Source organism: Nelumbo nucifera, chromosome 7 (genome assembly GCF_055504915.1).
Source record: "Nelumbo nucifera cultivar China Antique chromosome 7, China Antique-T2T, whole genome shotgun sequence".
Classification (NCBI taxonomy): domain Eukaryota; kingdom Viridiplantae; phylum Streptophyta; class Magnoliopsida; order Proteales; family Nelumbonaceae; genus Nelumbo; species Nelumbo nucifera.
This window is the reverse complement of record NC_142655.1, coordinates 12408355-12480443: the sequence shown is the minus strand read 5'-3', so window position 1 is coordinate 12480443 and position 72089 is coordinate 12408355. Positions and strand designations below refer to the sequence as shown.

At 38.0% G+C, this 72089-nt stretch overlaps 3 protein-coding genes and 2 long non-coding RNA genes across 7 annotated transcripts; 2 read left to right on the top strand and 3 right to left on the bottom strand.

Moving 5' to 3' along the window:
- Positions 1-17123: 17123 nt before the first annotated feature.
- LOC104608809 (putative ADP-ribosylation factor GTPase-activating protein AGD11) lies at positions 17124-34173 on the top strand. 2 transcript variants are annotated; one of them, XM_088891322.1, is made up of 10 exons: positions 17124-17414; positions 17669-17789; positions 19741-19827; positions 20381-20465; positions 29099-29174; positions 31269-31429; positions 31515-31746; positions 31890-32006; positions 32124-32219; positions 33624-34173. In XM_088891322.1, exons 2-10 carry the CDS (start codon positions 17747-17749, stop codon positions 33903-33905), a joined length of 1179 nt encoding a protein of 392 aa, XP_088747448.1. In that variant the 5' UTR covers positions 17124-17414; positions 17669-17746; the 3' UTR covers positions 33906-34173. The 2 variants fall into 2 exon arrangements, with proteins under 2 accessions (XP_088747448.1, XP_010273190.1); XM_010274888.3 differs by having other exon boundaries at positions 17130-17414; positions 19771-19827.
- Positions 34174-34465: 292 nt separating this feature from the next.
- LOC104608810 (uncharacterized protein At5g39865-like) lies at positions 34466-36349 on the bottom strand. Its single transcript, XM_010274890.3, has one exon. It carries the CDS (start codon positions 36015-36017, stop codon positions 34761-34763), a length of 1257 nt encoding a protein of 418 aa, XP_010273192.1. The 5' UTR covers positions 36018-36349; the 3' UTR covers positions 34466-34760.
- An 11271-nt stretch (positions 36350-47620) lies between these two features.
- LOC104608811 (E3 ubiquitin-protein ligase DIS1-like) lies at positions 47621-53647 on the bottom strand. 2 transcript variants are annotated; one of them, XM_010274891.3, is made up of 4 exons: positions 52758-53647; positions 50549-50787; positions 48485-48871; positions 47621-48179 (listed from the first exon to the last, which is right to left on the bottom strand). In XM_010274891.3, the coding sequence occupies exons 2-4, from the start codon at positions 50756-50758 to the stop codon at positions 47859-47861; spliced, it is 918 nt and encodes a 305-aa protein (XP_010273193.1). In that variant the 5' UTR covers positions 50759-50787; positions 52758-53647; the 3' UTR covers positions 47621-47858. The 2 variants fall into 2 exon arrangements, with proteins under 2 accessions (XP_010273193.1, XP_010273194.1); XM_010274892.3 differs by having other exon boundaries at positions 50549-50781; positions 52758-53025.
- Positions 53648-60502: 6855 nt separating this feature from the next.
- LOC148790177 (uncharacterized) lies at positions 60503-62877 on the top strand. Its single transcript, XR_016078799.1, has 2 exons — positions 60503-60747; positions 60962-62877. It is a non-coding gene; the product is annotated as an uncharacterized LOC148790177 (long non-coding RNA).
- Positions 61465-62914, bottom strand: LOC148790176 (uncharacterized). Its single transcript, XR_016078798.1, has 2 exons — positions 62719-62914; positions 61465-62512 (listed from the first exon to the last, which is right to left on the bottom strand). It is a non-coding gene; the product is annotated as an uncharacterized LOC148790176 (long non-coding RNA).
- Between the last annotated feature and the right edge of the window lie 9175 nt (positions 62915-72089).

Here is a 72089-nt window from a genome sequence, read left to right as displayed (position 1 = left end):
ATAAAACTTAAGCATGAGAAAGTATGGCACTCTCTAATTTAATGTATAGAAAGCTTTTGTAAGAAAGGATTATGTAAGAGATACGGACTTTTATAAGAGAGACTTGCAATCGAATTCCGCCTGTACGAAAGTTTCGGGGTTATGGTTAAAGAATTTTATTTGCTCGTCACATAATGTTCCTCACATCACATCCCAGTTGCATAAGGAATATCTGAAGATATTTCATATTTGAGTTTGAGATGTGCTATGCGGCGTGAGTGGAAAATCTCGATTCGAATCCAAGGATTTCAACTTGCTTCTCAGGTCTTCACACCCAACTGCCTTCACTCCTCTTCTCCATCTTTCCTTTCAAAAGCCTGTTTATGACCTTGGCGGAAGGATTGATTGAGTTTGGAATATTGAAACATTTTACACCACTTCGATTCTTGTGCTAAGGATATGATAAGTGGAAGCCATGCAGCGGTGGACAAGGAATAATCTGAGCTAAGACACCAATTTCGATGTGTTCAAATACCCTACCCACAAAATATTGCAGCCGCTTATACATCGAGAACATTGATTAAGGAATGTTTTCACTTTTCAGTTCATAATTGTAGTGTTTTGTGGGTAGGTGTGGATTGGATTATCATTTGAAAGCTACATAACTTAGAATAAAGTCAAGTCACTCAAAACATCATCATCATATCATATAGGTGGAGTCAAATTTGATTTGTTTATAATTGAATTTGAATCGAATTGTATCCATTAATGTTTAGCGGATTTTAATTGAATTTGGGATTATAGTTAGATATTAAATACTATAAATAAATTATGCTAAAACTTATCAAAATGGTATACATTGTTAATATAATGAAATAAAATGACTTTAGTTAATATTATATCTTGTGGACATAATGAATTAATAATTATTTATGTGAAATTTGAACTTATGACAATTTAGTGAAAATGCAATATTTTTAATCAAATTGAATCAGATTATATCATATTGGATAGAACTAGAGGTGTAAATCGGATTATGCTGCTTACTGCCTGGCACGACTTTAGACCGGTCCAACACAAAATGGCACGAAAGCCCACGGGCCTTGCCAGGCCCGATACGATGGTTTGTGCCGTACTGGGCCTGGGGTTCAAAGTCCACGGGCCGGCATGACACAATACGACGAAGCAGGCTGTATCGCCCACGACCCGGCCCAGCACGACCCATATATACTATTTATATATTATATAAATTATAATTATATAATAATATATAGTATATAATATATTAATAAAATAAATAATTGTTTTCAATTTTATTATACTAATTTATTTAATTAATGTATATATAAACAATTGTATACATCAAAATTCATATAAAATTAAAATTTTAATTTTTTTTCAATTTTATTAAATAAATAGGCAAAAATAACTTTGGCCTGATTCATACCTCGACTTGGGCCAAGGCTTGGCCCACGGGCCAGCTCAACCCGCAACACAGCCCAACATGGCACGGTCCCGCACATGCCTGAGCTGTGGGCCGTACCAGATCAACTTCTAAAATTTTCACTAGGGAGGGCGGCACGACCCATAACGGCCTGCAAACCAACACTACACGGCTCACTTTACACCTCTAAATAGAAGGATACATATTCGATGGATCACCCTTTATAGGATTGATCTCAATTTCAAAGTTGGATAATTAGATACCGTTTGCAACCCCTACATATGGAGGATAAAGGGGGAAAGCAACACGCTGTCTTTCTGTGTACAAAAAAAATGGGGGTTAGATTAATTGCAACATTAACGGTGAAAAACCTGCCCTTACGAAGAGAGGTGCAACTTGGATACTGAGCTGAACGTTTTTCTAATTGCATCCAATATTGTAAGAGTCGAACCGGATTAAAAACCCGAATACTCTATGGGTTACGGTTTTTTCAGTTAACTTGGTGATTGATTTGTTCAATTGGTAAGAAAAGAACCGTCATTTAACCGATATCCATAATGGAAACCAGTTCCTGGTTTTCACGGTCTGACAGTCTGGTCCAACCAAAATCTTACAACACTGATTGCATCGGGTTGGATTCCAGGGTTAAGCTCTTTCAAAGTTTGACAAATGCTCATTTGAATCCTATGGATAGAATTCTCGTAGCAGGAAATCCCAACCCCCTTGGACCTAGAAAATCCTTGTCTTATGTGACCATCAAATTCCGTTAACCTTTTAGATTTTTATGTGAAGTCTGGAGAGATGATAGCCACCACTCCCAAAAGAAAAAGCCACCACCGACCACCCCCGGGTCCCACCAAATATCATTAATAGATAGTACAAGGAAATGCTTATCGTAATCAACAGCTTTTTTTTGCGAAGGGAGAATAACGGTTTTGCCCAATGTTAGAATTTTTAGTCTCAAAATACAGTTGGGGTGGGTGTCAATTCACGGGCGGCCATCGGTGAATGTTTATACTTTTACATTTTGCAAAAGCTTTTGTAATCAGTACTGATTGATGGTGCGTAATTTGGCCGGTCCTAGCTGTCAACGATCTTGCCTTTGAATAGAGCTACAGGGAACCTGAAATAGAGAAGAGGAGGAAACTCCGGGGGGAACCCAATGAGATTGCTCTGAAGTTCAAGTTAGAATTCTCTCAAAAGCAAGATAAAACCAGATGGCGCAAAGTTCACATACATTGTTCTTGGGAGATAGGGAGCATTTTATTCCACCTTGTGCACTCACTTCTAAGCTTCTGTCAGGTCGGGTATGATTATCTCTGAGCTCCTACCAGTTCAGGTGTCATCCCCTTTGCTGGACAGAACTGCCACTGCTCTCTTTGTCGGAGCCGTCTCTACGACTGACGATGACGGTGGCAGGTGGCCGTTGAAGTGCGGCTGTCAAGCGTCAGACCCCAAGTTAGTCAGGTGCGTCGCCCTTGGATACGGACCTCCTCGGTGTCAGGTATGGTACGTTTGTTCAGTTCGGTGTCTTTGAGGCGAAGTGCTGGAGTGGTGAGCGAGGTGAAGTCTTGAGTTCGGATAGGGGGGTGTCCTGAACTGCCATGGGGCAGGCCAGTTGGGGTCATTGCCCTGTGTGAGGCTCAAGGCCTAAGGGAGAGTTCGGGTTCCTAGTAGGGAGTTCGGACTGCTGGTTCCTCCTTTCGGTGCTCGCGCCTTGGGCGCGTTGGTGTGCCGAGCTGTTGCCTTTGCCACATGGAGTGATTACGAGGTCGGGTCAAATCTTCCTTCATCAATTGCCCCCCACTCCTCGTGCTAAGGGTCTTGCCCTGGCGCGGGGAGTTCGCGAGGTGGCGGGTGGATTTGTCCCGTACTTCGAATTTTGGTTGACTGATAGCGCGAGGTGCGTTGTTCGGGTTCTTTGGGTTCCTCAAGCGCCCAAAAGACAGGAAACGCGCCGATCTGCCTACAAATGCTGACAGACGTGACAGTGCGCGCCTTATTTCAAAAATTCAAAAAGCGCGCCGCTGGGAGATGTGACAGTAGGCATCTTTTCAAATTTGAAAACGTGCCGCTACCACCTTTAATGTGAAGAGACGTGCGCTTTCAGTTTCGAGAGACGTGTGGCTAGTCACGTCTCGGTCTCAGGAGACGTGCGGTCAGCGTGACTACGGGCCATCGGATTGGCTTTGATCTGAGCCATTGATTCTCAGTTACTGTGGGTATAAATAGTGGGGGACCCCAGTCGCTTTGTCACTTCTGCGCTTTGCTTCTTGAGCTCGTGTCCAAGTTTCAACTCGCGTCCAAGCTTTTAGTTCGTACTCAAGATTTTTAGCTCGTGTTCAAGTTTCCGTAGTCCGTTCAAGCCTTTTTCCGGGTGAGTACTTTCCTGGAATCCATCTTCTCCTCCCGATTTCTAGCTCGGATAGCTCAGACAGTTCTTCAAGGGGTCCGATGCAGGTTCTACGAACCGAGTTGCATCCCCCGACGGTCCTAGCGAATCTGAGGTAGAACTTGGGGAAGAGTTCGAGCCCGTAGGCCGAGTCGCCTCGGGCAGTTTGGCGTCCTCCTCTCGTCGAGGTCAGACGTTAGACAAGTTTGGGCCCTCGACCATGACGCCCGAGGGGCTTCAATCCCTTATTACCCAGTTTAACCTGCTTGGAGAGTACGCCTACTTCATACCTTCAGGCAGTTTCCCTTGGGAGCACGGTCCTAATGAGATCGTGATATTCCGGGAGCAGCTCGCTGCGGGGTTGTGCCTGCCTTTCCACCCTCTCCTTGTCGAGGTCATGAACCACTTTGGCGTTATTGTCGGCCAGCTTCACCCAAACTCCATTTGTAACTTGGTGGGGACAATCTCCCTATTTTGCGAACAGGGCTTTCCTTTAGACTTGGAGATCTTCTCTTCCATCTTAATGCTTAAGAAGCAAGCAGGTCCCCTTCCTGGGCGTAGGCGGGCGTATTACATGTCTCCTCGCCTGGTTTTAAGCTTTTACATGAACTTCCCAACAAAGTCCCAGCGTGGAAGCGGGACTACTTCGGGGTGCGAAGTGTATTGGGGTGGCCGTTTCAGATCGGGTGGGGAATGGCCGCCCCTGACTCTGGTGTTACGCTTGATAAAGAGACGGTGAAGGGCCTCCGGCAATGGGCGCGGCTTGGGCTAAAATGCCATCAGTATCTGATGGAGGCCAAGCTCATTGCGACCGGCCTGAGTTCGGGTAGGTTCCTTACTCAGAGGTTTTTTGTTTTTGCTATTCTTTTGTTTTTTCTGATGCCGAACTCTTTTTGCAGGTGTGATGGACTCAGAAGGGACTCGTGGTGGGCACTTGTTTCAAGGCATGAAGAGGAGGAAGCGAGTCACCAAACGAACTCGTGCCAAGCTGCCCCGAGACACGGAGCCCGAGGTACCAGACTACCCGTCAGAGGATCCGCCCAGGGAGCCCGAGATGGTTCCTCCAATGCAAGAAGCGGCAGAGGCCCCTTATGCCGAGACTACTTACACGGGGCTCCTGATTACTCTGGGTCTGCTTATATGTGAATTGGGCCCTCAGGCTCGGGAGCCCAAGGGGAATTCAGAAGCGTGTTGTCGCCGAACCACGCTCTTCAGAAGTGTAGGGAGGCCATTTTCCCTGAGGAGGTTGCGGCGTGGACCGATCTTCCTTTGAACCAGGTGGCTTGTCGCGCTGTCACTCATGCCATGGTGGTAAGTCAGATTTCTTGTCGGGCTCTTTGCTTTCATTCCTCTTGCTATCGTTCTTTTCATCACTTGTTCTTCCCTTTTGGTAAGTGAATTCTTCTATCCATGCCTTGGCGGCCTAGGTGGAAAGGAGCTCAAGGCAGGCGTGAGCTGCCGAAGAGGCTCTCCGTGCTGCCGAGACGACATCCCGAGCTACTGAGGCGGCTGCTTGCGCTGCTGAGGTGGGTTCTGTTTAAGGTCCGCCCACCCCTGAACCGATACGATACGTATCGATCAATATGAGCTTGATTTGGGGCAGCAGTTACAATATTAAATTGCTCATGCTGCAATAAATTCAAAGGTGCATTTGCATGATGTTCAACATTTACAATATTAAATTCCTTTATTGGGGTTCCAAGTCATTTTGCGTCGTTTGCAGAGGTTTCACTTGTTTGTTCTTTCCTAATGGTTATATTTTACTTGTTTTACTTATGCAACAATACGGCTTGTGTTTTGTTTATGTTCACATTCAGTGTTTTTGAATCGTTGTTGACTCCGATGGTCTGACTGTTCATTCCAGAAACTGCACAGACAATTGGTTCTATTTCACCCTTAACCTGTTCCTGGGCCAAAACCTATTGACTTGGTCAAAGAACTGCTGACCCGGGCGGTTGAACAATCAACCTGCTCGACCCAAACAGTATTTTGCGGGTACAGAAGAAAAAGAGAAGAATATCTCAGATCTAAGACAAGAACGATATCAAATCTGAGGTCCAGGTACAGTAAAGAAAAGAAGAAGATCGTAGAGGTTGGAGACTGGAGAGAAATCAGATTTCAGATCTCATATTTGCGTTTCTATTGTCATCGCAGTTGTAGTTGTTATTGCCATCATCATCATCATTGCCGATGAAAGTCAAACCCTCCTCCTCGTCCTCCTCTTCCTTCCTCTTCCCTCCTTTTCCCCTCATTTAGTCATTCCTTCATTCCTTAATTTCTCTCATTCCTTTCTTTCTTTCTTTTTTTCTTTTCTGTTCTTTCCTTCTTTTGTTTTTTTCTTCTTCTTTCTTTCTCAGCTGACAATCACAACCTCTTTCTTATAAAAACTAAAAGTCTAAAAAACTAATACCAACATTTGCCCTAATAATATAAACCGTCTGGACCGTTCTACCGAACCACTGACCCAAAAACCAGTGATGACAGCGATTCCATTTCCCGATCAGATTTTAAAACCTTATTCACATTTGGACTTTTGTTTGACTGTTTTTGCTGTTGGTTACTTGGTTCCATTATTTGTATATTATGAGCTTTATTTCAGTGAAGTAATTTCGCTCATTAGGTTATACATTTTATACATAGTACAACGATGATAAAATTTTCAACCCGCATAGAATAACTTAATTTTTAAGTAAAAAAGCAAATACACAACAACACTAAATAATTGACAGCCTTAACGATTACTAGCCAAAAAGAAAAAGAAAATTAATTTGATAAATTCCTCCACATGGTTACTTTACTGACCCCAACAAATTCTTTTACTCATATAAAAGGCCTTTTCCCATGTTTTTGTTTCCCTTTAACTCCAGTTCATTTTGTCAATCTTTTCCTCTTCTTTTCTCTTGATGGCTGATAGCTTAAGTCCCACTAACCAGACATGTTCACAGTCTAAACTAAAGCTAAAGATGTCTTCGCCAATGTTTTTTGAACCACCGTTGAACTGGACAATCAGACTGTTTGGCCTTCAGGTAATTGGTTTCGTTTCACTCTTAACCTAATCTTTGGTCAAAAATCATTAATTTGATCAATAATTCATTGATTTGGATAATTGAATCGTCAATCCATTCAATGGTTTTTATTATTTATTATTTTAATTATTTATTTTTATTTTCTATTTTTTAAATTAAAATGAATCATCCATTTAAACCGAATGTTGAATAATCAACCCAGAAACCAATCATCAGAACAGTTTCAATTTCAAATCGATTTTTAAAACCTTGATGTTCATACCTACATTTCTATTCTAATCTATAGCTAATAAAGTGATATTTGGAATCAACCTTTTTTTTCATAAGTAATCAAGTATGATTCTTTTTTGAAGTCTTTTCTATACTCACGTCTAGGGTTTGACTCAGGTTTTGGGACCGACAATGATAAACAAATAGTTTCATCCATAACCAAATTATCTTCAAAAGCATACAAAGCTTGTCAATCAATAGCAATTTGGCTAAATTACAAACTACCACTCTATAATTTCACAATAGTCATGACACTTAGCATATATCTCTCCAAAAATATTTTTGTGACAAAGACGCACCCTGAATTTTTAGATTTCAGCACTTTGTCCCTAAGTCCTTAAGCTTGTTAGTCGACTTATTGAAAAGGTAAAATTCCTAAAATGTCCATTCAAAGTTTGATGGACTGAGAAAAAATATGAAATAACGAAAATATGTATGTTAAAGTGCAGTCTTTTTTAGCAATTTTTAGATTGACTCTTTTTCTGCATTTCCTATTTTTGTATTTTTCTCCTTTCCTTTGATGTATTTTCTGCTTTTTGTATTTTATGTATTTTCCAATTTTTATTCATTTTTGTTGTATTTCTTGTTTTTTCTATATTTTCCTATTTTTATTTTTGGTTATTTATGTTGTATTTTATCAAATTTCTATAAAGTGGTCTCATAAAATGATAAAAAGACAGTTTTAGATTTTTGAAATGTGTAAACACACACGTGGCAATAATATCAATAATATGAGAATATTTTCTTAAGTTAAATGGAATGCTAACGATGGGGGCAAAATACTGGAATTTGAAAGTTCAAAAAAGGATTAGTTGAATTCCATAGATGGTGTGGGATCAATCATTTTACTCCACACCACCAAGAAAATGCATATGATCCACAATCACGTAATCTCTCACTTGCATTTATGGCTGGTGTAGAGCAAAATATTTAATCCCACAATCGCTGAATCAATTATCGAATTCAACTAATTTGATTTTAAAAGTTCAAGATGAATTTGATGTTGTCTGATCTGAGGTATCTCGAATCAAGGTCACAGTTAAATAGTCCTGTCAATTGGTGAAGCTGAAGTAAAAGGATGAAGTTGTACATCAAGATCAAGATCTGAAACCAATAAAGAGAATCAGAGGCTCGAGGAATTATTCCCTAGATAGGCATTCCGATGCTCAAGTCAGTAATGGAAGAGATGAGTGGTTGGGCCGAGCAACTAAGAACAATGCCGGTCCGAGCAGAAGTAGAGTAATAGTATGAAGTTTGAAGAGTCAAAAGTCTCTTACCTTGAGCGATGGTTACTTATTTATAGCTGAAGATCCATGTCTTATTCGGATAAGGCTTCTAGGGTTGTCAGGATGAGGTTATCCGTCGATGTCTTCAGGATAAGTCCTCTTCCTCGACAGAGTTGTCCTCCTTACCCGTACGGGGCTCATTCTTGATTGTACTTATCCATCCTATATGGTGCCGACGTGGCCAAAAAGATAAAATGGCCATGGAGGTTGCCATGTGGCACCTGGGACCGGTTCAACCATAACTCAAACAGAATTTTTGTCACAAATAAAAATTTGGGGAACTAAGTGTCATTACACTCAAAGTAGAGGGTGGTAGAGTGTAATTGACCCTAACAATCTTGTGAGCTACTTTTGTACAAAAAGAATCTTTACATCAAGCATATGGCTATTAATAACTCCCAAACAAGCCTATAGACAAAGAATGACCTAACTCTCTGCAAAGAACCTCTATGAATGGAGAGCTAGGCCCTAAGAAATTAAAAAAAAAAAGTTCATCACAACCTCAATGGGACTTTCCTTAGAATCAAAAGACCCTTGAACTTAAGACCAAGCAGATCTGCCTTTTGTCCAAAATTACTCATGCGGTCATGCCATATGGTTAATGCCTTGAACATGCCACTCAATAGTAATGAAACCAAATTCTGCTAGAGAGTGTTGTGCCAAAACCTTGTCTAACTAGGTTTCCTCCATCAACTATATATCCAAAATTACTACCCCCAACACACAGACAAGAAAAAAAGACCTTTGTGGGTGCCATATTACACCAAATAAGCCTTATAAGGGAAAGAGCCCCTCTCATTGCCTACTAAGCTTATGTAGAAAATCTTACTAAAAAGAAATCAGAATGCTACTTGTCCTCATGCTTCATTGTTGCACCCCTGATTTTGCACCAGAAAAAACAGTAGTTCTGCATCTTGGCCCAGTTCCTAGTCATGAATCATGAAAATTTTCTACCAGGGTGTAAAATACATTAAGGCTATGTTTGGTTTGAAGGAAAAGGTAGGGAAAGGAAGGAAAACATAAGAAAACCTATACAAAATTTGTAAAGATTTTCCTATATTTTCCTTCCTTTCCCTACCTTTTCCTTCAAAACAAACACAGCCTAAGTCTCTCTAAACTAGTCTAATGTCTCTATACCAAGAAAAGGGTAAAATACAAATAACTATCTAGTTTTATTTGGGGGTAGAGTGACAATTAGGTTCCCGAATTTCAACAATTTGCTTCCGTTGTCAATTTTGAATTTTCCTGCTATCATTTCGCCCTCTCCTTTGTTGTATCTCCAAAACCCAAATTTTGAGTTTTAATGGATAATGCTCTATTTTTTTTTTTTTGACTTTTCTTTGCTAACAATGGAAGTAAAACATTGGAATCTAAAAGTACAAGATAGCTCTCTATTGCAAATGAAAGAATGCTCTTATGCTTGTTTAACAAACTCCAATGAAAATTTTGATATTTATCTAAAAGAATCCCTAAAGTTTTTTTCTTTTTTTATTGGCAAAACGACTCTTCATATCTCCCACTTAACATTCAACATTGATTTTCCATTGTGTCAGAAACTTTATTTCAGGTCTCGTCCCATTTTATATGTCTTAGTGCATCACATTAGAATGTGTTTGGTTTGACATAAATAAAATAAAAAGTTAAAAAATCTTTAAAGAATTTCAAAATATTTTAAGTACTCAACCTTTTCTCTCTTATTTTCTATTAAACCAAAATTAGCCTCAAATGAAAAAAAGAACACTTAAGAGGTAGAGTGATACATCATATTTTCTTGCTTTTGGTAAAATCTAATTTTGAAGAAAAAAGGGATCATTTGTTGATTTAACGAGATGTAGAAGATTAAAGAAAAAAACTTCTCTGCATACAGTAATTTTTGTATTTTAGTTTTGCCACGGGGGCCTCAATGCCTCATAACCACATTCCTGTTATTGTTTTAATAGCTACCACATGAGTGGTTATAACACTAATTTTAAGTGATTTATAATTTTATATTTAAGGTTTAGCTGAAAAGTAATAAACTCTTGTTTGGATGTGGGCTTTCCCCTACTAGCAAAAGCCTCATCAAGAATACCTTGAGAACCTAATTAGGACATTTTTTTAGTAATTTTACCTATGAATTTGAAACATCATATGAGCCTTTTCTAATGACACTAACCTCCCATATTGATTTATATCCTACGACAAAAACATCCTTCAGTTTTCCATTGTTGTATCAACTTGTGATCAAATGTAACATTAAGGCTATGTTTGGTTTGAAGGAAAATGCAGGGAAAGGTATGAAAACCTTTACAAACATTATATAATTTCCTGTCTTTTCCTTCCTTTCCCTACCTTTTCCTAAAAACCAAACATAGCCTAAAGTTTTATAAAAATTCTAATACTAACCCTATTCAACTTTGAATCAAATGGACCAAAATATTCACTGTTGCTTACCTTTGATGCATGTAAATGTCAAGTGAAGGGTCTGCTGCTAAATGAAAATTTAGTGTACTAAAGGTCCATCACCTATATTTGACCAATGTGGCCAACAAATTTGATCATATGACAAACTATCCCTCAAACTTAATCGATTACTTCTATATCAGATTGAAATTTTGTAAACGTCGATATCAGATTTTGATTCATTATTGGAATTGGAATTGGAATCGCCTATTCCCACTGCCTTTTGCTTCAAATGGGAATTGGAATCGGATTCCAATTGATGCTATTTGGTTCATCTAGAAGTTAAAATCGGAATTAACTAGGATTTTAATTTTGACTTTTTAGATAGTTTGGATGCATGTAAAGAGCTGCAGCATGATTTTTAAAATCAGACTGAAAATGAAACCGTTTTAGCCACCGATTCCCAGGTCAAAGAAGTAGATAAATCAATTTTCTAATTTGTTATGTATAAATTAATGTGTAATAAGGTTTCAAAATCTAATTCTTTAGCAGTGTAATTTTTTATAGAAATGAAACATTATTTTAAAAATAATTGCTTCAAATTCATTTAATTGGAATTAGATGTGGTGAGTGTTTGATGGGAAAATATAAAGGAAAAATACTTTTTAATTGAAGTTTATTTATCCCAATCAATGACTGTAGTAATAACCTTATGTCGGCGGTCATAGGTTAAATTTAGATAGCACTGTAGTTTTTTTTTTTCTTCACTTTGCTAGCATGGTAGTTTGATAGATTATGCCGCTTGTTATTGTCCATTGGCTATATAACATGTTTTTTTATAGTACTAGAATGGTAAGGTCTCCTGTTAGTCATAGTGGAAACTTGAGATTGAATCCCGCCTGTACCTGGTTGGGGAATGGACTACTCCCATTGTGTATCCCTTCAAAAGAAATAAAAAAAAAAAAATAGTGTGAGGGGAAGCCGAGAAGGAAAGGCTTTGAAGGATAGTTGTAGTTTTAAGAATGTAATTCTCATTCCTGGTGGAAGGGTAGGAACGACCATTCCCTTAAATGGGAGTGTCATTCCTCTAGGAATGAGAATCAGACTCCAATCCCATCTAACCAAACAGCTGGAATTAAAATAGGTTATTTCGATATCAAACCTCTATTCCAACAAACCAAATGGACCTTGAATGGTTAATTTGACCACATTAAAAATCATGTGATTTATTCGCAAGGACAGCATTTTGAGTTTCGGATTTAAACGTCCAAAACTCAATAAAGGCATTTTTTATATTTCTCCATTTTTTTTAAATTCATTAGTGGAATCCTTTGATAGAAGATTTTTAGGCTGTGTTTGGAAATGATGCAAATGGAGTGTAAGTCCTGGTTCAGGACAAATTTGCACTCTGGTTCACTTTTGTCTGTGTTTGGCAACATTGCATTTATGCATTGACAAATGACAGGCCAATGCATATTTACATTGATAATAAAATGTAAAAGTACATCAATAAAAAAAAAGTAAATTTGCATTCAAGTGGGTTTTTGATAAAAAAAAAAAACATATACTTTATTGGAATTCATGTTTACATCTATTGCAATTAAAAGTCTATTTGGTAAGAAGGTAAATTTATCAGTGCAAAACTAACCCACTTTTACAATTTATATGGACCGTTTTACACTCTACATATTTGTAATCACACTTATTTGCATCGTTTCCAAACACAGATTTAAGGATTAAGAGAGATTTTAGTATTTGTTAGAAACCTGAGAAAAGGTTTATGGATTTTTTCCAGAAAAAAGGAAACAAAAGAAAACCTAAACCAGTCAGAAAACCAAAATTTAGAAAGCATTCAGTTCAAAGTTCAATGGCTTCAACCATCCAAACTATTGGATACCATGTTGCATGGAAAAGTGGCTGAAGAATAAAATACATAATTCATTTACCAGATGGACTGTCAATGAACCGGATGATTTATATGAACTCTGCAGTTCATATCAGGTTCAACCATTCTGTTGGATTATGTACATTTTCCGGTTTGATAGCTGAACCAAACACTTGTAGGCTAATCTGGTCTGGTCCAATCTGCTTTCTAAAACATTTTCCGGTCGGAAGGTGTGCAATATCATTAACCTATTGCAGATTAATTGCTGGAATCAAGAGGTGCTAGATTCAATGTTTTTTGATAACACATTTTCACCTAGACAAAAAGAGTTGCACTTGATGACCCGGATGTAAGCACTTAAAACCGGGATCCAATTCCCTGAACTCCAAAGTTCAACCTGCTGGGTCCTTTATCTCCACACAAGTAGGGATGTCAAGGGATCCGGTCTATGGATGGGTTTGCCTTAAACCTAACTCGATCCTTCAATGCTTTGATTGCTTTCACCCAAACCTGGACAGACCCAATTTGATAATCTGCCTAACCCTATAAGTTTAATCCGACGCCAATCCAACCTACATGTGGTCTCTCAATTATATTTTTCATAGCACATCTAGAAAACCCAAAACTGTTACCCTAATTTAAATTGGAAATTGATTTGTGGATAGCAAGATGGAGAACATCTCATCCTCTGTCCGGATCATCTGTCCACGAGAATTCTGCTCACGCCTACCCATAATACATTATCCTCCGTAAATTAGGAACATTTCCCCTGCATAATACACACCTTCGGGGCGATACAAACCTAATTCTTCGGATTCAAGAATTAAAACTCTAACCCAATCCCAAAAGGATAGTCCATGTTCTGTGCACCGGTGGGTTCACTGGACGCATGAACCCACCAATCTTAATCGACCACGTCGTCCAGGTCCAAAACTCTTTAACGTTAATGTGCCTTTCACTGTTAGCATGCTCTAGCCGGTTGAACCAATTACAAAGGGACAAAATACAACTCAAAAACACCTAGCCCGCATTTCTACTTCATTCTCCTTCCCATTTTGTCTGGTTTTCGTTGCTTTTCCTCCACCGAACCGTATCCACACACGGCAACCATACCACAGAGGACGACCATCGGCGGCGAGGGTCTACTAATTCTGTTGTAGAAAAAAAAAATGGGAACTTCTATGGCACCAAATGTCACTTGTTTTTTATCGGTGGTAGACAAACCTACAAAAACAAAACACAACCTATCACTGGAGCAGATTATTACACCAAATAGTGGTTTTTCATTTGATAAGGGGCAGAAAGCAGATACAAGCAAGGTTCAAAATATTGATAAGCTAGTAGGGATGTATCCGTACCTTTTTTATTTTTTTAAAGCTGATACAAGAAATCAGGTATAAGGCTCCTCCACCCCTGAACCGGTCAAAACCCCGAAAGTGTATCAAAGAGCTCCTGAAACGATACATAACTTTGAACCTTGAATACAAGTATGACACTGGAGAATACTAGAAGCAAGGATGCTGGGACGATATTCTCTTGGCTTGCATTGTCACCTGTAGGTTCTTTAACTAACAATCTAGCATGATATGTCTTAGAGGCTTGGATGCAAAATGTAATGAGTCGCGTTAACTTCTAACAATAACCAAACGCTTATAAGGAAGAAGATGAGGTCTGCAATGCCACCAGGATCAGTGACTTCAATAGCTGAGATGAACCACTTATTACTCCATAGCCGTGCATCTCCTCGTTCACTGGTATGCCTTTTAGACTATGACAGTTGAGTTAGTCTGTAGATGAGTTAGTCATTGGTATGCATCTCCTCGTTCTTTGGTATGCCTTTGGCCCTCGCCGCCGATGGCCATTGGTTCGGGTCACCATCCGCTGTGGTATGGTCGCCGGTGTGCAGGTAGGGTTCGATGGAGGAAAAACAACGAAAACCAGACAAAATGGGAAGGAGAATGAAAAAGAAATGCGGGCTGGGTGTTTTTGAGTTATATTTTGTCCCTCTGTAACTGGTTCAACCGGCTAGCGCATGCTAACAGTGAAAGACGCATTAATGTTAAGAGTTTTGGGCCTGGACGATGTGGTCGATTAAGATTGGTGGGTTCACGCGCCCAGTGAACCCACCGGTGCACAGAATGCGGATTCTACAGGGTCTATACTTGGATAAACTTGGCCCTAGGGCTGTTAATGTACTCTGAAAGGCTAATACTTGATTCTAATTAATTGGATTGAATGCGGATTTATCCCAATCAGATCCAATTAAATTTCTGAGTCCAGTAAAAAAATTATTATTTTATTTATATAAATAGTATAATTATTTATATAGATATTGTATATATAATTATAAAGTTTTACTTAATAAATTTAATATTTATATTTATATATATTTATTATACATATAAATTAAAAATAATTAGATCTTTTAATTGTTTTTAATTTTTTGGTCATTTTTTATTTACATAATAGCATAATTACGGATTAAATCCGAAGACCCAAAACCTTACATGATAATCGGACCCTACTTGGCAACCTGAATCTGGGTTTTACAGTTTAACCCGACCCATTGGCATCCCTGCACACATCATAACAAGATTGTTGCAAATGCACGGAGAATGTTTGAATGTGCCTGTGGGGCACGTGTGGTGTGTGTTTGGCAAGGGATACCGGATCTGCTCCTCACACCTGGCGCCTCACACGCACATCCTACCATGCATTGGGAACATCTTCTGTACTTATTAGTTATTATTCATGGGAGATGTTCCCAATGCACGGTGGATGTGCTTGTGAGGTGCCCATTTGTGAAGAGCAGACCCCGGCTCACGGAGAGGAGCCCATTCAAATTTTGGAGGATGAGAGGGCCATCTAGGTTGCAAGCTATTGTCGGAACTTGGAAGATCCGCACCTAGCATCCGTTGTAAACGCATGGGGATGAACATGTGGCCATGTGGGTTGTGTGTGGACAATTTGGATCTCCTACTATCCTACCCACACTTACTCACGCCTCACTAGAGCGGTACATCCAAGGTTTTAAAAACCGGACCGAACACAAAACCATCATGACCACTGGTTTTCAAGTCAAATGATGAAAATGGCAAAAAATGATTGTCTGAATCGACGGTTTGATCGATTCAGACAATCATTTTTTTTTTAAATAAACCACCCAGTTCGAATGGGTGGTTCATTTTAATTTAAATATTTTTTTTAAATAAACAAAATAAAAGGTCAAAAATTATTGTTTGAATTGATAGTTCGACCACTTAGATCAGCATGTCGCTGACTAAATCACGATTTTTGGCCCAAGAACGATTTTAGGGTGAAACAAAATCAATTACCTGATCTGTTCTTGGGTCAATCGTTCAGTCCCATTTAAAGTTTTAAGGGAAATTGTCTAAAACTTACAATGAGTTTTCAACATTTCTCTTAAACTCACCACAACTTTTCAAAATGTCTAAAACTCACAATGTCAATAAGTTATTATTTTCCAAAATTCACCTTTTGTTAGTGCACTTTTAATGCTTCTTAACAAAGGTGTCCATGTTAGCATAAATAACAATTTTCATGACCAAATTACTCTTGAATGGTGAGTTAGAGGAAAAATGGTCTGTTTTAGTTTTCAATTTTATTGTTTTTTTTTGCATTTTTAGTGCTTTGTTATAATTTCCAATATTTTTTATAATTTCTGTTTTTTACATTTTTCTCTTTTCTACAATCTATAAATTTTCCTGTATTTTTGTTATTTATTTACAATTTCTGTATCTTTCTATAATCTTTGGTGTTTTTTCAACAATTTTTATTTTCTGATTTTTTTTTCAATTTCTATAGTTTCCATAATTTGAAAATAATTTTTTATTTTGTTTGCAATTTCTATTTTTTTATAATTTCTATGTTTTTATGTACTTTATATTTGAAAATATTTTTTTGAACTTTTTCTTCTTCATGTCTAAATATTAAAATGATAATATATTAACACTCTAATTTATTTTGTATATATTTTATATTTTTCTATTAAAATTAAAATGATAATATATTAACACCCGAGTCTCTTTAATGTCAACCTAGTGACACGGTGAGTTTTAGATATTTTGAAAAGTTATGGTGAATTTAAGGAGTACACATCTCCGCCCCACAACACATCACCGTGTATTGAGAACATCTTCCAATAACAGTATCAAAACCGATGATATCATCATCAGGAGATGTTCCCAATACATGGCCGGGATGTGTTGTGGGACATTGTGGGGCGGCATCTCGAATTTAATGCTGAAAACTCGTGATGAATTTTACACAATTTCTCCGGTACATTTGGGAGATGTTTCCAATGTACAGCTGTAGTGTTATGGGTAGGAAATCTGAATTGGGGTGTGTGGTGTCCAAAAGTCCCAACGAAAATGACGTGCACATGGACATGGTAAGGGGGAGAACGAAGGACGCCACCATGGCCATGGACAACAGAGCTTACGCGCGCATTCAAATTAGTTAACACCAACCGCAACCGGACTTCTAACCAAAAAAAAAAAAAAAAACCGCAACCAGACCCTCTTCATTCAATCATTCCGAATTTCCGCTTTTAATTTTCTTTGATTTGGCACACATTCAACGAATGCAAAAGTAATGAAAAATATTTTTTTTTTCATGAAAAAGCCGAATACAGATTCTTCTCATGAATCCAACCTGTTTTTTTCTCTTTTTGACTTTTGAGGCTTTTCTATAAGTTAGAATCTTCCATTAATCCAACCCCTTTCTCCAGGTACAGTTCCCATTTTCCTGCTCTGCATTATTTCTGTCTTTACCATTGCCGACAATATTTTAATTTTTCAACAACCCAGTTGGATCATTTCCACCATTTCTTTTTCTGTTTGTTTAAAACCTTTTTTGGGTTTTAATTCTGCTTGTTAAATCCGTTAACTCCCATGTTGTTTTTACGTTGGTTTTCACCTGCTTCTTGAGCTAATAAATGGGCCCGGCATTGCTTATCGAATTATCTCATGTTTGTTGATGCAGTAAGGGCGGAGGTGAGATGCTTTCTTTCAGGTTGCAGTGGTGTTTCATGATCTGGATCTGAACGTCTGGGTATTCTAAATGACTACCCCCACAGAAAAACCTGATCCCAGAAATCGTTCAAGTACAGTTTCCCCCCCTCCTGTTCATTACCTTTTGTTCCTTCATGAGTTTTAATTCTTTAAGATGGTTATGTTATTTCTCCTTCATTTAATGGTGAACCTTAAATTCTAGAAATGAAATTATGGAAAAGGATTAATAAAGTTGGGTTCAAGGGTCTGCTATTAGGAGAACAACTCTGAGAAAAAAAAAGTTTATCATGGAATTCTAGTTATCTGGTAAGTTAAGAATTCTTGAGAGGAATGTGGCATTTCCTCAGCGATAGTTTTTATTTTGTGGTTTTGTGGTTTTGTCTTTTTTTGGTGGGCGGGAGGTGTTGGGAGGAGATTGTTTTTTGCAGTTCTGATCTTGGGAGTAAAAAACATAAAATGAGACCACAAATAAGTTCCTGGCATGGCTAAGTTTTGGTCTATCGTGAGTAATATTTGTTGGACCTATTGTTTATGGTCTATATATCTTGGGGATAGGGAGCCAGTTATTCCTTGTCTATGATTAATTGGGCTTCATGTTTAATATCTGGCTGTTATTGTAATTGTTATTTGCTCTACCCAAAAAAAAAGCAATAGAGAAAATTTGGAATTTCCATCCTACAACTAAAATTAAAAGTAAATCTCAAACTTGCAAACTGTGAAAAGATGCCTGATATTGACACTCTGCTTGGTGGTACTTTAATCATTGGGATGAAGACTTGGTAAGGTCTAATGATAGCTTGAACAGATTCCTCATTCTGATGATAATAGTCTTTAGTATCAAGATAGAAGTTTGAAGTTGATATTGGTAGGGGGAAGTGATTTCTGATTGTTTTGATATTGCATGAAATGAATACAATGTTGGAGAAAATGACTGCATAGTCGATGTTAGTCTGAAAGAAAGAAAAAATTAAAAGGTTAGACGTTGAAAGGGGACGGTGTTCCACTGGGTTGTTTGCATGGTACAAGGAGGTTTACTTTGTAGGCTTCAGTAGTTTAACAAACATATAATTACATTTTCCCATACCAGTTCCGCTAATAGTTGATAAAAGGAATCCCAGGAGTTGACTTTGTCCGTTATATCTAAGAGATGTTATAACTTCATTTAGAAGGGAATATGTGACTATCAAGCTACACTATACTATTCCTTGGAGCTTTCATGAGTAATAGAGGCAAATTTGGAGCACCTTGGCAATGATTCCTATGCGGGGGCTTTCAGCACCTTGCAACTAAAATTCTAGTTTCTAGAGGCAAATTTGGAGCACCTTGATTTTCACATATTTTTTTCATTAGTTTTGTCTTTTTATATTGTATTTTGTGCTCAACATCATTTTATTGGCTAGATATTTTTCCTTAGATGACCTCTCTGTCTAGGGTTAGGTTTTCTCAGATATGGAATGAGTCTGGTTACTTGCAAATGTGGGAAGTCTGAATTTAAGTGTGTCTAATCCCACAAAAATAAACCCTAAAACCTTGCTTTAGGCCTAAGTATTTATTATAACTTTTAACAATTCTTTGATAACCAGAATGATGAAATTTCTATAGAAGACAGAACAAGCCATCATTTCCTTAAGATGAATGTTTGAATATCAATCTATGATCATTGGGAACTTTGAATTATATCCCTATAAGAAACTATGATGCTTATGATGTGTATTATTGCTTAGTAGTAAAGATTCCATTTGTCTATTGCTACTCTATCATCTTTCCTTAAGACTTTTGAACCATCTATTATAATAGTAGCTTCTTTTCTAATCATGAAAAAGGAATCTGATCCTATTTTAAATTAATTCATTTGGTCTATGAAGTTTGTCTTTTTGCATTCATGAAATCCTACTATTCAATGTTTTCCTTGTTAATGGTTCTACTAATTTGGCTCTGATGCACCTTTAAAGATTCTAATGATTCACAAAATTGTTTCAGTACCAAAACTTTAGGCCCAGAATGCAAGTAGTTCTTTTAACATTCTTTTTAGTTGTACTGTAGGATCTGAGTCTTGTTTAATTGACCTCTTAGGCTCAGACCCCTCAGAAAATTGGAGTTGCAGAGAGGATGATCAAAGATCATCTGCAGGTAACTTTAGAATAATCTTTTTATATCCCTGTTCCTCAGCCACTTGATTTGGATTTGTTCTATGCTATTCTCTCTTACAAATACTACTCTATATTTCTTGATTTTTCCAGTCAATGTGGTTGGAATTTATTAACTTGAACAATTAAGTGAGTGAAATTACAAAAGAAATTGACTACTAGAATTTCTTAGTAATAATGTAAATTAGATAACTAATGTATTAAAAAAATTCCAATTGCAATACCTATAGTAAAACCCTATGAGCAGGGAGCTGATGAGGAGCAATCAGATGGAAATACAGAAAATAATGAGAATTATACAGTTTTGTGAAATCAAAGGCATGAGGACCAAGAAAGATTGTTACCTTCTTCCATGGCTAGAAACAAAGGGAATGGAAGAAAGAAAAGCTTCCTCTTTGTATCTGTTATGAGGGGAACTTTCAGTTTTCATTCTTTTTCATCAACATAACCACCCAAGACTTGTTTTGGTGTATGTTCTTGGTGGGTCAATGTAATATTTCTTTTTTAATTGTGACTCCAATGTTTCAAAATATCAGGTCCACTAGAAAGACTGGAAGAGCTGATGAATCAACCAGGCAATAGGATATGTGCAGATTGTGGCTCTCCAGAACCTAAATGGGTGTAAGTATCTGATATGAGTATTAAGAAGGGCTAGATTTATAGCTGTCCAAATAACCTATATGAAGAAACTGAAATTATTGTAGCTGCTTATCTCATATTATGGTGCTTTTATTTTTTATTATAATAGTTCTTTTGTCCTTAGATTTATCTCATATGGTTTGATGTGAATCTCTCACTCGACCTACCTACCAATGTTTTAAAACATGGAGGTGTGATGCAAGGAATTTCACTGCTTGGAGGCATGAGGCATAGTTCAGAACGTAAGAGGAGGAAGGATGTGGAAGAAGAAGGAGGATCTTTCTTTTTTTCTTTTATGAAAGATGTCTTATATTAAAAAGAATGAAGATGCATAATACTAGCTGAATTGGAGTGGGAGAGGGGCAGAGCCCCCGACCCAAACTTTCTTTCCTTTCTCTTGTCTTCCCTTCCCTTCCCTTTCCTTTTTTTTTCCTTTCTTTCTACCTTTTTTGTATGAGGTGTGCATGAAGTGTACGCCTCTAGCATGCCTCATACAAAAGGTGTATGATGCCTCAGAGGCATCAACGCCTCTGGCATATGCCCTGGGGCATTTTGGTGTGGCTGCCACCAGGTGTATGCCTCTGGTGTCTTTTAAAACACTGCTACCTACCAACTTATTGTAGACATAGATGCCTTCTGTAAGACAAGTAATTACTAAAAGAAATACAAAGGAACAGGCCATGAAGATGATTCAGAGAGAAGAGGCTGCTGGAAGCTTGTATATCTCCAATAAACAAAAGATCTACTTCCATTTTTGCAATTACTGCTACAGTATGAGCTGGCAAATTTTGTTCCTTTCAATATAAGATATATTTATGTACAACAGCATTGCAATTACAAAAAGAATATAATAAACAAGATCTTGTGTAGATTTCATTCATGTTGCTTGGCAAAATATGTTGCAATGCCAGTTCCAGATCAGAAAATATATGAACTTTATGCATTCTATTCTTGATGGAAATTCTTGCCACTCTGATCACAACCTGGGGGTCAACATCAATCTATGAGTTGCCTGACATGTTTGTTCCATCATCTGTAATAAACAATCCTGAGTGAGAGAGGAAAATAACACCTGTGGCCCCATAAAAAAAGTTTAAATCATTAGTCATAAACTTCATAAAGATGTACAGTGATATTATGATCTGAAGATTGCATGTGATATCTGGGGATGCTTTTGTATTTTATGTGGTGTGTGTGATTTGTAGGGTACTTTATTAGATCTTGGTACATTAAAGTTTATTGATGCAGGACCAGCTAAATTCCAGTATGTTGAATGGTCTTCCTTGATCATAAGTCTATGGCTGTTGATGGCTATAATTTCTTAAAGGAATAAGAAAGAAAATAGGGAGAGAAAGAAGAGACAGAATACCTGGAATCACTCACAGGGTACCTAAAATCACTCTAGGGTATGTGAATCACTCACCATAATTAGCATAACCTCAATAAAGCTTAATAAACTTCATTGGTCTTTGACTCTTTCTGTAAAAGGCCCATACATATTTATAGACTTTAAAGTCTAGACTCATAAGAATCCTAGGAGTCAAACTATTAGACTCATAAGAAACATAGTAGGACTCAAAACTTACTGCCATTATCCTATTTCAATTCAAAGAAGACTCAATAACTCTAATCCTACTTATTTAATGACTTTGAAACTTTAAACATAAACAAACCATAATTAGAAAAATCAGACCATATCATTGGACCCCATAGAAAAATTGTAAAATGATGAAAATACTCCTACTATCCAAAAATACATAAATACATAAAATTTCAGAAAAGTCCAATTCGACTCAGCTCTTGCATCACTCTCCCCTGGTTCATAAGAACTTGTCCTCGAGTTTGAAAGAACTTGAGGAAAGGTTGATATGCCCCAATGGCAAAAGGAGTAGGTGTTCCAATGGTTACTTCAACTCACTTGGACTGTAGAGTTGATACCAAAAACATAGCTAGAAAAGGATCTTGAAAGCAATTTATATCTGAAACACTGCTTTCCATAACTGTCTTTGTTAAATCATCAGTAACATTAGATTTTTGAACACTTTATCAATCTGCCTATCTTGTGGTGAATCTTCCCCTTGCTTATCACTATGAACTTTCATGTCCAAAATCTCAAATGCAACATTTGGAACTTTTCCTTCAATTTCTAGTTTAGGAGTTACCATTTCTATGTGTTCAGCTACCCTTGGCTCTTCAACAAACTCTAAGATTTCTTCCATCATGGATGTTGGTGGACTTGTGCTGTGTCAGCTTGTAATGCTTGGATTGATTCCAAACTTCCAATTAAAATTGTAAGTTAAGGTCATGGCTTACTTCCTTAATAAGATCTATCATATTTGTATGCACTTGAATTTCTCCAACTTTGTCCACCTCTATCTCTTCGTGATCATTAACCTCAAGTTGATCATGGGTGCTGCTAACTCCTTCAACTATTTTTATCTTTTCTTGGCCCGCACTCCTCTTGATCTTCAATTCCTAGTACTTTTATAGGTTGAAGTTCTGGTTCTTTAGCTTCATTTTCAACTTTTGCTCTAGGATAGCCACTAAGATGCAATAAATCATCTACTTTATCTTTAACTTTGTACTTTTTCCATTGGTTTCAAATTTTTTGTTGTAACTTGCTGCTTCTCTTACTACCTTGAGAGCCAGTTCAAAAGCATAATCTAAGTCATAAATTTGAATTGTAGACAATTCCTTCTTGTTGTCAACTCTTAGTCCACTCTTGAAATAAGATAGAATGTACCTTTCACTTTCTATAGTATCACACTTAATAGATAATTTATCAACCTTATGCATATAATGAAATACAGATACCATACCATGCTTGAGATTAGTCAATTCCATATACAGATAATCATGGAAGTCTAGTGGAATGTACTTGTTTTCTTCCTAGAAAAGAGTGAGGAGAGAGAAGAGAGAAGAGAGAAGAGAGGAGAGAAGAGAGAAGAGAGAAGAGAAGAGAAGATGAGAGAGGGAAAACAGTTTGAGACTCAAAAAGTATTGCTGGCAGCACCCAGCTTCTCATTTATAATAACATAACATAAAATAAAGAAAGAAGATTACACTTACACCCTTGGCGTCACACCCTAATAATCTAATTAAAAGAAGAAAAGAACAAGCTGACAGCATCCTAGGCTGACAACACACTAACAACAGAGATAAAGAATAACACTAACAACACTCCCCCTCAAGTTGGGCTGAATATGTTTATCATGCCCAACTTGTCACATAACTCATTGTGCCACAAGTATGGAAGCCCTTTTGTGAGAACATCAGCTACTTGTTCCTTGGAGTTGACATAAGGAATACAAATTTCTCCTTTTTCCAATTTTTCTCTTATGAAGTGTTTGTCCACTTCAATGTGCTTGGTCTTCTCGTGTAGGACAGGATTGCTAGCAATGTTTATGGTTGCTTTATTGTCATAGTAAAGAGACATAGGATTGTGAACAGTAATTCCCAGTTCCTCTAGAAGATATTTTAGCCAAAGTACTTCAGCCACCCCATGTGCCATAGCCCTATACTCCGCTTCAACACTTGACCTTGCTACCACACTTTATTTTTTACTTCTCCATGACACTAGATTGTGGACTTTCTATCATCCACAAAACCTACCCAATCAACATCTGTATAGACTTCCACCTTCAGATGATTTTGTTTACTAAATAGCAAACCTGTTCCTGGATACTTTTTCAAATACCTAAGAATTCTCTCTGCAGCCTCCATGTGTGGTCTCTTAGGGGAATGCATGAATTGGCTCAAGACCTCAACTGAATAAGCAATGTTTGGACAGGCCATGGACAAATAAAGAAACCTTCCCACTAACATTTGAAACTGTTTCACATCTTTTAGAGGTTCACCATCATAATCACCTAGTTTATCTACTGGAGCAAACGTCTCATCATATTTAACACTATAGACTTGAGTGTACCATTTTTCTACCAACCTTGCTTTGTACCTTTCAATTGTCCCATCTGCCTTGTTTTTCACTATAAACACCCACTTACACCCCATTGGGTCTTTCCCTCTTGGAAAATCCACCAACACCCAAGCCTAATTCTTATGGAGGACATTAATCTCCTCCTTTATAACATCTATCCATTCAAGGTATTTTAAGGCCTTTTCAATACTTCTAAGTACGGGGATGCAATCAACTGTAGATAGGAAGGCCCGGTACGAGGGGAAATGTGATCATAGGAGAAATATTGGGTAATGGGGTGTTTGGTAGTGCATGACCTAACTCCCTTTCTTTGAGCAATAGGAATGTCAAGGTCATCCACAACCAAAATGGGAGTAGGGGTATCAATAAGTGCGATATGAATGCCTAGTTCATTTGGACTTACCTTCTAGGGGTCTAAAGGTGTTGGTTGCTCAATGTTTGGTGGCTCCACATCTTTGCCACATTGTTGATCTCTATGACGCTTACATTGGAAGACATGAAAGGGAGTAGGATCTAGAATAGAAAGAAGAGAGACTTGACGGACATGCTTCTCCTCTTCCACGCTACTCTCCTTCTGAGGAGAAGTAGGGAAGAATGGTTCAAACTCAAAAAAGGAAACATCCATAGAGACAAAAAGACTTATGACCAATGAGATCAAAGCACCGGTAACCCTTTTAAGAGGAGGGATAACCAAAAAGATACATGGAATAGACTGAGGGTCTAACTTACCACGAGATGGAGATAAATCATGGACAAAGGCATGACAACCAAGCACTCTCATGAGAATGGAAAATAAAGGAGATTAAGGGAACAACAACTGATGAGGGGCCATGTAGTTCAACACTCTGGAGGGCATGTGATTGATGACATAAGAAGCATCAAGTATAACATCCATCCAAAATCTTTTTGGTACATTCATGTGTAACATCATCCCTCGTGCTACCTCAAGAAGGTGCCTATTCTTTCTGCAACACCATTTCGTTGTGGTGTTCTTACACATGAGCTCCTGTGAATAGATTTATGAGAAGCAAAGAACTCATTGAGCTCACCATGGAAATATTCTTTTGCATTATCGAATTAAAAGATTTGGATTTCAACATGAAACTATGTAAACACCATCCTCTGGAAATCTTTCACAATCTTAGGAACTTCGTCTTTGCTATGCATGGGAAATACCCATGTATAATGAGAGAAATCATCAATCAATGTGATAAAGTACTTATACCTGCCCTCAGAAGTTATAGTAGTAGGCCCCCACACATCAGAATACACAATATGGAAAGGAAAACTTGATCTTTTATTACTTGAATGAAAAGTTGTTCTGCATTGCTTGGTCAACTAACATGTTTGACACGAACATGACTTAAATAAAAAAGGAAACAATGACTTCACTATTTCAAAGGAAACATGACCTAACTAACTATGCCACAAAAAAAAATTGACTCTTATTTGACTAAATATATATGACTCTGAAGATGACACCGAGAGACCAACCTTTTTGTCGAGAGTGTAGAGGCCATACACTAAGCTTCCTCTATCAATCGTCCTCCCAGAGGTTAGATCCTGAAAAACACATGAACCAATAAAAAAGGTTATGTTGTAGTTTGAAGAGATTGTGATACTACTAATGGAAAGCAAATTGATGGGAAGTAGAGGGACATGCAACACATTATTTAGGTTAAGTCCATGAGGAAGGGGTATTGATCCCGGACTGCAATGGAGAAGAATGATCCATCTGCAAGCCTCACTTTATCCCTTCCTAACAAAAGGCTAGTCTGAAAAAGATGTGGCTTACTAATCATGTGGTTAGAGGCCCTTGAGTCAATGATCCAAAGGGAATCAGTGGTAGTGGTGACATGGAAGGTAGAGGTCGCTTTACCTGATGTAGACACAAATGAAGTAGAAGGAATACCAGTAACTGAACTGTCCATCTGACGCAAGGCCCTACCATATGATTCCAAATGATTACGGAAGGAGTTCATGATATCTTCCTTGGGGTCAGAACCAGTGAAGTGGTCCCGAGTAGTACCAATAGACTGAGTACCTTGGGTTGCCACATTTTCTGCATTATGTGCTGTATTAGGCTTCTTCTGACCCTGCACTTTACCCTGTTCTTGGTTCTTTACAACCCACTTTGACCTCCCATGGATCTCCCAGCATGTGTCACATGTATGTCTTGAACGTCGGTAGTGGGTACAAAACAACTTGTCCTTATCATTAACCTTATTGGAGTCACTCTTCTTTCCCATATTGTTACTACCCATTGCAACTAATGCCACCTGTTGCTCCCCCTCAGTTGTAACCATCATACTCTACTTACTTTCCTCAGATTGAACAAGGGCATATACCTCTTGAACTAGTGATTTAAAAGGCGCGCTTGAGGCGTGCCGTGCCTAGGCACACAGGCGTCCTAGGTGCAGCCCTTTCAAAAGGCACACGCCTGGTGCGCCTAGGTGTGCGCCTGATGCGCCTTGCGCCTCAGCCCTTTCAAAAGACAAACATCATATTTTCACCTCCCATACCAGTTGAACCATGGGTTGATGTAACCTCGGATGAGGCAGAATCATCATTCGCCATTGAGAACAACACAAACTACAAAACAAAGCCCGATCTACAGATGCACACAACCAGTCCCCACTGAACTAGTATCTCTCACAGTCTCAGTCCGGGCACTAAACACCAAACCAATCACTGCTGAACTTGACAGTAGCAACTAGGCAGTCCGGGAACAATCAGACAGTCCAGAAAGAAAATAAAACACTGCTGAAATTCACTGGCAGAAATCCAACAGTCAAGGACAGTCCAGAGATTTAAATCTCAATCCCCTTTGGGCTACACGCTACACACACCAACCAATCACAGCACATACCTGTGACAAAGGGGATCACACACCCCTGTTATGTACAGCACCTGTTCGAAGGTGCAAATCCAAAAACAAGCCTTCACAGCATCGGCCAAAGAAAAAACAGGGTCTTCACAGCATCGGCCCTCTCTTACTAGGGTTACCTTGGTGCTACGGCAAGGAAGAACCCAGAAGAAACAGAAACAGGTGGTTCTATACTGTCCGATTAGAGTTTCTTGCCTTCACTTGTCGAAAAAATCAGAAAACTGGGTGGATGAGTGTGATTCAGAGGAGAAAAAGGACTCCTATCGCCCAGAGCCTTGCTCTGATACCATGTTTTCTTTCTAGAAAAGAGTGAGGAGAGAGAAGAGAAGATGAGAGAGAGAAAACAGTTTTCAGAGTCAAAATGTATTGCTAGCGGCGCCCAGCTTCTCATTTATAACAACATAACATAAAATAAAAGAAAGAAGATTACACTTATACCCCTAGCGGCAAACCCTAAAAATAATCTAATTAAAAGAAGAGTAGAACAAGCTGACAGCACACTAACAGCAGAGATAAAGAATAACACTAACAACAGTACTTTTCTTGCAAGCACCTCTTCATCTCTGCCCATTTAGCAATAGGATCATCACCTCTTCTTTTGGGCCATTGCTTAAGAGTTCTCTACCATACTTTAGCATGACCTGTGAGATTCATGCATGCAAATCTAATCCTTTGTTTGTTAGACAAATCATGCTAATGAAAATATTCTTCTAGTTCAGCAATTCAATCAAAGAATACTTGTGGGTCATCATCTCCTCTGAAATCTGGCATTTCCCTTTCTCTTATAACATTCTTGAAAACCTTACTCCTGTAGCTAACATTATTAGATCTGTTTTTTATTACCATCTTCTCAAATAAGTCAATAAGGGATCCTTCATATGGGTAATTCTCATTTTCCCATAATCCTAATGTCAAATTCCATAATATTCATCTCGAAAACATATTAAGAGATTTTTTCTGAAGAAGTGTAAAATTGGTCCATAGACAATAGTACCATAGCTGAAGCATATAAACCAAGGGATGGGGGATTTTTTGGTTTTAGGAGGACTTGGGAGAACAGTAATGCTACAATGAGAAACATATATTGGTTAATCATGCAAAAACATGACTCTCTGTGCGCACAAAGAATTACTCTCTCATCACTAAGGCACCTGAGTTCCTCCAGGCCTCTCTTTAATACCCCAGAGCTCTGAAGCAGGACACTATCTGATCAAAACAGGAAAACCAGCTGCTTTGTAGGGACAATGTGACAGATCAATCATATACCTGTGTCTATTTAGATATAAACATAAACAAACAGATCAGTCATATGCTTTGTAGGGAGAATGTGAGTATAGATTTAAACACACACACAAACACCCTATACCTGTGTGTATTAATAATTCCAATACTTGCCTTGTCTTGTCCTCACGCCAAAACTCTCTTTCTCTCTCCCCTCTCTTGCAGATACCACTCAACTAGTATATATTATATAGACACATGACATAAACACGTGCACATGTATTTATACATATATATATATATATATATATATGTTGAAAATGTTATTCTAAATGATCCTTTAGCTTGTCACTTTCCCAGTATTTCACTTTGTTATATGCTGACAGTTGATTTCCTATTTAACTGATCATTCATTCCTGTACACATCTGCACTATCTTGAGATCAGGATCATATTAGTCATGGGTCCAGTGATTATCATCTAAGTTTTATTAAATAATGAACTTCATTATTTAAACCTTGTTTCACCACCATCAGTGCATTGGCTAATGAGATCAATTGGTGGAGACCAGGTCTTTAAACCATGGAATATTTATTTGTATCAAGTGCTCTGGTGTTCATAGAAGTCTTGGAGCTCACATATCAAAGGTATTCAATTTAACATTTTCATTTTGAATCAATTTACTGAAAATATGCATATGGTGGCTATTGTTGTGATGGTACATTGTTTAGGGAAAATATGAGTAGTATACCTTATAACAACTTTAGCTATAATCTTCTGTTGTCTAGGTATGTATATATATATATATAAGTGGTTGGCAAGAATTTGTAAATGTATGATTTGATCTGATGATGCTGGAATGTGGAAGGGAAACAATTAGAAGAAAGAGTGCAAAGGACAGATGATAACAGCAAAATCTTTATAAATTACAATACAAATAACTACATGTGGAGGGGATCCGGATTACATTTTGATTGTTCTCTTATCTACAATGATGGGAATTCCATCTAGCTTACCCAAAAAAAACTCTTGTTCTTGTCCTCTCTACTCCTCATTTCAGCCTTTCCATTCTTGAGAACATAAGATTTCTCTCTAATAGATAAATTTAGAAATCGGAAAGGGAAAATCTTTTCCTCATTCCCTTTATTTCTTCAAGGTATAATTTGCTTTGAAACTCTCCAAAGTGGGAAAACATTTGGAACCACTCAGCTCAATTCAAATAAGCCTTGTTCTAACTATATGGGGTCGGCTACATGAATCCTGTTCTGCCATTTCACTCTGTTCATTGCAATATCCATTGGTTCCAATTATTTTAGTTAAGTATACAATTAGAAATCGATGTTTTTAACCATTTATTGACCTGGCCAGTTGAACTGGTGACCTGGTCACAACTCTGGTTCTGGTCAACCTCTAACCTGCCATATTTTGAAAAACTGTTGACTTGGTCGATGATCAGTTGACCTAGATGGGTGACCAGTGACCCATTCGACCTGTTGATTCGCTGAGTTACTGGATTTTTGTATTATTCTGTTTTTTTTTTTTCATTGTTATGATGACATGGACTGGTCTGTTGACTCAGATGATTGAACCAGTGACCCGTCTACCCAAAGGGAAGATTAGTTCAGCCTCCAGGCTGGGTTTCAAAACATTGTTAGAGATTTGTATATTCCAGTTGACAAAAAGGTAGATTTTCCTTAAAACAAAAAATGGTACTGTTAACTGGAATAGAAATTTCTGTGCACATTTTTTCTTTACTTGGAAAAAGATAAAAATAAGTTCTTGTAACTATAAAAAGAACCCTTAATTTGTACAATGTCACCAGACTCATCCAGATTACTTGGAGTTGGTTATGCTGAATTCTCTTCACCAGTGTTCACCATTTTTCCACGAGCAAGTACATTCACTGTTCAATGGTGAGTGTATAATTTTCCCATAAATACTGATTTATTGAGACAGAAGAGAAGGATACGAAATATGAAAGGTAGATAATCCTTGAAGAGTGAGCAAAAGACCAAAATACAGGGATGGGACAGGAAGACAACAATGAGATTTTTTCACCTTATCTCAATGGGAGAAATTTGGAGGACACTATTATTAGGGGACTATGAGCAGAGGAAAGAGAGTCTAAATAGGGGAAAGGGGGATGCCCAAGGCTTAATAATTTCCTTTGAGTGCTAGTTATCCATACTTGGGGTGGAGGTCTGTTCCATGTGTTTAGGCTGAAGGGTGGTTGGGCTGCGGGTTTTCTGTTGTTGGGCATGGCCCTTTTTTTGTTTGCTATTACAACTTAAATTTTTGAGTGCTTTTATTTATCCAGGGTGTATAAGCCTTTTCTTAGATTTTGGGTGAGAGGGTTCTTTTTTACTTTCTTCATTCCCTCTTCTCCTTTTGTATCTTATATGCCGTTCTCTCATTTAATATAGTCCTGTTACCATCAAGTAAAAAAAGTTTGACAACCTATTGTAGTTAGAATATGAGAAGGAACGAGAATGCTAAGAAAATTGAAAATTGGGTGACTTGTTTATTACTTTATGAAAAACCTAGTAATGGAGATGTAAATGTATCATGGCAAGACCAAATATGATTGAGCTAGACAATCTAATTATGCAGTTGGCACGGTGAGAACAATTAACTGGATGATGGTCACATGGCACTTTTTGTGGTCTTATATATGGCAGATGAATTTATCTATCAATTGCATATGCCTCGATTTCCTATTTATTCTTTGTTGTATGTCTCAGGTGCTATCAGTGAAGCTAGATTTATGGACAGATGATCAAGTTGATTTAATGGTTGCATTGGGCGGAAACACTACAGTAAACATGAAATATGAAGCTTTTCTTCAAGATATTAAAAAACCAAGACCAGATTCCTCCATAGAGGAGCGCTCTGATTTCATTAGGTAAAAATAAAAATTGCACTTGTTCAAACTGTTTGATAGAAACCTGTATCATTCTGAATCAGAACACAATGTCTTGAATATTTAGGAGAAAATATGAGCATATGCAATTTTTCAACCCTAATGAAAAGGTTTCTTCATCCCATCCATCAACTACTTTGAGTTCATTGTCCCGTCCTAGCACTGCTCCACCTCCAGACAAGAAAAACTGTGAGAAACAATCTACTGGCCACCGCATTCATGCATTTGGGCATGCATTTCACAGTAGCAGGAAAAAAAAAGAAACTGAGCACAAGAGCGCAAAGAATTCCAACTCAGCGGTATGACTATCAATATGATAAGGCCACTATTTGTGGAGTCTGCTATTTTGCAGCTTACATGTTTCTACTGAAATATTTTAGTATTTAGATTTTCAGTTTTCCATGGATAACAGAATCTCATACTATGCATCAACTGTTTATAGCCGGGTATGGTCGAATTTATTGGTTTGATAAAGGTCAATATTGTGAGAGGCACCAACCTAGCTGTTCGAGATATGATCACTAGTGATCCTTACGTCATCCTTTCATTGGGACAGCAAGTAACCCTTCCCCCCTGATCAACAACTCCTTGACATTATTGTTTCCAATCTAGGACTTAAACAACTGTATTAATAAATGAAAGTGTTCTATTTTTTTTTGTTTTTTGAACTACACAGTCAATGAAGACACGTGTGATAAAGAACAATCTTAACCCAGTATGGAATGAAAGGTTAATGTTATCAATTCCAGATACTGTCCCGCCTCTAAAAGTGGTAAGCTGATATATCTTTCAGTTTCATACATTTCTTTGATGGCATATTAAATATGAAGCGAACTCTTTGAAGCATCCATTCAGCCAACACCCTTTTCTTTTGATGCCTTGATGTTTGTCATATATTTTTTCGAATTAATCAGAGTTAGTTTTCCTTCTTTCAGATGAGTAATTTACTTAAGCTGCTTCTTTTTCTTTTCTAAAGTTGAGCTTATTTAAAAGAAGATATAGCTAGGGAAACATTTCTCATGCATAACAAAGATCAAATGAGCTCCATCTCAATGAAGCAAGTTGACAGGAATTCTTTGCTCCGGAATATTGCATGGCATGCCATCAATTATGTTTTATACTGTTGATCAGCTGGTGTGTTAAATTTAATGATCACCATATTAGAAATCCTGAGTAAGCCAATGTTACAAAAGTTATAGGGAAGGAAGCTTCAGTGAAAAGGTATGCCAAATTATATGGCTCTAAAAAGAGGATTAATCTTCTCTCCATCCTAACGAGGAAAGATGAAAACCAGTGTAGTTCCAGGATTTTTTTTAATTGATGATTAAGAGGATGTTGTTGTTTGGCAGGCTCTCCAACTCAGACAGAGCACTATTCAAAGAAACATTCCCCCACCCATGATGCAATCAAATTAAATCTTGATTGCTACTTTTGTGGGTACCTGAGGCCACCTGTGGTGAGAGGAGATTTCAAGAATCAGGAGAGGGAAATCGTCCCAAGTTTTTATGTCCTACTAGTGAAATTAATTCCATGTTTCCATTCATGCTGAGCCTTTAGCTCTTTTACAAAGACCTAGATTGTTCTCTTTAGGGAGGTGGACCGTCAGGTTGTTAGAGGATAGATAAGTCTTGACTTACACCTGCATGGAAGGCAGGATGGACTTCACTGATGATGAAAACAAAGTTAGTACATGATCTTGTTAATCAGATGCTCCAATGATCTGGGCAACCATTAATGCTCTTCCACAGTCCCACTTCTTTCAAAATACTTCAAGAAAAGATAAACTAAAGAAGATAGTTAGGATTCCTTCTCCAGCTTGCCAGGTATATATATATTGGAGAAGCACGCAAGAACTTAAAAAGGATTTAGGCTCCGGGACCAATATCTTGCCCCTTCATGATGTGGATTACCCACTTTATCTTGATGTTATTTTCAGTACATCTTGTTGCAGAAGGCCTTCTTCATTCTAGCTTCTTTTCACCTTTTAAGCACCCCTATTGATAGAGAGATGCTAAAGCTAGTGGTCTGTGCATATTAAGCTCAATTATTCATAATTTTGACATTGCCAATAAATATAGTGGTAGCTGTTTGGTTTCAGATTCAGGTATCTGAACATGCGCATTCAAATTTGCTTATTTAAACTGAATATATTCACAATCTGTTTCCTCTTTTGCAGCTTGTTTATGACAAGGATACATTTACACCGGATGATCACATGGGAGAAGCTGAGATTGATATCCAACCCCTGGTTTACGCTGCCCAAGCCTATGAAAACTCCAAAACCACAGAGACCATTCAGCTAGGAAAATGGCTAGCAACCAATGACAACACCTTAGTAAAAGACAGTGTTATCACCCTGACACATGGGAAGGTAAAGCAAGAAATCACACTGCGGCTGCAGAATGTTGAACGGGGAGTGTTAGAAATCGAGCTAGAATGTGTTCCTCTCAGCCAGTAACTGATGGGTGAAAAGAAATGCCTTCAGAGAAAGCAAAGGATGGGTCTAGAACTGGCTATCCTTCTCTCTCACCTTAAGCCTGTGAAGCTAAATTTCCAAGTTCATCTGAATTAATGCGTTGGGGAGGAAAATTTAGCCCTGCAACTGTGTTCTCTCAGATATTTGCCTGTATCACGCACTACCCTTTGTTTAGATTCTAACACTGGTAGAAAGAAGTCTTACACTTAGGCTGAAGAATATAAAAAGAGAACCAAAGAACATTGTCTTAGCCTATCTTGGTAGCATTTCAGTTTTAAGGAAACACTAGTATATAAGTTAAAATGCATGCAACTCTACAAGCCAAATAAGCGTTGCATGTGCCCAAATTGTATGGAAAAAATAGTTTGGCTAAGTTAACTACAAAACCAATATCTAGTTGCAGTTTGACAAGTAGAATAATCCCAATATACTAGTTGAGTTCGCTGAACAAAAAAAAAAATGCTAGTTGAGTTCAGAGTCAAGCAATTGATTGAAAAATAAATAAAAAGAAACGAAGTAAAGCTTCATACATTTCTATATAATGGTTAATAAGACAGCAACAAAAAATGTACTTTTATTATTATTTTTTTTTTGTATTGTCAAGAGAGATGATGAACAAATTCATCAAAAAAAAGAGAGATGATGAACAAGAATACCCAAGTGATGATCAATTTACATAGAGTGAAAGCAGAGTAACCCAGCAAGACTTTCAAATCAAACCCTAAATTGATAGAAATCCATAGCATTACTATGAGTTTCTTTTGTTTTTTCGTTTTTTATGCAATCCTCACCACACGTAGCGAACTATATATACTTGCAATCGATCACCCATAGCAATCAAGAACTGCAATCAGGGCACCGGATCAATCCGTTCTCATTGCACTCCGGGCAGCGCCGCAATTGCTCTTCCTCTTCGTCGAACACCTTGCGACTGCCATTGCAATTCAAGCAAGGAACAAACCTTGCATCACCACAGCTCCCACAGACAAACCCAGGTTCTCGAACAGGGAACCCTTTAAAAAGCTTTGCCAGTTCACCGACCTCATGAAGCTGCCGAATTTCATCAGCCCCTCCAATGTACTTCCCCCTGATAAAAACCTTGGGCAAGCTTACAGTCTTCTCTCCGAGCACACTCTGCAGCTCTTTCCGGTACGCCGAATCCATCGAAATGTCCCGCTCGTCGACCGGAACTCTAAACCCCTTGAAGATAGTTCGAACGGTACAACAATCCTCGTAAGTCCTCCGAATTCCCCGCAAACTGGTGAAATACAGCACGATCCTATCCTCAGTTCCTGGCAACCGAATCCGATTATCAAACAAAGGCGAAACCTTAGCTCCAGACCCAACTGGCCTCACTGCTCTCGACTGATTATACCCTAGTTGCTTAGTAGACAAAGCTCGCCTGAAACTAGAAGCGACATTCGGATCCAAATCCGCAAGCAGCGATTCCTCAGACAAGTGCTTCCAAAGCGGCTTCGACGGAGAACTTGGTATCTCCATTTCCGGAATCGCCATTGCCGAAGAATCAAAAGAATTGAATGAGTTACACTGCAATTTCTTCACCTTCGGATCGACCAACACCGAATTCTTTTTCGCTGGCGACGACCTGGCTGATTCAAATGAACTGCACATTTTCTTCACGAATCCTTCTTGAACTGGACACGGATAGGGTTTCTTGGGGGAATCACGAACGGAGGAAGCAGAAACGGATTTGGCGGAGTAATCGAAGTCATCGAGTCCAGCCATGAGTTCCCAAGCGTTGATCACAGAATCAGGCGACGGGGTCTCTTGGTCGGCTAGGGCTTTATACTGCGGAAAGGAAGCAGGGAGGCGATCTAGATCCTGATCTTGACGGTTGAATTTAGGGTTTGAGTGGTTGTGATCGGAGTCGAGGAGGAGGAGCGAACCGTAGGTGGTGGAAGTGAGGGAAACAAGGTGGTGGGTGTCGCCTTTCTTGAGGGGCGGGTGGTGGACAAGGGGAGTCGGCAGGGAGAGGGCTCGTGAGATCGGCGGAGTAGCACCGGTGGCAGAGGTCTCGACGGTGGCTGATTTGTTGAAAACGCGGCCTTCAGGTCTCGAAACAGAGCAGCCCATGAATGGATATGATGATTAGTTTTGCTTTTCTGCTTTTTCCTTGGCGTGCTTTGCTTTCAGGGTCTTTTCTTTCTTTTTCAAGTTGGTTCCCGGGTTCCTCTCTCTCTCTCTCTCTCTCTCTCTCTCCTCTTTCTCTCTCTAGGCTTGGAATTGTGTGTGCTTTGTAGTTTGGGACTGCAGCAGCCCAAGCGTGGGTTGAAAGCAAGGGAGGAGCTACACAATAAAAAAGGCTAGACCGCTGGACGGCTGGAGAGAGAAAAAACAATAAAAAAAGGGGGCCGTGTCCGAGAGGAGAGAAAAAGAGTCTAGAGAGAGAAAGAGATGCGATTGGTGGTTTGGGTTTTGATGGGATTGGGATGGCCTTCATTTATTGTGGGCAGCGACCTAATAGGGGCGACCTCATCGTACTGTGCAGTTATGTGGGCTCCATAGTGACACGTGTCGCGTGATGGATAAGTAGGGAGGTAGGGACTGTGCCTTTGATTAGCACGCTGGGGTTCCCTTGTTTTTATTGGGTTTGGGGATACGGGGGCACGTGGGTTAGTTAATTCCGTTTTCAAGTGTGTGCAGATAATCTGGGAAAAGAAGCTTTGTTTGTTTCAAGCAAAATTAAAATGGAGTCCAGCTCCAGTCTGAAGTCTGAAGTCTGATCTGATGAACTGTCTCTTGCTCGGACTGTTCGGACGGTTGGCAACACGAGAACAAGTGGGTCCGCTTTTGTTTGTTGGGATCTCTGAACTGCTCTCCTTCGTTGGATTGGAATCCATGATGGTGATGAACAGGATTGCCGGGTTTGTATATTGTAATATGGACGAGTCGAGACTCGGATGGACCAGCTACGGCCTACGGAGTCATGGACTCATGGTGGGTGAAGAGTCGCATCGATTTTACACCTTTTTGCAAACAAAGCGAAATGGACAATTTGATAACCCGAGGGACCACCGAGAGAAATTCAGCCTCGGGCCTACTACGGTACTACCCCAGTGGAGGACAAAGTTGATTACTGGCAAAAGGTGGGGTTGTGTCGGGTCGGGTCAGTGGGTCACTGTCTCCTTTTTAAATGTTTCGACAAGGGAACCATCCAATACGGTTAAAGGTTTAAAATTTTGCCGTCGGATTGGAATCCATTTGAGACTCGTCATGCAGCCATCGTTTGTTGGAAGCAAGGATCATGCACCGTATCACAACCCTTTGGTGGGTAATCAAGGTCGGGTCGTTGTCTCTGGCAACATTATTGATCCGATCCTTCTTCCCCTTTTCTGAAGAAGAGTCCATCTGAATGGGCCCACCACTGGATGGACATTAACCATTCGATCCATAGATTATCTATTTTGGCCCATTTATTGCACTTTCAGTGAGCCAACGAGACAATACCGAACATGATTCAATGAAACTGGGATCTCATGTGACATGGACCCTGACGGCCACTGGATTGGAATAACTTAGTAAGTTTAGTGGGTCCCAGCCACCACTCACGTTTTTTATTTATTTATTTTTTCTTTTGAATATTGTATCTAAACTATTTAAAATCAGTCTGGTGGGGAATCTCAATTAAGGCAGATGGAAGGGAAGGTGGTGTAGAATTAGGTCGTGTGATGCAGCTTCTACAATCTACAGCAGAGCAAACTTGATTGAGATTGATTTATTATTCTTATAGAGAATGCTTAGCGGAGAAGTGAGTAGCATATTATGAGTTTATGATTATTATCAAACTACCTAAGACATTAAACATCTCATTTCGGTTTTTTATTTGGAAAACATGTCTCTATTCTATGTTAAAAGTTACCAAATCTCTCTCTCTTGATGAATCCGGATTTTTTCCTCTCCTCTTCACAGCATCGGTCTGTAAGGAGTCTGGATCTCCTGCCCGCAGCTTTCTACCCATGTCTCTGCCCATGTCATAAATTTTAGACATCATATGTGCGGAATTGCATGTAAAGTCAAAAGGATGCAATGGCCGTCAGAACTCAGAATTCACCCATTACCTCAATTAATTTTTAACCTAAAAATAATTACTTTTTCCTTCCCAAGAACCCTAATAGTGTTTCGTTCTCTCCATTCATTCTCTACTACGTACTGTTCCAAGAAATTTCACAAGCAACCGGCAACCAGCAACTGGCGACGTGTTCACCGGCAACTTATTCTCTCCGTACTTCATCAGTTAACCTTCTTCTTCTACTCTCCACAATGTCCTGTTCCAAGAGGTTCTACTGACATCCGGCAACCAACAATCGAGGATGTACTCATCGATACAGTGGTGGTTAAGTAACCTCAACCAAGGGAAGAGAGGATTTAATTAATTAGTTAATTAATACAATTGATGAGATAGAGAAGTCAATTTAACTGCAAGGAGCTGGCATCTAGGTTCCCCCAAAGTTTGGTTGAGGATTAGAACACAAGGCCAAGGGAGCCAAATCAATCGGGTTTGGTGCTATTGTATTTCAAATTGATGTCGAACAGTTGAACGTCCTCACAGGGCACCTGTTTGTTGCACGCGATATTGACTGCAACCTTTGATGCCGAGGTGCTTCTGATATTCTTGAAATGAACATCGTTGATCTTTACACGAGATGGCTGCCGGCCGGAAAATAAAATAGAATCAATTAGTGGTTCTGACTTTTGAGTGATGAGTATATATAAATATTTTCTGTATTGGTTGAGGTTACTTAACCACCGGTGTATCAGTGAGCATGTCCTCGATTGCCGGTTGTTGGATGTCGATGGAATCTCTTGGAATAGGATATTGTGGAGAGGAGAAGAAGAATGTTAACTGATGGAGCATGGAGAGAATAAGTTGCCGGTTGCCCGTGAAATTTTTTGGAACAGTATGCAGTAGAGAATGAATGGAAAGAACGAAACACTATTAGGGTTCTTGGGAAGGGGAAAGTAATTATTTTTAGGTTAAAAAATTAATTGGGATAATGGGTGAATTCCGAGTTCTGACGGGATGAACGTCCCATTACATCCTTTTGAGTTCACATGCAATTTTGCACATGTGAAGAATAAGCACATGTTAATGGACAAGTGTTCAAAATTTATGGCGTGGGAAGGAACGTGGGTAGGAAGCTGTGGGCAGGAGATCCAGACTTGTTTGTAAGTAGTATTATATGGAGAGGAAATCGAGACTCTTTGACACTAGGTCGGCTAGCCGAATTGTAAGAAAAGTACCCGATGTGATTTACTCAATCCACATCTATGCATTCTCTTATAGTGCGCCACAAGGTATTCGAGGTGCATCTGAGATGCTTCTGAGATGGAGTTTGATCTAGGCAAAAGCAAGTTATTGCCTACTTGACATCAAGGTGCTAAAAAATGATTCGACATGCCACATGGCATGATATTACTGGAGAGTCAAATTCGTCTTTATTGATATGATATTTTGTTTTTGTTTTAAAAAACAAAACCAAACATGTTGTTAAACACCCCCTATATTGAATTGGGATCTATTCTTCACACAGGGCACCTCACAATGACCTCATAGGTACATCCTGCCATGCATTGGGAACATCTCCTATAAATAGTAACATATAAGTATGGGAGATGCTCCCAATGCACAGTGGGATGTACCTGTGAGGCGCCATGGGTGAGGTGCAGATCCTATCTCCCCTATATTAATGAATTTAGCCAACAAAATTTTCTTTCAACACATTTCGACATGATTTGTGTGGAACTCAGATTCCTTCCTCACAAAATTGGTCCTCACACCAACCTCATAACATTTACAGCTGTGTATTGGGAACATCTTTCCATGAATTAAAACATATACAAGTATAGAGATGTTCCCACTACATTGCTACAAATGTTGTGAGGAGGAAATCCCAACTCACCTGTGTCCGGACATCACATGGATGGTGGGTCCTAATCTTGTAATGGATCCTACATATGATGTGTAGATACAAATCAAGTTGGAATGTGTTGGAAAGGATTTTTGTTGGCAGGAGGTCCTGACTCTGTATCAACAACTGACTTAACATCTCAATTATATTAGAACGTGCCAACTAGAAGTCTAGATTTGCTACCCACACATATTCACAAGACACTACAACTACACATCTAATATATATATATATATATATATATATATATATATATATATATATATATATATATATATATATAGCCCCCACCATTCAGACACATGGCATTCTCATTTTTTTGGAATTCTGGACACATGGCAGTTTTTGAGAAGTTGTTGTTAAAGTCTACAACCCACTACCACCATTCAGACAAGTGGCTTTCTCATTTTCTGAAAAACTAGACAAGTGGCAATTTCTGATAAATTCTTGCTAAAGCCCACAACCCCCCACCATTTAAACATGTGGCCTTCTCATTTTTCTAAAAAGCTAGACACATGGCATTTTTTGAGAAGTTGTTGTTAAAACCCACAACCCACTACCACCATTCAGACATGTGGCATCCTATTAATTCAAGAAATAGGATTTAAAAAATGGGTAGTTTCACTCCTAAACATTCTCAATAAACATTTTCAAAAACAGTTATTTGTTTTTAAATATTTTTTTTCTAAAAAGAAAATACTTTATTAATTACAAACTTGATTTAACTTTTAGGAAGTAACCTAATTTAACTTTTAAAAATAAATAACTCGAAATAGATTTATTAGATAAATAATAAATACCAAATAAAATAGGTTATTGTTTACAAATAAGATCTCATTTAATATTTTAAATCAAATTAAAAAAACATAAATTAATAATGGTTTTCAAATAAAATAAGTTAAAATAAATTATCAATTACAAAGATGCATGACCCTAGTTGGTTCATGAATCACAATTGAGATGTTTATGATGATATGCGACTACAGTGTCTTGTGGGTGGTGTAGATTTGAACTTGCCAACTGGTTCAATTAATAAGGTCTCTGGCTGTTTGTATCGGAGACTTGGAATGTAATCCCACATTAGGTTTGGGGGAATGGAACCAAAACAAGGAAAAAAAATCCCAACCATATTCAACCTGAAGAGGGTCCCTAACCCTAAGCATGAATGAGCTTCTGGTTAATCTCTTATTATATGGTTGATGGCTCTTCCATTTTTAATGTCTCTCTTTTCTTATGAAGCTTCTTGACACCACTCTATTTAGGGCCGATTGTCCTATCATATTTGACCTGAGTAGGGTCCCTAAGCATGAATAGGTGCTTTTCTTTTGGCCTCTCTCTCTGTGTTCGCATTTCTGTATAAAGCTTATTGAGACCACTCTATTTCTATCATGGACCGACTTTTAACAGTCCCACCATATTCACTAAAGAAGGGGCCCTAAACATGAATAGGTGCTTTTCTTCTGGTCAGGCTGAAAGCTACTTGACCATCATACATCCCCTTGTAATGAGATAAGTGGCCTCTGACATCGGTCCACTAGCTAAAAGCACTCATTCATGGTGAGGGGCCCATTGTTAAACCCTAACCCTTCTTTTTTCCTTTTATTTGTCTACTTTATGTACCTCAAATCATCAGAAAAGCCTTCCATCAATGGAAATGGATAAAGTCATCAGAAAGTCCTCCATTGGGGTTGAATTATCTTCCCTCAACTGTATTTTTTACACCAATGTTCATGCTTAGGATTTTTTTTGGTAGAAATGTTCATGCTTAGGATTAATCAATTAGCATTTAACACCATGAAGCTAGAAGGCAAACAAGTTAAAATCCCAAAATAGACTGAGAGAATGCATTGAAACATATAGAATCCTTTGATCAAATCCAACAAGAATCATTATAACCATTCCATTCAGAAAGAAAAGAATAGAATCTTAATAATAACTATGGAAAAAATACGGACAGGCCCAACGCAGATATTTGAATTCCATTGCAAACTTATAAACATTCAAAACGTTCAAAACCCCCATTTTATACACCAGTACCAACCCGTGCATTGACATTAATTCCAAGCTGGCACCTATTTACCCTAATTGTACTTTGGACTTAAAAATTCTGACCTTGGGCTAAACCGTAAATCTCCCTGACTTCTGAATGATCATAGAGAGAATCACGAGCTGAATGAATACTGACATAAAAGCTAAGCATATGTATGATTAAATACATAATGGGTTCCAGGAATAACATATAGACAAAACCATGGGCCATTGGGTAAAACAGATTTCAAAAACCAGTTTGTGGCCAAGCGTATAATTGCACTTGGCCAATGTATTCCTTAAGGTAATGTGGAATGGGTTAGGCCCCCATGGCCATTAATTTTCTGTCCCAAAGTGAAAAAAGAAAGGAAAAGAAGAAACATAGTGCAAGGTGCCAGCTGGCTAGTTGTAACAGAGACTTGAGATCGAATCCCGCCTGCACCAGCCTCAGGATTGTGGGGTTATGGATTGGGGGATGGACTACCCCTATTGTGTAGTCCCATGAAGCAAAAGAATAAGGAGAGAGAGAGAGAGAGAGAGAGAATTAGGTAACAGTCACTTAGTCCGACCAGCATCAACAAGTAAACACCATGGTTGAAGCTAGCTTCTTGCCAGCCATGCCCGAGTTTGGCTTGGATCAGTGCAACACCCATTCGAACAGCTTTTACAGCTTTGCATTGGGAATATCTCTGTACTTATGTGCTTTATTTCATGGGGAGATATTCCCAATACAAGGTTGCAAGCCGTTGTTTGAATAGTATGAGCACGGGCTTGCACTAACTGAAGCCGAGCTTGCCATGCCTACCCCTTCTTCCTTCTCCTTCAAAGAGGTATAGATGATGAGAGATTTTGAGTAAATTTACCGAAAAATGCTGAAAATATATATTTTCTCTCAGGAATCCATCTTACACTACGCATCTGGAATATTTTGTGTGGAACCCAGCTATGGATGGTGCATCTGTTAGGGGTACAAGGAAACAAGCTACTAACACAGTACCAGTAACACCCCAACCAGCCATTACAGCCATACGTCAGAAATATCTCCCATGAATGTTTGTAAACTGTTGGAACAGTGTTAGGAGCATTTTATTTATAGGACATCCCTAACCATCATAACCAAATACAATAATACATTCATCAATGTAAAATCACGTTGGCATTTTTGTAAATTGAATATGATGTAACCGTTTCTGGTCACGCACCAAATTTTTTTTTATGATGTACCAATTATTGGCTAAGTACTTCGTCATTTGACCTGCTTCCAAGTGGCCTGTGACTCAGAAGATGATGGAGCTCCCTGGTGGCGAATTGCTTGGTGGTGAGCTACTTGGTGGCGAACTCCCTGGTGGTGACCTACTTGGTGACGAGCTCCCTGGTGGTGAGCTACCTGGTGACGAGCTCCCTGGTGACGAGCTCCCTAGTGGTGAGCTACTTGGTGACGGCTCCCTAGTGGTGAGCTACTTGGAGACGAGCTCCCTGGTGGTGAGCTACTTGGTGTCGAGCTCCTTGGTAGTGTGCTACCTGGTGACGAGCTCCCTAGTGGTGATCTACTTGGTGACGAGCTCCCTAGTGGTGAGTTACTTGGAGACGAGCTCCCTGGTGGTGAGCTATTTGGTGACGAGCTCCTTAGTGGTGAGCTACTTTGATGAGTTGCTGGGTGCACTGCCATGGTGGCGAGCCTCCTAGTGTAGTGGAACCCGACTGCCCTCTGCATGAGATGATCTGCTCCTCTTTGCAGACGATGGGAGCTGAAGGTCCCATCCTCCCTATGAGAGATGATCTACTCATCTTTGTGGACGGCGGGAATTGAGGGACCTGCGAGAACTAAATCAGAGGACCCGAGGGTGTTTACCCGGCGGGGCCACTCCAATGGCTAAGTTAACACTTTGATAGTAGAGAGCTTGAAGATGATATTAGAGAAATGAGAGAGCTAGAGAGCAGGGGTTACCTCCATTTTTTATCATCTTCCCCCTCTGAGGGGTCGGAGCTCTTATATAGCGGTTTCCTGACAGATCTGGCGTAACCGCCTCTGATTCTTTGCCGCAGCCGTAACTTGCCAGGGCTGAGCTGGTGGGCGCAGGTAACTGTTGTAGGGTACGACCCTGTCAGACATGAGGCGTTGTCAGAGTTGGTAGGCACGACGTCGCCTAGCCAGAGACGTGGGTGCAGTCTCCAGATCTGGAAGGTACGGTTGTCAGGTAGGAAATCTTCCTGCGATACGCCGAGCTGCTCTGCAACGAGCTACCTTGCACCGAGCTACTTTTTACCGAGCTACTTTTCACCGAGCTGCCGGTAATGTGTCGAGGTGCTTCTACCCGAGGCAGGTCTTCATGGCCTACTAGGAGGCGAGCTCTTCGTAAGATCCGGGCTGCCTGTGGCGAACTGCCTGTAAGTGGCCAGCTACTTGTGGCGAGCTATGCCGAGCTGCCTGTAAGTGGCGAGCTATGCCGAGCTACCTATGGCAAGCTATGCCGAGTTGCCTGTGGCGAGCTATGCCGAGCTATGCTGAGTTGCCTGTAAGTGGCGAGCTGCCTGTAAGTGGTGAGCTGCCTGTGGCGAGCTATGCCGAGCTGTCTGTAAGTGGCAAGCTCTGTAGCTAGCTCGAGCTGTCCAGTTGTCAAGAGGCTGCACTTGGTTGGCATGAGGTGCCAGGTGTCACAATTTCACTGGAGGGCCAAATCCGCCATCATCAGAACATAATAAACATACTTATATTTGCGCTAATCGCAGCCAAAATTAGGACAAAAAATTCCAATCACATTGGGCTCGGGATCTTAGGACCGTAGGGTTTGGGACCATTGAAAATTTGGCATTCCCAACCCAACTCAACCCAACCCATGTTGAAGGTGCATACCAACAGATCCCAACGTGCATCCTGTATTCACATGGCAGTTGTATACAGGATCGAAGGTGCATTCCTATTCGATATCCCTGAATGGATCCCACTAAATAAACAACATAAGTTATGGGCTCAGATTTGGAAATCAAAATACCTCAAACATCAGAGTCATATACCTTATTCAATGGTTTCCTCATGTTATATCTACTGGAAAGCGATTTGCCCAAAGCTCATTAAACTGGCCTCAGAATGTGGTTATCTAATAAATGAAAATTCTTATTTCCTTGTGCATCAGGTTCCCTGGATCCAATCCAATAATGAATTCTTTTGGATTTCCTTTCCCTTAGCTCCAGAGTTGAGGAACATGAATATTTTACATCATTTTACCTTAGACGATTGGAATATCAACCTAATCTGTTCTCTATTCTCAACAAAGGAAGCTTTAAAGATTTTGAGAACACCTATCTTTCCTTCAAACAATGAAATTTCTTGGGTCTGGACAAGTCATAAATATGAAAAATACACAGTGAAAGAGGAATACAAGAAAAAACAATTGAATTTTCTTCCAAATATTTCCTCTGATCTCAAGTTCTACCTATCTAAAATTTGGAAACTTTCTATTCCTCCGCATTATCAATTATTTTTCTGGAGAGTGGTTAATGCTTTTCTTCCAGTAAAGGATCTACTCTTTGTGGAAATTTCAGACAAACCTTGCATTCTCTGCAATGATGATGTGGAATCTTCAACTCACCTCTTTATTAATTGTCAATTTTCTCAAGCTATTCTCTTTGGAAATCCTTGGAACTTATGCTTGCATAACATATTTCAAGGGTCCTGGATCTTGTGTATAAATAATTTATATAATCTAATTTCTGATAGGGTTCGACTATGATATGGAAAAGATATGATATCTGAAAAACAATTGACCAATAAATTGGAATCATAAACGAGGTAGCGAATAAGGTGTTATTTATCAAAAATTCATAGGTTGGGTTTTGATTGGTCAAAACTTTTTCCATACCATATATTTTCTGCATCATAGATTTTCCCTCTTTGGTAATCAACTCTTTCTAAGAATATTAGGGTGGATAGCTATTGCCTGCTATTATATTTGGTATGCTCAAAATGAGAAATGTTTTAGGAATAGACAATTTTTTTCACAAACAATCATCAATATTGTTAACCAAACAGTTCAACAAACCATGGATTTCTTGAATGAAACTACAGTATCTAATATTTTCTCCTAGAATCATAGAATGCAGTTCTTTATATCTAATGCTACTGATTTAATTATCTTTACTGATGCAGGAAAATTTCTGACTCCTTATTTAGTTTTGGTATTATTATCTTATCTACAAATTTATCCTACCTAAAGATTATTAGAGACCGAACTAACCAAGCTACCTCTATTGATCGAGATGAATTGTCTGCGGTTATGTAGGCTTTAATGGAGCTTCAAAATTGGAATCACGAAGAAAAATGTATATGTTCAGATGCTCAATAAATAGTGAAGGCGTTAAAGAAGAATGTTAGATTTTGTTATGTAAATAGAAGCTTTAACTATCCTACCCATAAGGTATCCTAGATGGCGAAAACTCACTCCCAATCGTTTTTTGTCTTAAATGATTATCCTATTAGGATCCCTAGGGTTGAAGAGTTTGTAAATATTCTTCCTTGCTAATATAGTTATTTTATCATTCAAAAAAATGCCCTCTTAGGTTGATTCCTATTTGACAGAAAATTCTCACGTGGGTAAAACAGACAAGCTCGGATCTGCTACTCACAAATTATTCCTACTTCCTATGACTTAGTCTAGAAGGAATACAAATGCAAATATGTAGAGTGCAAAACATTATATTTTGTATGTATTTATACTGTACATATTTGTATTTGTACTCTTTCCAAACTGAGACTACATTTGTACCCATGGTACATTATAGTTGCACATTAGGAATATCTCCCTTTTTGTTAAGGAGATGTTCCAACACACAGCCATGGTGTTTTGTTGGTAGAAATGTGGGAACATTTTGTGGGTAGCAGATCCAAGTAAAAACAGAGTTCGTATTCAATCCTCACAGAACATTCTCAGATTGTCCCCACATCCTTTTACATCCATGCATTGAGAACATCTCTATAGTTGTGTTTACTTTCATGGGGAGATATTCCCTATGCACAGTTGCAAAGGACTGTGTGAGAACAGTCTTATGAGGACCAAATCCGATATATCCTAACCAAGGTTCAAAATATCAATACATATCATATCAGGAGCTTCATGATATACCCCTACAGAGGGTGTATCAGGGTTTTGACCAGTTCAGGGGGCAAATGGACCAGACCTTAAACCGACCTCTCTGAACCAGATTAAAAAAAAAAAACATTAGGCCTGATACGCCTCTACTGGCATATCGGACATATCAATATTTTGAAGCTTGCTCCTAACCAACCCAGTTCTTTCAATAATTTATTATGAACTGCAGTGCAATGTGCAAACCCATATCAGATGACCACCGATCTGGGTAATCATGGCATGACCCTGACAAAGGGCACCTTCATCTCCGCCCCACAGCACATCCGGCGGTGTATTGTGAACATCTCCCGATGATAGTATTAATTCCGATGATGTCATCACCGGGAGATGTTCACAATACACCGCGGGATGTGCTTTGGGGGCATTTGTTGGGTGGAAATGTGAACTCCACCTTGATACCTGAAAGCAGAGTCTGGATCTCCTACCCACGTCAAACTCTGTCCACATCTACCCACATGAGACCGCAACCATACATGGAGAACATTTCACGCCCTTAGATGGTGTTATGCATGGGAGATGTTCTCAATGCACGGGGTAGTTAGGACTAGGCTTAGCTGACGCATATTCTTCAAAAACCAAAAAAAAGATGATGTAGAGAAATGACATGCATATATGCAGGGTGCACATAATACCTCTGAAATAAATTTATACATGATTTCCAATACATAGATGATGGTCTTTCCTCTCATGTATTTGATGCAAGGTGAAGCAAAGAGAGCTTGCCTTCTACTATCCAAGAAATACATGAACAGAAGACACAGAACTATCAAAGGACTACTTGGAAGACAAAATCGAGATTGGAAAGGGAAAAAGAGTTAAAAGAGAGATCCTCACTGTTCCTTCCAGATCCTCCCAGTTACCCTTAGTTTCAATTCTTTCCTGTCTCCACCTGAGAAGAAAAGAGCCATATTACGTTGGATGATGAGACCATCAAAACTGTCACGCACCTTCCTATGACTGTCCCTTACACTTCTGGGGACTCCTTGCCAAATCATTTTCCTACCATTTCCTCCCACCTCTAGACTGTAGTTGTAGTTTTTGGCTTCATTATCATCGCCCATAAACCGCAAAAATGCTATATACACAGGTGCCATCCCCAACTGGAAGGCCTCAAAATGCAGACAGAAGTACTGTCCAAAGCAACTGAAAACCTACACATACCAAAACATGCCTACAAACAGTCAATAACAATACTATCGATTTAACATGGCTCTAGGTCATTTACATGTAGAGCCAAATATCACCCCCTCCATGAGAAAGTTTTCTCAGTTCCAAAGCATATGAATGATTTTAACCCATATATGACTAGAAAATGGGCATTTTTCAACAAAATGCTGGATAACTACCCAGAACCAGAAGACCATTCTCCATTTAACAAAGTAAGAGTGCAAAACCATTTACTAAAAAAAAAAAGAAAAACTTAAATGATATGACTAACAACAACAGTAGGCATTACCGTTAACATCCATGTGGCATTCTCAACCTCATGTGGATTTGATTTAACATAGCGATGGTTGAAAGTACTTCCATTGTGCATGTCTACTTTGTGATCATCTTTCAGATGGGCCACCAGAGAAGGGATATCACCAATAACAGTGCACTCTGAACCAGCATAGGGACAGTTATAGGGTCGGAATGCACACTGAGATTCGTGTTTTAGCTTGCTGTAATATGGGTATATGCCCACACACCCAAAATCATGATATTTGCATGGAAGTTCAAGTGAAGCTGCCACCTTCTCCAATGCAAGACATCTTATGTTGCCAAGTTCATGCCTGCAAGTGGGGCACCGGTTGTGCACCCTAGGCTTGCAACCAGAACATAATGTGTGGCCATTTGAACACTGCAAATAACAAGATCAAATGATGAATAAAGGATACATCAAATAGGTTTAATCTAAATTCTAAGCTAAAGGATGTTTTAAGTGAAGCCTAAACCGCCAAATGCAATATATCACTTTTGTTTATGAATATTATCAATAATGAATGATTGGACTAAAAGGCTTCATGCATTTTTAACAGTCAAGACAAACTTAATGATGAAAAAGAAATGATACACAAGAAAGACTATAATAAGCATCACAATAGCCTCTAATAATTACTAAGAACCAACCGAAAGCCATCTGGTAATGATACTAGACACAAGTAGATTTTTTAGTAGAAAAACTTCTGTAAAGTGACCATGAATCCTTAACCATATGGTGGCTAGACAATGAAAGATGATACAGTGGGATTCAAAGCTCTTGAAGAGCCATTTCAGAACACAGGCAGGAATATGGCAAGAACAAAAACACCCAGAACTGAAGGCAATATTGAGGAAAAAGAATGAAATAAGTTGCCACAACAGCAAACCAAAACTTCATGAATGATTAGCCAAGTATTGTTTGAAAAAGACATGGTCAATAACCCTAGAAAATGTATTATAAGTATAAAGAGATTAGAAATATATGCACTACAAAACAACAAGAGAGAGATTTCTTTTTTAACAAAGACTAAGTTCAAGAATTCATAATCACAATTATCAGGATTTTTTGACTATCAGCAGTGTTGCTTTTAAAATGATGATGTAACCAATCCAGATAATCCACCTTATAGAGGATCCTCTGGATTGGTCATAACAATGCCATTATCTCCTCCCTCCCTCCCTCTCTCTAAATTGCCATTGATGTGAAAGGAAAATGGCAAGACATAAATTTTAGAGTAAACATTGTAAGAAATGGAAACTTATGATAAGTTCTATCTATCATCTAAAGTTCAGTCAGTCACACACTTCCAGAGAATATGAATGCAACCCAGGTTGGCCCGAGTTAGCAATTTACACTGCTTCAGGCTTGGGCTTTTGGGTCAGGCCCATTCAAAATTTGAGAAAAGCCCAACCCAAGCCCACCTAAGTTGAACCCCTACTAGGGAAGCCCCACAAATAATCGTGTACTAGTAGGCATTCCTGAAAACATTATTAGATGCACAAACGAACTAAATATGTCATAGAGAAATGCAACAAAAATGACCTAAAGTAACAAATAGAAGATACAGCATCATCAAATTCAACAAGGAACAAATGCAGGAATAAATTTTTGACAGGTTTATTTCTGAGGCTTTAGGGTTCTTGCAAGGTGGGAAGAGTTCAGGCTGGATAGGAGTCCTTTGAGTAGCTCAGTCCTGATGGTATTGGATCTTTATTCACCATTTGGGTACTTTATAGCACAGGGTACAATCATTTTACATTTGCTCCTAACCCATCCCCTCTTTCGTGTTCTTTCTTCTATCCTTTATGTATCTTCTCCCTTTTCCAACGGTTAACGAATCTCATTACCTATAAAATCTAAAAAAGCATAAAACCTTAGACAGGATTCAAACTGTTCAGGAAGCCATGCTAATTACAAATTTTAGGATTAGGCGTAGGAAAGCATGTACTAAATATGAAAACTCACATTGAAGTTCTTTTCTTATTTTCTAATTTTGGTGAGGTCACAACATTGCATAAAGTTCTATTAGCTATTAAGAACAAGATAAAACCACACCTGATGGATTGGAGGATACATAGCATTCAAGCATACTGGACACTCCAATAGTTCACGAATGCCGCTAGCAACTGTCCCATTAGGTTTTAGAGTATGTTGTGGAGCATCATTCACATGTTCACCGACATCCAGCATAGCTTCATTTTGGGGAAGATCAACAACCTCAGACTTGGTCCTCATATCATCAATAAAGGTATTCCCAGATGACATTGCCAAACAATAAGGCTAGCTGGCTACTCCTTAACAATATGAACAAACCAAGTCAGTTTATGTTCTTTTCTTCTATTGAATCATGACAAATGCAAACATAAACCTTTTGTAAGAATAATTATATGCATGGTAGAGATTAGAGAATGCATAGAGATGAGTGGGTAAAATTCCAATTAGAAACTAAAACAAAACAAGGGATTGCATAAAGCTAATCAGCTGAATTTGCTTTATATTATACTAGTATAGCTTTCTATTAGTGCTTAAAATCTCCCCATATCTGTTCAAGCATCTACCTTTCAATAATTATGCATGTATGTATGTATGCAAACATGTATCTATATATGTATATATGTATGTATGTGTGTGTGTATAATTGGATTGGGGTAAAGTCAGGCCAAGGCGCCAGGCTCAGGCTACCTAAGGACTAGGCCTGGGCCCAACCTGAAAAATAAAAAAGCCCAAAATTTTGGGTGGCCCGGGCCCAGCTTGAAGACCAAAAATCCAAGCCCTTCCAGGCTGCCAAAAGTAAAATTACGGACTGGATCAGGTCAGTCTAGGATCGGGCTGGGCTTGCCCAAGTTGCACCCCTACCTTCCAAGCTTCGACAATGATTATTTTAGATGCCTATGACCTCCTTGTATAATAAATAACTTAAATCTTCAATTAACTGACAATTGATTCCAGTCCATGTCTACTGGAACCCACATTAATTGCTAAAACTATCTGAAAAAGCCACAAACCAACAAATGGGGTGAAAAAGGAAATGAGAAAACAAGCAAGGAGCCCAGCATAAAAAAGGATCCAAGCCTGACATCCTTTTTTTCTATATACCCACCCTTACACATACACGGCAAACACATCATGCACTTCCCATAACAAAACGAAAAAAAAGACCTCACCTTAGTTCTGAGATATTTATACCCAGTTTTCAACAAGTGTTGTAAATCATCAAAGCTCCAATATCAATTGTCATAACGAGTAATGGGATGCCTTTTACATTGATTGTAAGCAACATGTATCATTGGTTACATCTTAACAGGAAGGCCGGTTTTTTTTTTCTTCACTAGGTGCAACTGAATCATGTGCTCACCTAAACAGTTTTCATGTGAAAAAGCATATTTGCTTTGAAGGTTATTCACACATTTTAGTAATATTCATTAAGCAATGCAAAGGTACTAGGATCTGGTATGGCAGGTGAAATATTGCTTATAAAGCAGTTGGCTTAAGAGACTATAGCCACAGTGCATTTCCTTTCAGAATTGCATTGACGCTTGTGACCAGTAAAACCCAAAGCCACAGCATTGACATTACAAGATCCTGTATAGAAATGAAAGCTAATTAGACAAATCATGGTTATCTCCCATCCATTGTTCCTCGTTACAGAACGCAACATCTATACCTCTTACTAGATCTTGATTCAGAGCATTAGTTGTCTTATTTTACATTTTACTTGGAAATGCCAGAGCTTGTTATTAACATCGATAGGAAAAGGTAACACAACATCTATTTTTCTTTGCTAGATCGCGATCCAGAGGTTTCCTTTCTTTCTTTCCTTTTCAGTTTTCTTTCTTCCCGGCAATGTCAGAGCATGATAAATATCCATGGAAATAGATACGAATCATCAAAACAATTCCTTGAGCACATCAAACCAAGTAGTCTAAAGAGGGTCCAAACCCCCTGTCTATTGGCAAAAGCCCTTGATGGCAAACATCAAAGCAACCCAATTATCAGCAAAATCATGAACAGAGCCATTCACATTTGATACGAACTCAGAGAATACAACATATCCACATATGCATTCAAACCAAGGAGAAAAAACCAACAGATCCCAAAAGGATCATTTGAAAAAACAATAAAAAAATTAGATCTTTAGCCCGAAAAAAAAAGTAGTTCAGAGAAACAAAACAACCGTCCAAAGAATCAAATCCCATCGACCGATCAAAAAAAGAATCAAACCCCAACAGAATAAGGGAAAAGATCAGATTCTTTTGCACATTACCTTGATGAACCGCCTTGATCAGAACTCAGAAGCCCATGAGCCAAGAACCACAATAGCCGTAAGAGGGAATTCGTCGGTAAACAATAGTTTAAATAGTCACTTCCCAAGCAAGGCTCCGATCAGGAGAGAAAATTCGAATTAAAGCCGGTGAGGGAGGTGAGAAAGGGAGCGTAAATGACAGCGACCTCTTGGGAATACCCAAAAGGGAGCCGTGGACGCGAGGTCTGATGTCTCTCTCCACCCCCCTCTCTCTCTCTTCTCGTCATTCTAAAAGAAAGAATCTGATAGATAATAAATAGGGTAAAATTGAACGCGTACGGAGATGGGTTGTTTGAATTTGGGAGAGAGAGAGAGATGTGAAGACGAAATCAAATGAAAGAAGCGCCAAAAGACAAGTTGGTGATCTGGAAGCAGTGCAGAGAGATGGGGTCAGGAACAGGGCCCGGAAAATACTGCCAAGTGTGAACTGTGAAAGCCATTAAATATTGTATTGGCCACGGTCTCAGCCTTTTCAGGGTCTCTGTTCTGAGTGCCTGGGTTGAAGTCCTCTCGTGTTTTGTTGATGTTGGGTTGGGCAACGTTTAGGAAAATGAGGGCGTTGTCCGATTTTGAATTTTAAATTGGGGAAGTCCGAAGTCCACGACAATGGCGATTTCATTTGCACCGGCAGGTCAACAGAAGTCTTCGGATGGTACAATTTCAAATCTGCAATTGCAAGTAGACAGAGTCACAGAGATAATTTGAAAAAAAAGGTTAAAATAGGTTTCAAAAGGATCAGTTTAAGAGTTTTTTGGTCTCGGGATGCTCAATTTCGAATCTGCAAGTGACTGGTTGGGAAATTAAGAGGTTTAAAATAATAGAAAGCTTTTCACTTCTCAACAACATTTCTCATTTGGGAGATGTTCGCCAATAACTTGTACTTAGGAATTTACTCCCCAAGAGGAGGTTTTTAATTAGTTCTGAGTTGAGATAATCAAATAAATATTAAACTTTTTAATTTTTATTTATACTAAAGGAATTTATCTTAAGGATTTAAAAAAATAGAGAATAGAAAAAAATAAAAAAATATATAATATGAAAGGGACTGTAGGAGTGTTCACGATTCCATCCATAACCAAACATTGGGCTCACATTTGAAACTGAACCGGTCCTTGATCTTTGAAAAATACCGAAAAATGCTTTGATTTTTCGGTTTTTAATATTTATAACATATAATTTTGTTAACTGTGACTTTTAATAGATTAACTGGATTTTTTGGGTTCAGATTATCAGTTTCGGTTCAGTTTTTTATTTTTCAATTTTTTATATATAAATATATATATATATATATATATATATTGTAAAATCTTTGACCAATCAACTGGAATATAAACGTGTAGAATTTTCCATATATATACTAGTCGGTATTGTGTGGTGCATGGGATTTTTTAACTAAATTGCAAATTAGAGTTAATGGGCTTTTAAAGAACCCATTATACCTATAAACACCTTACCACAAATTTTCATCACAAATATCCCTCATTTAACCCTTCATCAAACTAAGATTTCAATCTAGGCTATCTCATGGCCAAGATATCCATTTCTTGTATGCCCTTGATCATACCATTTATAGACCAATCAAACCCCACCAAATGATCCAAGAGACCAATATCTTTAGAAACCCTACTATCAACACCCGATTTTTGTTCGGTTTGTTGTCCAAACCCTTAATTTACCTCGAACACCCAATCAAACCATTCTAATCCCTTTGAAACGCCTAAAAACCCATGAACATCGCCCATTAGACCCGAGACCTCCTAAAATACCTAAACTTGAAATTTCAACCTAAGATTCCTTTGTTTACCCTTTCATCAAACCAAGATTCCCTTTCGAACCTTTTGTTGGAAGGGTTAGGATCCATCATATGGATGGCTGAACCATATTAGATGGTTGGGCGAAATTGCAAAAATTTCCTAATCCTTCTAGGAATTGAATTCCCTATGTTTTGAAAAACTGTATTTTTTCGGATTAGTCTTTGCACTAAACCAGACCAGATTTGAAACTAAACAGAGAAGGAGATGTATACCTGATACAGGTACCATAAACGCAGATCCCAAGGTGGAAGTTCACACCCAAATCAGTCCTAAAACCAGCTTCTACTAAAGATAGCGTAGTGTATAGGTGAAGCTGATTCAGCAACACAGTTTTTAACAAAACTACAACCAAACTGCTTGGATCAAATTAAGGAAGGTAAGCTTTAAATTCCTTTGATTTTTTTTTTGAAAAAATCAAAAGAAAACTAATCTATATCAGCCCTTGATAGCTGATGTCGAACTAGGAAAAAACTAGAAGACAAAAGGGTGTAGAGAGAATCGAAAACTATAAAAATATGAAGTTGTCTTGGACTAGTCCGCCCCCTCCTCTTTTATAATCTCTTATGGAGCTATCTCCTAATCTAATTAAGAGATAATCTAAGTCTAAATTAGATTCAAACTCTAATTAGAGATATACCTTATCTTCTTGTAAGATTAGGTGCTCCATACCCAGATTCGCCCCATGTCACATGACAACAACTTAATCATATTAATTATGAGCCTTAGGCTCATCAACTATAAGGCTTATGACCCAAGGGTATTGCATGACCAACTTAGGCCTGATTTATATGGCGTGAGACCCCACAATGATCTCACATAAGTCAACATGGGTTCAGTCCAACCTTTGTGAAAAGGCTTGGCCAAATTCACTAATAAACGCAGTAAACCCCTGAGCACATCACTATGGGTTCAATATGGGCCCAACATTTACACTTAAATGATCATTGAATTCAGCATCCTATGAAGACCCAAGGATAATGGACTTAAATAAGATAAAACCCATTAGGTAATTAACCATTAATGGTTTCTTACACTTAACCTCTCGACTCATAATGATCAAACACTGCCCGACAGGTAAGAACCTCTCCCCTAGCTGCAAAGTGCAATGTCACACTCTCTACTCAGATGGACCTATGGATTATTTTATCACTCACTAAAAGTGTGGTGATAGAAATAATTGGACTGACCACTTCAGTCGAGGTATGGAAAGCACCCTCTACAACTTATTCCACTATATCTAGGTTGAGAGTGCCACATCTAAAATGACAACTATAGAGCACCGAGAAGGGGTCTCAATCCATAACTGAATATGTCAAGAAAGCCAAGGTAATAATTGATGATTTGGCCACAATCTTTGAACCTGTAGGCAAGGATGATCTTATTCTTTATATTATTTCTGGATTGGGACCTGAGTATGAATCCATAGTTATTGTGATTACCAATAGGCTTGATTTTGATAGACTTACCATTAATGATGTAATGGGCTTGTTATTAAATCATTAAGCTTGGTTGGAACAGCACAACCAACGCATCTATAATAATTTTCCCCCTTCAGCAAATTTGACTACACAGGGGAAAAATAAGAATAATTGGAACTCCAAAAACACTGTGAACCATGGTGGCTACTCTTCTTACAATGGCAGGGGTCGTGGAGGTCGCAACCAAGGGGGATATCCAAATCAGTTCCCCGGTGGAAGAGGTAACAATGGTGGATGAGGTAGAAGAAAATTTTCACTAATCATATGTTAGGTCTGCAGCACTGACCTATCGAAGACTATATGATTTAGCATATCAAGGCGAACAACAGAGTCCATCAGGTCCAACAACATATCATACGAGTATGGGGTCTGAACTTGATCCCACATGGTACCTGGACTTAGGTGCCACATATCATCCTCACTCTAGATATAGAATATTTGCAGAATTGATCAAACTACACGGGACAAAATCAAGTTACTGTTGGTAATGGATTAGGTTTGAGGATTTTACATTTGGGGTCATCATCCTTGCAACTTAATCATCATACTTTTGCTTTACATAATATTTATCATGTGCCTCAAATCACAAAGAATTTGATTTCTCTGAGTAAATTCACTAAGGACAATGATATTTATTTTGAATTTCATCAGGACTTCTTTCTTGTGAAGGATTATACGGGGAGAATCCTACCCAAAGGAACCAATAGAGATGGCATTTACCAGTTTTCGGGAGATACTCAAGTCAACAATAAAGCGGCTTCCTTTGTTGGAAAGCACACAACTTTCTCATGATGGCATCAATGACTAGGTCATGTTGCATTCAATGTAGTGAGTCACGTTATTTCTAAGTTTGGTTTACCATGTGTGGGTCGTATTAGTAAGACTATATGTCAACCATGTCACAAGGATAAAAGTCATAGGCAACATCTTCCAGTTTCTTCATTTTGTTCAATGCAACCATTAGATCTTATTTATTCAGATGGTGGGAACCAACCCCACCTTTATCTAAAAAAGACTTTCGGTATTATGTCATTTTCATGGATGATTATTCCAAATTTACTTGGTTGTATCCTCTTGTTAAGAAATATGAAGTCATTAATGCTTTTTTGCATTTTAAACAATATGTGGAGCGATTGTTTGCTACTAAAATCAAAAGCTTTTAGTCTAGGGGGAGGAGTTTCACACTCTCTCTTGGTTCCTAGATTCTGAAGGTATTTCACATCGATTGGCATGCCCACACACTCATGAACAAAATGGGATAATTGAATGGAAACACATGCATATTATTGAATCTACGCTATCTCTACTGGCCTCGTCCTCTCTCCCATTTTCCTTACGGACTGATGCCGCATAAACTACCATATACTTGATCAACAGACTGCCCCCGTCTGTCCTCCAATGTCGATCTCCATATGAATTGTTATTCCACCGACCTCCAGGCTACAACTTTATCATGACTTTTGGGTGTGCATGTTATCCATTACTGCGGCCATACAATCATCATAAATTTGAATTTCGGTCTCAACAATGTATTTTTCTCGAATACAATGCTGCTCATTAAGGGTTACATGTGCTTTCATGTTGCTAGTGGCAAGGAGTAGTACACCAGCCGACATGTTTTTTCGATGAGACCTATTTTCCCGGTATCTCCCAATCCTCTATTTCTCGTGAGAATACTGATGGTGTCTCTTCTTCCACAGGTGGAGTAGCTGCTGGCCCATTTACAGGCTCCACATCGGTACTCTGTCCAATTCCATGATGAATGTTGCATCTCCTCCCTTTTCAATTACCTCTACAGTTGCCAAGGCAGATATGTCACCATCAGACTCTCCGATTCACCCACCTAATTCTGCTGCTACAAAATCCACTTCTAGTCCATCGTCCACTTCAGGCCCACCACAATGCACCAGACTAGTTCAAGAGTTACTTGACTCTACTCCAGTCGTTCCAGCTCTTGCTCCACAATGCACCCACACTATGGTCACAAGGTCAATGACTTCTGCAGCCTCCCTTGAAAAGATGACTTCTCGGTATTCGATTCCAACTGTTCTCCTTGCCAATGTCAATCGAGATCAATGTGAACCAACCACATACTCTATTGTAGCCAAGAATCCTCTATGGCAGCATGCTATGCATCAAGCATATCGTGTTCTTATTGATTGGCACCAAATGGATTTACAAAATTAAATGTAAATATGATGGGACCATAAGACATCACAAGGCACATCTTGTAGCTCAAGGTTTCAATCAAGTATTGGGACTTGATTTTTCTGATACTTTCAATTCGGTGGTTAAATCGGTCACGGTGCGTACAATCATTGATTTAGCAGTCTCACACGGCTGAGATATATGCCAACTTGATATCAGCAATGCATTTTTAAATGGCTTTGTGGATGAAGACATTTATGTGAGATAACCCAGAGGGTTCAAAGACCCATCCAAACCTACACATGTTTGTAAACTACGCAAGGTGTTGTATGGTTTACGCTAAGCTCCACATGCCTGGTTCCCTCGGTTAAGTGAAGCACTTACCAATCTTGGTTTTTGGTGCTCTCAAGCTGATCCCTCTCTGTTTATCTATCAGCAGGGTCAGGTAACCATATTTATTCTTGTTTATGTTGATGACATCTTAGTCACTGGGTCCTCTTCTCAAGCTGTTTCTCAAGTCATTGCATCACTTTCGCTCACCTTTGCCCTAAAAGATTTGGGTCACCTACACTTGTTTCTGGGCATCAAAACTTATCATACATCTACCAGATTGATGTTATCTCAGTGCCGCTATATTTTAGGTCTCCTATGGTGTAGTGGGATGGCTGGTGCTAAACCCATCTCTTCTTCTATGTCAACATCCTGCAAGTTGTCATCACTTCAGGGTGTTGCATTTCTGAACCTAGCAGAATATAGGAGGAGCATTGCAATATGTTACACATATTAGGCCGGAAATTTCCTTCTCCATCAACAAGGTTTTCTGTTTTCTTTATGCTCCCATTGATGCTCAATGGTCATCTGTGAAGCGAATCCTTCGCTATCTCAAGAGTACATTGGATGTTGGTCTTCATTTTACTCCATTGTCATCTCTTCAGCTACATGCTTTCAGTGATGCCGATTGGGCCGGATGTCCAGACGATCGTAAATCTACTATGGGTACTTAGTGTACTTGAGACTCAACCTCATCGCATGGAGTGCCAAGAAACAAGCTACTGTAGCTCGCTCCAGCACTGAAGTCAAATTCAAAGCACTAGCTAACTTGGTAACAGAACTGGTATGGATTCAATCCCTCTTGACTAATCTAGGATTTCCCTCCAAGGTCACTTGTGTGACAATGTTGGTGCAACACACTTGGCTGCTCATACAGTGTATTGAGCACACATCAAACATGTAGAAGTTGACTTTCACTTCTTACGCGATTTAATTATAAAAAAAGAAGCTTCTCGTAAAATTCATCTCATCCAAAGATCAAATAGCTGATATTTTCACAAAAGCCTTACCGATTCCACGATTTCTTCATCTCCAATCCAAGCTACAAGTCTTCTCGAAGCAGTTTAGTTTGAGGGGGCGTATCGAGGATAATGATAAAGATACATAACTTTGTTAAACACGTATGAGAGACATGTATATCACATTATCAGTTACCTTCGTTATCTGTACTGTATATGTACTTTCTCACTTCTTGTAGAACTCTATTTCGCATGTAACTAAATACAATATAAATACCTCACGAGTCACGAGCTGGTGCTTGACTCACCACTCAATTACCTCTTTCAATTATATTCTTTTGCCTTGTTAATATTTTCGTAATTCTCACCTGGGTCCTTGTTGCACTGTCTCTCCAATTGGGTACGTAAATTCATAGATTTCTAATCTTTGAAGTGAATGGAGATGCTGTATTGCTGCTGGCAGATTCCTCAGGTTTGGATTTTGTGAAAGTTTGAGCTGTCGAAGTGATACCAAGTTATTGATCCACTTTGGCAAACACTCCAGTTTGGGGCATTGAAAATTCCCAGAATGTCAAGTTTGGTGAGGTGCTCATGTTAGAAAATACCCATTAGGGTAGGACCCGGATTGTGGCCCATCATAATGGCCACGATCCAGATTGATTGGTCCAAATCCAAACACCCAAATTAGATCTCATTATGTGAGTGTTAGGACTTAAACATCTTCCTAATACAGCTCCTTAATTAGAGGATTTGAAAATCCAATTTAAATTTGAAATGTCCCATTAATTTGGAAATAATGGGGACTGTTAATTGGAGAAAATTAAGAGAATTAAAATCTCCTTAATTAGGAAAGCTCTTTGATAGGAAGGCTGCCTAGTAAGACAAAAGAGAGGACCCCTCTTCCCTGGGCGTATGGTATGAAATCTCTCACTGCTAATCTCATTTTCAAGCTCCATTAGAGTGCTCCCTATCAGCACTGATTGACTGAGATAGAAAAAACACAGAGAGAGATTGTTTTGTGGCTCAAGGGAATAGTTCCGTCCTCGCAACACTGATCATCGTATTGGTGAAAGACTACTATATTGAATTCGGCTACACTGGTTTGAATAAGAAGGCAACGTGTACTTGACTGGACTTTGTTTTCGAGGATCAAAGGCTAAATCGAATACACATCGAATTCTACGAGAACATCAACTAACTACAGTGGTTATGGCGTCTGGAGGTATACACTGAACTAGTTTCTTTTTATTTAATTAAGTCGGTCAGTCAAAAGGTGATTACCAGTTTTGAATGAATCGATTCAGATATGTATGTTTTAGTTTACAGATTAATTCTATCCATTATGATTTATTCACTGTAAATGGGGACTGACATTCAAATCCGTGACACCTTGACCGACTAACATTGCATGCTCTCTGACAAACAAATCATCTCAGGTTCATCATTGATGTACAAGGAGTCAAGGGCTACGAGATGTTGTAGTGTATTTCCAAACGACATCATGGATTCCCTTTTTAGGTATACAAATTGGTTTTGGGCATCCCATAATATCAAAGACCAGAAGAGATTTGAGGTTGTTTAGTTCCACTGGCAGAAAAGCGAGCTCTTCATAATGGTGTGTGTTCTTTGTGCTTGCTTTTTTTTTTTAATTATCTCTGTTTTATTTTTATTTTGGGTGCTATTCAAATATGCTTTTCTTGGGTTTTCCGCAACAATGGTTTTGCTTTCAAGCAACCCATCTGATAGGAACAGTACATAACTGCGGAAATCCTGCAATCCTATGATAGGAAAGGCCAGCAGTAAGATTCATTGAATTCAAGATGCTTATCATCTTGCTCAAGTGTCTTGGAAGCTCTGCTAATTCACAAGTCTGCAAATTTACAAAGGATGCTGGAAGTTTCTTAATTCTAGTGCTAGAGAGGTCAAGACTGTAGGTGCTTAAGCTGATTAATGGAATTAGGTAGCTTTTTTATCTGCATACCATGTAAATCAAGTACAAAGCAACTCAAATTCAAATTATTTGGAACATGCATCTATATAATTAGAACCTCGCCATTTTTTGCAATGCTAAAGCAGGTTCGTAGGTTCTTTGACTCATGGAAAGGCTTAGGAAGAATTAGTTTCTTGCAGTTACTTACCTCAGAGAAATGATAAAAATGGCGTACCCTATTAATGTTATTGTAACATAATTTCTGTGGAGGGGCCATTCCACCATTTATAATCATGCAGCATTCCGCATTCAGCTCCTCCAACAGACTGAGCGAGATCATGGAAAAGGTCATGCATCTTGCACCATACAATGTCTCCAAACTCATCTTTCTCAACATCTTGAATTGAAACACTCATTACCAACATCCTCTACATCGATCCTCACCTCTTCTTGATGATTGAATAAAACCTTCTGCAACCCAAAACATTGCTTCATTAAATGCGGTTAAAGATGAACATAACTCAACTTCAGGACAGGTAAAATTCCAGTTCCATCTTCAAGTAAATTCCCATGATCTCTTAGCTTAGACAACCATTCCGTTTCTTTTCTATTGAACCCACCGCACTTCTTCACAATCTCCCTTCCAATGGTGACTAAGTTTGGAACCTCTGCTTCCATGCACCCCAAATGCTCTTCTCTAAACAATTCCCAGCAGTCATCTTGTAACAAACCTGTCAAATTATACGAATCCACTGTCCGCATAATGTCTGTAATACGGATCCCTCCTTTTAGACAGCACTGCTCCCACACCCATTCCATTAGCATCCGTTTCTACAACAAACGGTCTTGAGAAGTCAGGAAGCGCCAGAACAGGGGTGGAGGGTCATGGCTTCTTTGAGTTGTTTGAATGCTGCATCGGCCTTCTCAGACCACTCCCACCTTCCATTCTTCAGTAGCTGGGTCAGCGGTTGTGCTATGACTCTGTACTCCTTCACAAATTTGCACTTATTCCTCTTTACGAACAGCAATAATCCTTGAGCACTTGGTTCATCAGGGCCTGAAAAGAAGAAGGAGCATTGGTTAAACCAAAGGGTATAACCAAAAATTCATAGTGCCCCTCATAAGTATGAAATATCGTCTTGTGTTCATCTATTGTCTATCTGAATTTGGTGATATCCGGATCTGAGATCCAATTTGGAAAAACTGTTCACCCCATACAGATCATTGAGCAACTCATCAATGATAGGTATTGGAAACCTATACCTCACTGTGGCTCTATTAAGAGCCCTGTAATCTATGCACATCCTCCATCTCTGCTTCCTCAGGATCAGTTGGCTCTGATACCAAAATGGTATCGACCGTTTCTCGGCTCCTCCGAGAAGAGCGCTTCCTACCTCTCCCAGATATGGTGCTACCGGCACTGCTCAGGAGAAATCTAGAAGACTCGGTGTATTGGAAAATAATTAGCTTAATTCCCTCTCCTTTATTCATGCAATCCTTACAGTTACAACCATGTGGGTCACTGCCACGTCACAGATACAAATAATTGGAAGCTAACCAATGATTGGTTATAATAATAACCGTCGAAAAAAGTAAAGAGTTCGGTGAGAAGGTTTCATACAACCTGTGTGAACCTTCTACCAGATCATGAAGTAATGGGCTGGGCCTCTCCTATACGGGCCTTCGTCTAAAGGAGGGATCCGTATCAGTATTCCTCTTGGGCATTACGAGTGGTTACTACATTAATTTTGCTCTCTTGCTCCTTTCATTAAGACGTTCTTCAATTCGTCCCACTTGTTTAAATCCTTGTTCCATGAACTAGTAAAAATCGCCTCCCACTTAATACCTCTTGCAGGCAGGCGATGCTGCAAATTAAAAGGTCGAAATTTGAGACATCATACATGGTTCCTCGCCTCGTGGCAGATTCAATAATTTATCCAGTAATCTTTGCCACGTTAAAATCTTGAGAGACGCAAATCCACATTCTGATGAGTTCAAAAAGATAATTGTAAGCCAACTGAGCAAGCATTGTCTTGCCAAGGCCTCCCAGGCCAACAATGGGAATGACTGGAAATAAGTCTATCATCTTTTGTTTTACAGCTTCTCTTCCTTGATCACTCTCAAATGGAATTTGGACCTTTCAGCAGCAATCACATCTAATCTCTTCATAACAGTTTTAATCTTGTGGCAATGCGTCTCGCTCTTTTCTTTCCAATAAACAACTTCTATCCAGAACTCGTCTAATACATCATGGGCAGCGTCTTTAAGCTTCCAAAGCCAATCTCATATTGCATTATTGTTTAGTTGCTGCTCCTCGGCTCTGCGTCTTGGAGCACGGCTTCAATCGTCAATAAGATGTAAGATGTCTTCCGGCTTTTCCGCTTCCTCGTTAACACTCGTTATTAATCCATATTCCTTGGCATTAAGCGACTTCAATTATTTTTTAAATTTCTGGTTTTACATTTTTACATTAACCAAAAAGTCAACCAAATATTAAATTCTCAAATGTAAATTAAAATATCAATTAATAATTTATAAATATATATATATAATCTCAACTTAAAATATATCATATGTATTCAATTTTTTAAGATACATATCATATGAAAATTCATAATTTTTTATTACTAAAATGATTATTCTATTATTAATGTTTTTATTTTTATATTTCTTCTATAATTAAAATTCATTTTTGATAAAATTTAGATTAGTATATTCAATAGATTCGTTTTAATATTATATTTTGAATATTTTGTAAATAATAAATTTGTTGTCATTTAAGGTAAATTAAAATATTAATTAATAACTTTAAAAATATAAAAAATTTAAGATAAATACCATGTGTCAATTTATAAATTTTAAGTACTAAAACAGTTATTTTATTATTAATTTTTTATTTTTATGAATTTATTGAGATTCAATTAATCTTTTGATATAAATGTGAATTTGATAGACTATTTTTCATTATTTTATAAAATATTAATTTTGAATACTGTTTTTTTTTTTTTTAATTTTCAGTTGGAGTTGTTAAACCTAAATATGTATTGTTTGTTTGGATTGCATTTAAATAATGATGTTAATAAAAAGTTTTTTTTTAATTTTTTATTTCACTTATGTCACGAAAGGCTAAAGGGCTTAATGGATTAGGAGCTTAAACACTAATTGCTATTGTATTACTTGATTTGGGTGCATATTACCCCATTTTCTTTTTTAGTAGAAAGATACATGAACACATAGTTGTATATTGATTGGTATCGATGTGTATCGATCGATACAACGAAACGAACTGATATACACCCGTATTAGTCTAATACACACAACTAGTAGAATATACCACCAGTTGTAGCATATCTCGTGCTGATTAGGTATTAAACCAATATAATTTGCCTTGTATTGGGTTATTCATCTCATGCTAAGCACACTTTTTTTTTTATTTTTTAGGGCAACACAACATGGGTGGTTCTAGGGTAGCCCATCCCCCGGTGGCAATGGGATGTAATTCTCATAATATATAAACTATGTAAAAAGAAATAAGTTTGAAGCTTAATAACTAAAATAAGAAAAATTATTTTTTCACTATTTTATATGTAAAGAACTAGGAATATATAAATATATTTTTAATTTTTCATTTTATATATACCTACGTACACAAATGCTGCATGCCTTTATTACTAAGTGATGTTTTAAGGCAATGCCTATGCAACATTGAAATGACACTTTTTGGCCAAAAACCATTGATTTGGTCAGTAAACCACTGACCGACTAGTCAAACTGTCGACCTGTTGATCTGGACATCAGTTATTGGCAGCTTTTTACTTTTTTTTTATTATTTCATTATTTTTTGATAGAAACGGCTGTTCATTTTGTTTGAAGGAAAAAGTAGGGAAAGGAAAGGAAAATCAAAGAAATTTGTGCATACCTTGTATAGGTTTTGATATCTTTCCCTTTCTTTCCCTACCTTTGCCTTCAAAGCAAACATAGCCTTAATTCAAGACTTTTTGACAACAAAAGAGCAAAAAAAACTTTTGCTCTTAAAAATTAGGTACAAATGCACAATATGGATAACATGATCATCCCTCCCTATTTTTTGCCAAAAAAAAAAAAGAATGTTGGGTGTTGGTCTTCAGTTCACTAAGTGAACTTCTCTTCAGTTGCATGCATTTAGTGACACTGATTGGGCTAGATGTCTTGACGGTCGTAATTCCACTAGGGGATACTATGTGTATTTAGAAACAAGCAACAGTAGCTCGTTCAAGCACAAAAGCAGAGTTCTGAGCACTTGCAAATTCAGTGACAAAATTACTATAGATTTAGTCACTCCTAACTGATTTGGGTTTCCCATCTACAACTCCTCTAGTTTGCTTGGTGTGACAATGTGGGAGCCACACACTTAGCTGCTCACCCGGTGTTTCAAGCATGTATCAAACATGTGGAAGTTGATTTTCACTTCCTACGAGATCTAATTCTCAAATAAAAGTTGTTAGTCAAGTTCATCTCATCAAAGGAGCAAATAGTCGACATCACGACAAAGTCTCTTCCAACACCACGTTTCCTTCATCTTCGGTGCAAGCTTCACATCTTCTCGAAGTTGTTTCGCTTGCAAGGGTGTATTGAGGATAATGATGCACAACCCAATGCATCACACATCCAAGATTAGAACTGATCCATGACTATCCTCTTAGAATTCCTATTCTATTAGGATAATCCCCACCCTATTATCCTAATCTTGTTGTAACTGAACTTATTTGTACATGCTCCTAACATCTGTAGAACTATGCTCATATGTAAATATCAATATCACACATCTGATGGCCTCCAAAACCATTGACATTATTATTCTCAATTTTTTTTGTTCCAGTTTATCTTCTTAACTCCTATAAACTTCTTGCTTGTATTTCATCTATATATTTAGATATTTACTGTTTTTTTTTCTTTCTTCCTTTTTTCAAATTATTATGTGATCACAATATTGAAGTAGGGTGATTATTTGTTTCTTAGGCTCAGTTTCGAAGGAGTACAAATACAAATATATGTACAATGTAAATACATACAAAATAATACAAAATACAAGGTTTTGCTCAAGGATCAAACTATCAGTATTGGGTATTGTATCGGACAAGTCGGATACCAATACGGATATGTATACACTTTGAAAGCGTAACGAAAGATATAGAAACACTTGAATACAGTAGGAAAATGCATACAAATCACATAAATACATTAATGATACTAAATCAAAAACTGAGTTATCAATGAATAATGTATAAACACATAAGAAATGCATAGTTCAATAGGTCATATGAAGAGAAACATTACAATCAACAATATCGGAACTCTAGAACGTTCAAACATCAAACAATAATTATCACTCTATTTCAATTTTTATAATTATAATTTTTAATTTTTATTATTTTTTGGGAATATTTATTAATTTAGTATTTTTATATAAAAAGTACCTCTTTTTTAAATATAACGATGTTTTCATTTTTAACATATAATACACATAAATCATTTAAGGTAGACAAAATAAATTATTTATAATTTTCAATTTTTATTATTTTTTTGGGAAATTAAATCTTAAATTATTCATTTCAATTTTTATAATTATAGTTTTCTATTTTTTGGGGAAATTATTCTATTTTTTCACATAATAACTATGTTTCATTTTTAACATATAATTATGTGTAAAATAAAATACATAAATAATTTCAAGTAGATGAAATATATAATTTTTATAACTTATTTTTTAGAAAATTTAAATCTTAAATTACTTATTTTAGTTTTTATAATTATTTTTTATTTTTTTAATAAAGATGAAAAACAATCCAAAAGTAGTTAATATACAGTTTTGTCAAACTAGGCACGGATACACTTTCGTATCCGTGCATATCGATTAGACCGTATCCACTGAAACGATGCGATACAACTTCATACGGTAGTGTATCGTGCCGATACACACGACTTGTGAGATATGTACCCAGTCGTGGCATATCCTATATCTATGACCATGGATGCGGATACAATATGCCTTGTATTGGGAATATTGTATTGATACTTTAGTTCTTGGTTTTATGCTCTATATATGTGTATGTGTGTGTGTGTGTGTGTGAGAGAGAGAGAGAGATCATAATAGTGAATATGCTAATTTGGCTTAATGGGAGTGGTAGGAAGGAAAAGTAGAGAAAGTTAAGGATAAGGGAAAGGGGAAAAGAAGAGAAAGTTAAGGAGAAGGGAAAGGGGAAAAGGAGAAAGGAGAGGATAGCTGCCTTGACAACCTTGCTTTATATATATAATATAGATAGTCTAGATTCATTCAAAGAAAACAAAAGCAAGTCTATTGTACTAATAAAAGATATCCGACCCACATATTGGACTGGTATAACATCAAAGGAAGTTTATCCTTTTGTTTTACAAGCATTTACTTCATCATCTGCTATTGGTTGGTGGAACGATCAATCAGTTGGACCACATGTGAAATTCTCTTTTCAAGCAATGGCCTCTCTTTTTTTTTTTTTTTGGGGGGGGGGGGTAGGGTTTAATTGAAAATGTAAAATTGAGCTTATCGTATCTATCTTGGGGTCACTAAGTCATTGAATATAGGGAGTTACGACATCTGATTTCTTTTAAAGGCTAATACCCTTCATCCCTTCCTAATTAGGACATCTGATCATTTTGAACCTTGCTTCTAGATGATCAAACCATCAAAGATGAATATATGATATGATTTGTTGGGAAAAAGAGACATACATAAGAAGAAATATCATTTCAATAACTGGATTAGATTTGAGTTTTGCTGAACCTGATCTGAATCCGATCCATTTACAGCCCTAAAGGTATGGAGAGTTTTTCTAGAAGTTGAGCATCTTATTGTGAATCATTGTCAATGAATCATATCCGGTCCATAGTCCTAACAATATTGACTCTCATTCTGTGATCAAATTTAAATATTTTCTGATGATCGACTCATTATTACACATACATTAACATCTAGGTAATGATCTAATGGCTCTAAAGGCATATAACCAAGAAAAGAACCTTTGTTTTGGAGGTAGGGTTTCTTGGTATTTGTTGGTGCATTTACATCTTTGTTAGTAAACGATACCCCAAAAATATGTCCCTACATTGCCACATATGATGCCAACTAAGAGCTAGGAGTTAAGGTTTAATGTATTGATAGGATGCTCTTATACGGGTCCATTCTATCCATATCCATGGCCATGGATACAGGATACACCAAGATAGGGTATATATATCATGATTCATGTGTACTGGCACAATATGCCTCCATTTCGGGCCGTATCACATCGTATTGGTGGTTATGGTTCAACACGCATTGATATAGAAGTGTATTGCTGGCTAGTTTGATGAAACTATCTATTGACTTCTTTTGGAATGTTTTTGAACTTTAATAATTATAAAATTGAAATAAAATTATAATTATAAAAGCCTAAATGAATAATTTAAGATTTAATTTTTCCCATAAATATAATAAAAACTAAAAATAATAAAAACAATTTATTTTACCTACCTTATATGTTTTATTTTACAATTATATGTAAATCAAAACAACTATGTGTTAAAAATGAAAATATATTTATTATTTGAAAAAAATAAAATTATTATTTATATAAAGATATTAAATAAATAAATTTCCAAAAATCTTAATAAAAATTGAAATAGAGTAATAATTATTATATGATACGTATATGTAGGGTCCCGATATTGTTGACTATAATATTTATCTCTGTATTATTTATTAAAGTATGCATTTCTTACTAGTTATACCTTAGTCATTGACAATCCAGCTTTATACTAATCATCATCTATGCCTATCATTGAAAACCTTGTCTATAAAACAAACCCTGGTTATAAAATAGGGCTCTCCCCTACATGATATGTTAAGTTCACATAGAGGGCTCTCCCCTACATGAAATGTCAAGTTCACATGGAGTTCACATAGAGCGTGCCAGATATATTAGGCTAGTTGGGATTTCTTGGCAATAAAACAAGTTCCAATGCCCTACCTACCAACTTGTTTCTGACACTGCATATTTTAGTATAAAATTGGGGCCCATCAAATGGAACCCACAATGTATGAGATGTGTGATATCAGATGATGTTAGTAGGTGATGGACATACATGCTAGACGTATGGGTCATGGGTAGGTGAGTAATGAAATAATGTGGCATGCAGCCATAACCCTATTGATAGCCAAGGATGTCAAATTCGGGCAGCCAAAATTTTCTCTTGTTGCGTAGAATTATTATCAATTAACGTGTCAAGCAAGGGGATCAATAATTCAGGACATGCTGACAACAAACTTTTAAAATAATTCTTTGAATGTTGTTACAGCTATGTGGGAGGAAAATGATAAGATATTAACATGGGATCCATCATGCATGCGCCATGCATTATTTGTTACGTGGATAAACTCTTCTCCATCGAATGGATAATTATCTTAGCTGAACCAATTATCTTTGGTGAAGTTTGCAAGTCGGCTCGAATATATATATAATAAAAATATTATAATTATTAATTATTATAATTTTTAAATTTTTAAATAAAATAAAAAATTTTTATATATAATTTTTTTTTATAAAATATAAAACGAGTTGAATCAAGCCGAATTCGAGCTTATGAACTCTTGATTCGAGCCGAATTCGAACTCAAGGTTCTGGCTCGAACCGAACTCGAGTTCGAACTCAAGCCTCATAGAATAGTCTCAAGCCGAGCTCGAGCCTAATACTATTTGGCTTGACTCAGCTCGAATCCACCCTGAACTCCAAACTTTTTGACCACAAAAATAAAATGCTCCTTTTAAAAAGTATGTATTATCACTTTTATACTCTCCTTTTGAAACGCAAAATTCTTTGCTACTTTCGCTAGTGAAGATTTTTTTGGTGTTGGATGAGGTGATTTCAACATCCACTAGAATATGGGCAAAGGATGTAAAATAGGGTCTAAAATAACCCAGATAAGCCATAATGCGATGGTCAACCCGAACAACTATAGTGACATGGATACACCATAAGTCTGTCATAGAATTCACTGATTTGTAGAATTTAATTAGATAATTAGATTAATCCCATTTATTGTTTAGTGGGACTTAGATCTCTCGGTGACATAATCAATAGACCTGATAATCGGGTTGGGTTAAGGACTTAAGTGCTTTTGAATCAGCTCAGCAAATGCTAGACACTAACCCTAAATACTAGGGTTACGGGTAATCCATGGGTCAAATGGGTCAATGATTTGATTACTTGGGTCAGTTGTTTTTTGAACAAGTTGTCAAAAATATAGGTTGAATTGTTCAGTTCAAATGGTCTGAATGATTCACTGTTTAGGATAGTGTTTTGAACCAATGTTGTTTCTTGAGTCATTTTTTCAAAAAAACGCTATTTCATAAGCATGTTGTTTTCTTAGGTTTTCTGTTTGGTACCATTGCTGTTGTTGTCACATAGGTGTTTTTCAATGTCATATCAACATATTGTTGTTAGCGATAGTATAAAAGGATGTTTTCCCAAGTCATCACATTTCTCAATTTCTAATGCATGGTTGGTGAAAACGTTTTTTAAAAAAAAAAAAGACTAACCAAACAACATATGTTTTCTCAAAAAATGGATTTCTATTGATTTTGATGTGATGCTATTTTCCGAAGAAATGACATTGATGCCAAGCACCTACTAAGGGTATGTTTGGTACCATTACCATTTTCCAGCTGAAACCCTGCCACATCAATGCCACCTAGGCATTTTGAATTGCATTGGGAGTTTTTTATTTGGTTGAGACTGTTTTAACTGAAAACAGTCAAAAAGGGTTTTATTTGAAAATAGAAACAGGGGGTATTGAAGGAAATGTCAAATTGAGGTTTCCCGCAACAACCATTGCATCTCACAATGTTTTAGCTGATATGATACGATGCATCACATATCATACAACACTTTGAACAAAGCTATATAACCTCAATCTTTTTCATTATATAAGCTTCAACCTCTTCTTCTTCTCGAAGTAGCTACAAGCTCATGATAGCACATTTACAGACATAACTCGCCGGTACATTGGAGAAAATAAAATTTGATGAAATCCTAGATTTGGAAAATTCTTGTCCATTAGATTGACATAAACGCTTCAACGTGAAATAGGACATACCAAATACATATCTACCATAAACACTAAGTCATCAATGTTGTTGAGACTATAAACATTAAGTATTAACCAAACAGATTTCTCTTCTAACCATTAAAACTTGTACCACCCACACTACCCAAAACATTTTAGCATGGAATGAGAATGATACCAAACACAACCTACTCAACACCAGCTCGAATATGTTGGTATGAAAATAGGCAACCTAGCGATGACCCATGACCCAACCCAATCCAACTCGGACTTTTTTGGGTTGGGCCAGGTCATGTCAACCTCTAGTTTGGGTCACTGCATAGGAGACTGGATCGGGTCGGGATCGTGGATTTGATTGACTTTTTGCTAGGTCTAGTCAGCAAACACACACCTCCCCTTTGTTAGTACTCCATCCATCATGCGGGATTAAATGTTTATGAAGACTTAATTTTGCCCTTTATTTTGCGTCTAACTTTCTCCCCTCACCAACAATAAAAGAGACAACCTTTAACAGA

What these genes read in the sequence shown, in the direction of transcription:
- LOC104608809 (XM_088891322.1), top strand. Translation starts at nt 17,747, where the DNA reads ATGACTACCCCCACAGAAAAACCTGATCCCAGAAATCGTTCAA. An exon ending in GAGCGCTCTGATTTCATTAG is followed by an intron (nt 31,430 to 31,514) that starts GTAAAAATAAAA and finishes TTGAATATTTAG; the next exon opens with GAGAAAATATGAGCATATGC. An exon ending in CAAAGAATTCCAACTCAGCG is followed by an intron (nt 31,747 to 31,889) that starts GTATGACTATCA and finishes AACTGTTTATAG; the next exon opens with CCGGGTATGGTCGAATTTAT.
- LOC104608810 (XM_010274890.3), bottom strand. Translation starts at nt 36,017, where the DNA reads ATGGGCTGCTCTGTTTCGAGACCTGAAGGCCGCGTTTTCAACAAATCA.
- LOC104608811 (XM_010274891.3), bottom strand. Translation starts at nt 50,758, where the DNA reads ATGTCATCTGGGAATACCTTTATTGATGATATGAGGACCAAGTCTGAG. An exon ending in TGTATCCTCCAATCCATCAG is followed by an intron (nt 48,872 to 50,548) that starts GTGTGGTTTTAT and finishes TGTTATTTGCAG; the next exon opens with TGTTCAAATGGCCACACATT. An exon ending in ATGCCACATGGATGTTAACG is followed by an intron (nt 48,180 to 48,484) that starts GTAATGCCTACT and finishes TGGTATGTGTAG; the next exon opens with GTTTTCAGTTGCTTTGGACA.